At 30.6% G+C, this 72,089-nt stretch overlaps 3 protein-coding genes across 4 annotated transcripts; all 3 read left to right on the forward strand.

Moving 5' to 3' along the window:
• Positions 1-6,953: 6,953 nt before the first annotated feature.
• Positions 6,954-9,418, forward strand: Mlc2 (myosin light chain 2). Its single transcript, XM_065515232.1, has 3 exons — positions 6,954-7,106; positions 8,429-8,668; positions 8,817-9,418. Exons 1-3 carry the CDS (start codon positions 7,104-7,106, stop codon positions 9,240-9,242), a joined length of 669 nt encoding a protein of 222 aa, XP_065371304.1. The 5' UTR covers positions 6,954-7,103; the 3' UTR covers positions 9,243-9,418.
• A 9,118-nt stretch (positions 9,419-18,536) lies between these two features.
• Positions 18,537-31,224, forward strand: Rsod (Related to Sod). The gene is made up of 11 exons (XM_065515233.1): positions 18,537-19,117; positions 19,240-19,539; positions 24,239-24,833; positions 24,904-25,947; positions 26,006-26,180; positions 26,238-26,708; positions 26,773-26,907; positions 29,039-29,123; positions 29,184-29,373; positions 29,432-29,712; positions 31,006-31,224. Exons 1-11 carry the CDS (start codon positions 19,042-19,044, stop codon positions 31,107-31,109), a joined length of 3,456 nt encoding a protein of 1,151 aa, XP_065371305.1. The 5' UTR covers positions 18,537-19,041; the 3' UTR covers positions 31,110-31,224.
• Positions 31,225-31,419: 195 nt separating this feature from the next.
• Positions 31,420-38,277, forward strand: VhaAC45RP (VhaAC45-related protein). 2 transcript variants are annotated; one of them, XM_065516331.1, is made up of 5 exons: positions 31,420-31,785; positions 31,884-32,124; positions 33,952-34,325; positions 37,562-37,752; positions 37,861-38,277. In XM_065516331.1, exons 1-5 carry the CDS (start codon positions 31,468-31,470, stop codon positions 37,994-37,996), a joined length of 1,260 nt encoding a protein of 419 aa, XP_065372403.1. In that variant the 5' UTR covers positions 31,420-31,467; the 3' UTR covers positions 37,997-38,277. The 2 variants fall into 2 exon arrangements, with proteins under 2 accessions (XP_065372403.1, XP_065372392.1); XM_065516320.1 differs by lacking the exon at positions 37,861-38,277 and having other exon boundaries at positions 37,562-37,819.
• The last annotated feature ends 33,812 nt before the right edge of the window (positions 38,278-72,089 follow it).

Consider the following 72,089-nt stretch of genomic DNA (forward strand, 5'->3'; position numbering starts at 1 on the left):
TCTACATTTTTCATTTCCGACCCTATAAAGATCCTTATAGATAGTGGAGTCGATTAAGCCATGTCCGTCTGTCTGTCTGTTGAAATCAATTTTCTGAATACCCCAGATATCTTCAGGATCCAAATCTTCAATAATTCTGTCAGACATGCTTTCGAGAAGTTTGCTATTTAAAATCAGCAAAATCGGTCCATAAATAACGGAGATATGAGCAAAAAACCGGGACAACATCGATTTTTGACCTATTTTTGATCTATATCTGGATTACTATGTCATTAATATAGCAATTTCAAAGTCCATTGCAACGATGTAGATAAGGCTATAGTAATTTGGACCTACAATGGCTCAAAATCGGGAAAAATATTTTTAAAAAAATTTAAAAACTAAAAAAAAAAATTTAAAAAATTTTTTTTAAAAAACAATTTAAAAAAAAAAATTTTTGAAAAACAATAAAAAAAAAAAATTTATTTTGTTTACCTAAAAATTTTTAAAAAAAATTATTTTAAAGTATAATTTGGTGAAGGGTATATTAGATTCGGCACAGAGAGCACAGAATATAGCTCTCTTACTTGTTTTAATTCAAATTGATTTAAAATATTTATTCTTCATTCCATTTGTTTTTTTTTTTTCTAAAGAAAACCAGACAAATAATAATATGTACTTCTAAACAATTTAATTGAGCTGCTGCAAAATATGTAATTTTTCAAAGATCATCTAAAATGGAGATTTTTTAGATTTACATGTTTCGTAAAGACCATTAATGATATATTTTATTATAATTTTTCTATATTTAGGATTAACAGTTATTGAAAAAATGGTTCAAATAATTTTTTTGAACAATGAATCAAAAAATTATTGAAATTATTACATACATTTGTTCAATTCACAATGTCTCTTATCAGTTATATTGGCATAATGTCCTAATATATCACGACTCGGCGGATCGGCTTAACCGACTCTTAGGCGTTCTGCGCCTAAAAACAAAAATTGTTTGAATATTTTTTTAATAAAAACTTTTTATATAATAAATTGTTTGAAATTTTTCGAATTTTGCAAATATTACTTTTTATTAAAAGTATAATTTTTTAATAAAAAAAATATTTTTGTGCAATAAACCAATTTACAAATTGTAGTGTTTGATTTTACAATTTCTGTAACAGGATTTCAATAAAATGAAAATTGTTATTGAATACGAAATTTTATTTTTGTTATAAATTCAGATTTTTCATATATTATTCGGAATTTTTAAGATTTTTTATCAAATCAGCCCTGATGGAGAGTCAAATAAAATGAGGGGCTTAGAGCACAAGGGGTTCAAGTGCCTTTTTTCTAAAATTGAGTTAACATATGGAGTTAGTAGATGAAGTTCAGAGAAGTTCATAGCACAAGAGTTGAATTTCGGATTCTCATCCGTTAGCGACATATGGCGACCAAAGCTAGCACTTCTGATTAAAATACCTGTTTCGCTTGGAGCACAAGGGGTACATGTGCACTTAAACCCCTTGTGCTCTAAGCAAATATTAAAATTCATTTTTCACATGGCCTGAATGAGTGAATTCAGATAAGTGATCAGCTAAAATCTAGCGAGTAATTCCATCATACCGTATTATCAAAGCACCTGTTCAAATACCTTAGTGCACTTTGTGGATTATTTGCCAAAAAAAGTAACATAAAATAATGGAATCGAGTATATTAATAATTGTTGATTGTCTATTATTTTTGGTACGTAAAACCATTAAAAATTAGTTAATCTGAAAATTCTGAATCTGATCATCTCATACAAAGATAATCTTATGAATGTGCAAGAAAACTTCACCCAATAAACATGAAAGCTCGAAATGTTGGCCGAGCCGTGCAGTTACTATCCCAACTTCCTCCAAAAAACAGCGTCAAACCCATAAAGTTCCAGAAATTCAAGAACCTACAGGATATTCTTTGATATATGCCACCAATTTACCATGAATGGTTTAAAACACTTCCTCACGTTAGAATGGAAGATATTCCGGAAAGAATCGAAAGTCAAAGTGAGGATGAAGATGAGCCTGATGATGTCATGGAACCTGATTATAACGACTAAAAAATTTAACAGAGAACCATAAAAGCGTTTCTTAATAAAATGTTATTTAATAATATTTAATCTATTTGGTTTTCTTATAAGGTAATTTAGAAATTTTAAAAAAAAAATTAAAGCACAAGGGGTATAAGTGCGACTTTCCTTACTTCAAAGGTAATTTTTGGGTATTTCTATACATAAAAGATGCTATTTTTTTATCATGTTAGATTGAAATATATCTCAGGATCTCTATTAATTAAAAAGTAATATTCCAGATAGCATCTAACATTTTTTATTGTAAATTAACTTTAACCTCTTTTTTCTCATTATTAAACACTAGTCACTTGAATCCCTTGTGCTCTAAGCCCCTCAAATACAATTTCATAAAAACCAAGATTGACTACCGTCAAAATGGTTAAAAGCAGTGTCGCCATTTTCGAAATGAAGAAAAGCGTCAAGTGTATAGTAAAAACGGGTAAAAAGGGTAAACAAATTACGAAAAAAAGGGTAAAACCAGCCAAGAGAAAAAAGGAAAATTTTAACAAAAAATTTGAAAACGTATTCTTTCGCTTTGCAAACTACACATTCACAATGGGTAAAAAGCAAGATGTATTAACAAGGTGGCAGCGTAACTACAACAATTACAACAATATAAGAACAAAAAAAATTCACAAAAACGCACTTTTATAAATGAAATAGTTTTTTTAACACTTTTAAACACACAACACACTAGTAGAGCAAAAAATAGTCAGCTGGCGTTACGCTGCCACCTGGTTAAATATGCCTTGGTAAAAAGGGTAAAATTGACACTCAAAACAAGGATAAAAAAGCAAAAAAAAAAATAAATATAGAAAGCAGGTTAAAGTTTTAAATTAAATTATTTATTTTGTTATTTACTTAGGAGTAAACAAAAACTTAAAATAAAGAAATAAAAAAAGCAAAATAACGATAACTTTTTATAGAAAAACAATTTAATCTTCAAATACATCTGTTTCATAATCATCATCACCTGGCCACAAAACGAGTTTAATAAAATTCTCAGTGAAAATTTTCGCACTCGTAATCAAAATAAATTTCGAACTCTTATTAGTAGTAAAAACCAAGGTTGCCAATTTAGCCATTTTCCGGCTAGATCTAGCGATTTTATTTTCATTTAGCCATAAAAAAAATGGCTAGATTTAATCTATCCGGAAGATCTAGCCATTTTATTTTATCCTAGCCTTTTTTATTTTAAACTTTTCTTGAAATTGTTTGGAATTTTTTTAAAAAAAAGTAAAAGAATAACTTTTATCAAATGGCAAAGAAACATTTTTTTTAAAAAATCCCATGTATTATTTACCTGTAGATGATTTGATGAAAATATTATTAGTTTTATGAAAACAGGTTGCGAAATTGTTTCCAAAGCAAACACAACAGACATATTAAAAAATCAATTTTGCATTTATTTAATGGATCAGATTTTGTTATAATAAGCTATATTCGGCTGTGCCGAATCTTATATACCCTTCACCAAATTATACTTAAAAATATTTTTATTTAAACAAAATTAATTTTTTTTTTAAAAAAATGCTTTTAAAATTTTTTTGCAGTTTTTTTTAATATTTAAAAAAAAAAATTTTTGGAAAATTTATTTTTTTTTTTTTGATAAAAAAAATCGGGTTAAAAAATATTTGTCCAGATTTTGACTCATTGTAGGTCCAATTTACTATAGCGTAATATGCATCGTTGCAATGGACTTTGAAATATCTATCATTAGATATCCATATTGTCTACAGTAATGACTTAGTAATCCAGATATAGATAAAAAATAGGCAAAAAATCTAGGTTGTCCTGGTTTTTTCCTTATATCTCAGCTATTTGTGGGCCGATGTAAGTTATTTGCCGAAAGTATGTTAGTTATTTGCCACTCATGGCGAAGGGTATAAAAAGACAATATTTATTTTTTTTTAGTTATTTTGGGTTTTAGCCATTTCTAGCCATTTTTACTTCTAAATCTAGCCATTTTCTGAGCTGAACAGTTGGCAACCTTGGTAAAAACTCGTTCGTCATTATAATTTTCTATACATTTTATTCGATATCGAATAAGAGAATCCCAAAAATAAAAAAAATCGCACTTTCGAATAAGCTCTCGAACGTGTTCGACTTCGGTAATTTGCCCCCAGATCTTTTATAAGTTTGATTTGTTACAAAATCACATGTTTGTACCCTTTTTTAAAATATGGTATTTAGTAAAAATAAAAGGGTAACGAGACCAAAACAGCGTCATAAAATACCCGAAAAGCGTCAAAATGGCAACACTGGTTAAAAAGTAACGCAAATTTTGCTTATTTCGGTAACGGTAATTGAAGCTATGTCGATAACGGTATTATAAGTAACGGTAGTCTATCTGAATGGGTATTTTATGGCTAAATGTAGCCAACCTTGATAAATCCATTAATTTTAATCTCAAATATTCAATAAAAAAGCATATCATAATAGACCGTCCAATAACCGATTGCTTGTAAACAAACCTTTAATTGTTACCTCTCCAGTAGATCACTTCTGGTGAGTAAAATAACTACTTTCTATAGTGCAGTACTAGATAAACGTTTAAAGTCACTACACTCTAGGTTACTTAAAGACAATAAAATAAAATGATAATAGAAAATAAACTGTATGAGAATTATATAGGCTTTGTAATATTTTTGAATTTATAAGATGCTTAACATATTAAAACTTCGAATTATTTTTATATTTAGAGAAAGTACTGACAATAATATTGGTTTAAAGTTGTTTCATATACATATATTCTGTGTCCACTCTTACTTGTTAAAATTAAGATCTATAGTTGGTGCTAACTTTAGGTAAGGTTTTTATTGTTAATGGGTGTTAAATATGCTTATTAATGTTTACTGGTTTTTATACATTTTATTCAATTAGTTAAAGTTGTTATTGTTGCACATTAAAGTATCGAAGGATATTTGAAGCCATCAGCGCAAAAATGGTGTAACTGACAATTTTTTTGGTTGCTGTCATATCAATATCAATAATAAAGTGGGGTAAGCTACCTTTTAGTATTCAGAATATAATATAACAAAGTAATATAGCTAAATAAATAGTTTGGGGTACACCACTTTTACACTGATAGCCTCATTTATATTTAGATAAAGTAATGACAATAATACAGGTTTAAATTTATTTTATATAGATTTAAATTTGATATAGTTCTTTTTTCCAAATTTAATGTATTTGTCCCTTTTAAAACATTTAGTAATATTTTTGGCTTAATTTTGTATTGAAAGATACTCAGGTTTTGTCAGAAATAAATCGATTTTGTTTTATTATTTCCCGGGAATAGAAAATAAGGAGCCTAGTTCAAACCCAAAAACTAGTTCATTCAATAAATTATTACTACAATAAAGTTGTAAATGGTTTCTTACTTTTTTTATTACATTCGGGGGATTCAAACGGTCTGCTATTAGGTCGTATTGTCATAATGTCGTAAAATATTTTTTTAGTTTAAACAAATTCTTGTTGTGCTGCAAACAAAAAAAGTGTTATTTTATGACAAACCAATAAAGTTAAATTAGTTTATAAAGTCTTATTAGTTTATAACTTTTTTTGTTTGAAACCCAACAAAAATTTATTTAAACTAAAAAAATATTTTATGACATTATGACAATACGACCTAAAGGAGGCCGTTTGAATCCCCCAATTAATTAGGAAAATGTATTCAAAAATACACTGCCATGAATCATGTAAAGCATAAAACTTTTATGTAAACATTATTCCCATTTTTTTTTAATGGGATAAAATTCTGTATATTTAATGTTTGTTTGGAAATTTTTCCAAAAACTTTCCTATGGATTCCCCCAGCAAAATTAAATTCAATGTTACATAAGGCATTTCAATATGCCACATACTATGTACATTTTATCCTCCAACAAATTCATTATTCTATAATAATACAGATTAACATTTTAAGATAAAAATAAATAATAACAAAATAAATAAATATGAAAATGAAAATCTATAGTTTCATGCGTTATAGAACAAAAACAAATGAATTTCCATATTGCACAATACGAAATATTTATATTTATTCTATTCGGCAATAAAGAAAATTAACGAAGAAAATTAACGAAGAAAATTAACGAAAGAACGAATGAACGAACGAAACATTTCTGCCCCACACAAACATTAATTTAGAGGAGAACTAACAAAAAAAAGAAAAAAAATTAAAATAAATTTAAAAATTACACAAGGTGAGGAATAAAAAAAACAAAAACAACAATACAATAATTTAAAATATTATTAACAAAAGACTAAGAAACGCATACACAGCGCAATATAAATAGATTTTTAACAAAACATACAAATTAATTGAGAATGAAAATTGTTGATATTAAACAAAAAGTAGGAGAAAGAAACGAAGAGCGGCAAGGGCAGACTATAAACTGGACTAAACGAAAAAGAAATGTAGGTGATGAGGTAGTGCGTTCGTTCATAAGATATCTTAAGATATAGATACATAGATACACACACTTTTACACAGCAATAGCTAGGTAGGTAGGTAGCTGCCCAGCCAGAGAGTGAGCAATGTTTTGATATCACTTATACTCACGCAAGAGCAAGCATTTTCATATTAATGTTATTATTAGATTTGTTTCTTGGATGGCTAGATAGATCGTTGTACGCGACATGGGATACGAGGCAAAACGAAGAGCTTTTCCCATTACCCCACCCCATAGAATAGATATACACATACACGCCATACACCACACCCTGTACATAGGCTAAAAAAGGCATCTCACGATCTATGCTGTGATCGTTAGTACGATCTGTGTATGTTTGTGTGAGCCATACATTTTCTTGGCTAATTTCTCTATACGTATACGTTTTATGTATACATCTGTGGCTAGCCTATGCGCTAATGAAGTTGGTTTGTTGGTATGGGTGCAAAAATTAGAAATTTTTCATAAAATATCATCGACGTTTCGATAAAATCAGCCAGAACACTCACTGTGCTCAGACCTGTTCGACCGGCTAAGACAACAAGACACATACAAGCACCATGGTAAGGAATTCATGAATAAATATGAGCCTTTATACAAAATGGACTTGTACGAATCAAATAAATACAATATACCACCAGCTAAAGGATTATTTTGAAGGATTTTCAATATGAAAAACAAAAAATATACAAGTGTTTTACCAACCAAAAGAAAAAATAAAAAAAACCGTGAAATTTTGAGAAAAAAATCAAAAAAAAATCTTGAAAAAATATGAAAAAATTATATAAAACTGAAGATTTTAAAAGTTTTAACAATAAAGTTAAATAAAACATTAACTAATTAAAGAAAATGTCTAAAACCCAGTGAACTTTAATAGTTATCCTTAAAAGGATCTATAAAAATCGTAAATTTGTAAAAAAATATATAATTTTATATATAAATCTTTGTAACTTGATACCATTTGTGAGTGAAAGAGACAAATATTTACATATTATTCTCGAAATATTGAGTGAATTGAATGTGTGCTATGTAAACTAGCTAAAACTTGCGTAATCAAAATAAAATTGAAAAATATTGAAACAAAAGTGTTAAATAAATCCAGGATATTGTTAAACATTTTAAAGTTTCTTATAGAATTGAAACAAGTTTTAACAATTCCCAATAATTATGGCATTAAAAATACAACTCTTAATAACTCATATGCAAAAACAATTAAATTCTTATAAAAAAAATATTCAAATGAAATTCTAACCTAGAATTTTCATAACAAAACTCTTTAAGAAATTTTAAAATATTCAACAATTCCTGCTGAAAAATTCAAACAAATATTAAAATTTGGGCCACTCCATACTAAATATTAAATATGAGGAGCCACAAAACAAAAAGTACTTTTTCGATTTTTTTTTACAAATTGATTTTTTGGTTTTTTTATCTTAAAATTTTTAAATTTTCAATTTCTTAAAATTTTTAAATTTTCAAAAAAGTACCTTTTGTTCTGCGGCTCCTCATATAACCTCAAATTTCAATTCCATGAAAATAAATTTCAAAACTCTACATGAAATTTCAACATTTTCAATAATTCTTGATGAATAAAATTTATTTCCCTTGCAAAATAATTTGTTTTACCAAGAATTAAATACAAAATTTCAATTTTATTTTAACCAAATACACACAATTCATTTAAATATTTCTAAAATATAACCTTAAAAGTTTCTTGAACCAACAAATATCTGAGTAAATTACACAAAATTCTGTAAGAAATACAGCATAAATCCATTTGCTTCATTTATAGAAACATTTTATATGAAAATCCATAAAGATCCTTTGCAATTCGAATCTCAAAGCACAAATTCTTTACGAAATTCTTCTTTTTAATCCCATTTAGGCTGATGAGAAGAAGAAGATCAAGAAGAAGAAGACCAAGGAAGAAGGTGGCGCTTCGGAAACCGCATCCGAAACTGTATCTGAGGCAGCAACCCCTGCCCCAGCTGCTACCCCAGCACCCGCCTCCACCACTGGCTCCAAGAGAGCTTCCGGTGGTAGCCGTGGCTCCAGAAAATCCAAGCGTGCTGGTTCCTCTGTCTTCTCTGTTTTCTCCCAAAAACAAATTGCTGAATTCAAAGAAGTAAGTAATCCATTAAAAAACACATAGAAAACATAACTCATAACTATAACAACATAAATAATATGCATTATTAAGCATAACTCTTAATGTTATACAAAACTGAAACTAATTTGTAAACTTAAACAAAAAAAAAAATAAAAAAATTCAGGCCTTCCAACTAATGGATGCTGACAAGGATGGTATCATTGGCAAGAACGATTTGCGTGCCGCTTTCGATTCCGTAGGCAAAATTGCTGCCGATAAGGAATTGGACTCCATGTTGGGCGAAGCCTCTGGCCCCATTAACTTCACCCAATTGTTGACCTTGTTCGCCAACCGCATGGCTACCTCTGGTGCTAACGATGAAGATGAAGTTGTCATTGCTGCTTTCAAAACATTCGACAATGATGGTCTCATTGATGGTGACAAATTCCGTGAAATGCTCATGAACTTCGGTGACAAATTCACCATGAAGGAAGTCGATGATGCCTACGATCAAATGGTCATTGATGATAAGAACCAAATCGATACCGCTGCCTTGATCGCTATGCTCACCGGCAAGGAGGAAGAAGAAGAGGGTGAAGAAGCCGCCTAAGATGTTTTTTAAATGTATAGAATATTCAATTTTTGTACACCCACCATCACCTTTTTTTCACATCTATTAAGCACTTCGTACTTTTAACTTTTAACTCCTTAAGAAAACATAATGAAAAAAAAACTTAATTTAAAAACACCAAAAAAAAAATATTAAAAAAAATTAATAAAAAATAATGATTTGTTTTAATAATTTGAAAACCTAAAAAAAAAAACAAACACAAAATTTTTTCAAAACTTATTACAAAAAAAAAATAGAACAAACAGGAGGAAGGAAGGGTCTAAAAATCCCCTGCCTCCAAACCACCAACAACAGAGAGAGAGAAATTTTATTCTCTATGAAAGTTACACATAAAAAGAAAAGCATATATCTCAAAAGTTTTTTATTTTATTTTTTTGATCTTTTCAACATATTTTGGCAAAGCTTTGAGCGGTTAAAGCTTAATAATAATAAAATAATATACATACATATATTTAAAAAGAAAGTTCGTTGATTTTAGTTGAGTTAATTTTGTTCATTGAAATATTTAAACTTATTTAATCACTTAGTTCGTTAAATTTATTATGTTCAAGCTATATATTTCTGAAGATTATTTATAGATATAAACAAAAATTACCGATTTAAAGGCACAAAAAATTTATTAGCTAGTATTTAACATACATTTTACTAATCACAACAAAACCAAATCAAATCAAACTAATCAATCATATTTATTTATATATCAAATATCGAATCTATTAATGTTTTTCTTAAACTCTATATAGTATATACATATGTAAATAGTCAAATATATGTATATCGTTAGCATTGTAGTAAACGAGGCTTTCGTTTAATGTTTAGGCAATCACCTCCCTGGAGTTTGAAACAGGGAAAAAGAGTTCTCTGTATTTTGAAACGCAAACAGAAAAAAATACCCCAAATTAAGAGAGACAAATGAGCTTTTTTTATTATATAAACTAAAAATTTATATATTTAAAGAGAGACAGACACTAACTAAACGCAAATGTTTAAAAACATGTCAATTATTATTTTACCTACACAATTTAATCAATTAATTATTTAATTAACACACACATATTTAATCAAAAATACAATTTTGTATGCTTATCGAAAAACTAACAACAAAAATTTATTTACTTTTTCTGTCTTAAACTCAAAAATATAAAATGTACTTTATTAACTTTAAGACAAACTAAACTACACAATTTTCAAAATGAAATTGTATGAAAAGTTACAAATTTTAAAATTCTGTTTTTTTTCTAAATAACAAAATTTTTTAAAAAAAAACTCTGTTTTAAAGGTAACATAATACTATACTATACATTTAAAATAATCATTTAAATTAAAAAAACTAATGTGACTAATATATAAGAACATAAATGAATTCATTTCAAACATACCTAATAAGTATGCAATTTAGTAATAATTTCGATACTAAATATCATTAATTTATAATAATAATAATCAAAACACAATTTTCTAAAAAAAAAAACAAAATATTAAAATATTATGCAAACATTTTCTATATAATAATTTTGCTTTTAGTCTATAAGTTTAATATCATTTTTATTCTGTTAATTTCTTAAACAAAATGCTATTTGTTTAATTATTTAATGGAACTCTCGATTCACATAACATCTTGATAATGGCTTTGTGCCAAAATCCTAAATATCTTTGTTCTATTATTGTTATAAAGAAATTAAACACTTATCTGAAACAAATTTTATATATTTATTTATATTTAAACTTATTTACATGCATATCTAACTATTTATACAATTGTTTAAAAACAAGTATACAAATAGCAAAAAACCAAAAAAAAAACCGTATGATGACTAGAAATTGTAGAAAATTCTAAAAGTAAAAGAAGGCTTTCAATAAAATCAGAAACTATTAGTCGTCTGCGAAAAAAAAACCAAGCAACAACAACAGCAATTTAACAATTTGTTTTATTTATTTTGCCAGATTTGAAATATTTGAAATATCTTACAAACACTTTCTTCCTGTGCCTTCTAAATATATTTGCATTTATACTTAATGGGTTTACTCCTACATTGCACTGTGGTTGAGATGTACAAGTTTGTGTCTAAAATTATGAAAATTAAGGAAATGTTTTAGTATTTAAACTAAAACATAATCTAAGAGCAACATATTATGATACGATTTATGATTGTAGTCCAAACATATTATGATAAATATTAGTATCATAATATGTATCATATCATTATGATCAAATATACATAGTCGTAATATCATTGTCATACATAATCATATTATGATCCAAAGTAATCATATTATTATTGGAATTTATTTTTTGTGATACAATATTTAATTTTAACGTACTAAATCTCCAATTAAAATATTATTGACAAACTCACTGTCATTTATTGTTATTCACTTTAGGAATGCTAGAGATATTACACAAATAAAACTATAGAGCAATTGAGAATTACAGACACTCAAATTTTACTTGTAAAAATCAGTGTTGCCAGAAAAATTATACCTCATGTCCCCAATCTGATAATAGATGCCACCAAAAAATGCCCATTTCATAATTGAAGTCCCCAATTTTATCCCCAAAATTTTATTAACATAGAAAATAAAAATTTGTCTAACTTTTTGTATTTGCAATGCCTTTGTAAAAATATATTTGCTTTTTTAGTAAAAACTAGCGGATACTCAGCGTGTGCTACTACGCTAAAAATTTTTTATTAATGGAAGGGTTTTATAATACACATTTGTTTACCATATTAATATACATAAAAATATATATTTATAAAATAAAGTACCAAAAAAAATGGATACATTTCTGATTTCAAATTCCAAAAAAGTGCCAAAATCCATTTGAATTTTTTTTTAAGGACTAAAATTCCATTTAAATTATATTTCTTGGATATGGAATACAAAAAAGTACTAAAACTTGGGTTTCTCCCGTTTTATCCCCTTAAAATTACAAAAATCAAAAAGTACCACACACCTGTCCACTTATTTTTTGCATAAATTTAGATTAAGTTCAACTTTTAGTGCTAGCTTTATTAGTTCCGGAGATATACTGATGCCGATTTTACCCGGTATTACATATTTTTATCCCCTTCAAATCATTTGAGGAACTTACATACAAAGTTTCAAGACATACAAATTTTCAAAAGTTCAAATTTGGGAAAAATTTATTATGGAAAAATAAGAAAATCGGCTGTACAAAACCATCTTCTAAAAATGTCCTTTCCTATGAAACCGGTTTGGAGCTAATCGGTTTAATGGTTTCAAGGTCTATAACGGACATTAGATAAAGAAAAACTGAAATAATAATGCATGTAATGAAAAACCGATTAACCGTTTTTTGCACTAAAACCGTATTCGAAACCGGTTTATTGTACAAAATTCAGTTTTTGATAATATAATCCTGAGACTATATTTTTTAAAATTTTTAAGTTTAATTTTTTAATGCTGGAAAAATGGATTTAATGAAAACATTTCTGCATTATGTATTCAATAGGGTGGCCTTTAATAAACGAAAGTTGGATTTTGGCCATTCTCACCCACCAGTTTGGTGAACATTAGTAAAAAAATCATCCTGAAAAAATTTTAGGTAAATCGGTTGGGGTTAAGAGGTGCCACAAGCCCTCTGAAGTTTTGGGATGCATTTAAAAGGGAAAAAAATTAAATTTTTTCAGTAAAAATGTTGCCATTAAAAAATTACTTTTGCAATTTAATTTAAAAGTATAGAAACGTGTACGTAATTGTCGTTTTAATGAGATATAAAAAACAGAAATTGGTCAAAAAATGTTAAAGTTATTAACGTGTCTCAGGCAACTAGAACAAGAAATGTAGGAACAAAATTAACATATTTTGATAAATATTAAAATAAAAACTCATTTTTAATTAAAATATATCTATATTTCTTGTATATGAGTTTTTGTCTTCGTAGGATACCGTTAACCTATTCGCAGCTATGACCAAAAAAATATTTTTTGAACGGCAATTTCAAAACTCCCTTTTTAAATTTTTAAAAATTTTGTTAAATAAATTTCAGAATTTATTGATCATCTCATTGGGATTTATTGAGAATATAATAGGGAATAAAAATGTGAAAAAATTATGAAAATATTTCTTATAGTTTTTCCGTTCCTGCGATTTAAATTTTGAAGTTTTCGAGAAAAACCAATTATTTGACCTTTTTTGCGAATGAGCTCTATTTGCTTACTGTTATGATTTTTAAGTAAAAGCTATTCAGAATATTATAGCCGAGATAATTATAAATATACTCTTAAAGTTTTACCAAAATTGGAAAACGTTAAACCTTAAATCGTGAAGGTTAAATTTTTCAATATTTGGAATTTCTAATTTAAAGATATAGAAATGTAATTTTTTTTTTGGGCCGATTTTGATGAAACTTAAGAAAAATACAACATAAACTCTAGGGTTTATAATAACAGCACACGGATGGAAATTAACTCTTAATGGCACTTGGGGTTAAAATGACCCCAAACTTGTAAAAGCATAATTTGTTTATGGTTTTAGAAGTTTGGGGTCATTTGAACCCCAAGTGCTATATAGAGTTAATTTTAATTAGTCTGCTGTTTTTGTTAATACTAGGCTTTATGTTATATTTTTGTTAAGTTTCATCAAAATCGGCCCAAAAATATACAACATTTCGATATCTTTAAAAGAGAAATTCAAAATATTGAAAAATTTAACCTTTGACCTTCACGATTTAAGGTTTAACGTTTTCCAATTTTACTAAAACTTTCAGACTATATTTAAAATTACCTGGACTATAACATTCTGAATAGCTTTTACTTAAAAATCATAACAGTAAGGAAATAGAGCTCATTCGCCAAAAAATGGTCAAATAATTGGTTTTTCTCGAAAACTTCAAAATTTAAATCGCAGGTACGGAAAAACTATAAGAGATATTTTCATAATTTTTTCACATTTTTATTCCCTATTGTATTCTCAATAAATCCCAATGAGTAGATCAAAAAATTCTGAAATTTGTTTAACACAATTTTTAAAAATTTGAAATTGGATTTTTGAAGTTGCTGTTAAAAAAATTTTATTTTTTTGTTCATACCTAAGAATAGGTTAACGGTATCCTACGAAGACAGAAACTCATATACAAGTGAATATAGATATATTTTAAGTAAAAATGAGCTTTTGTTTTAATATTTATCAAAATATCTTAATTTTGTTCCTACATTTCTTGTTATAGTTGCCTGAGACACGTTAATGGCCCCAACCGATTTACCTAAAATATTTTCAGGATGATTTTTTTACTAATGTTCACCAAACTGGGGGGTGAGAATGGCCAAAATCCAACTTTCGTTTATTAAGGGCCACCCTAGTATTCAATGCAGAAAACCAATTTAATATTGGGTGTATGACTTAAAAATGCGGTATTTTTTAAATTTTTATCTTTTATTTTGAAACATTTGTACAATATAAATTTATTCAAATTATTGGCCATTGTTAGCTATGACCTTTTCCCATCTTTCTGACAACATATGGATTCCGTGCAAAAAGAAATGCTCTTCTTTAAAGGCCAAAAACGATTCAAGCCAATACTCTGTTCCAAAGTGATGCGTATCCCAGAAAGAGCATTCTGCACGAATATTACGGTTTCATGTCTGGCCGCAAATCTGGTCAGATTTCAGTAGCTCTTATTAGAAAGACCCTTTTACTCCCACCAAATATAGAGAATAAGCGCCATGGATATTTGGATTTGATGTCGATTCGGCTGGTTAGCAGGTCTTCACATACGATCTCTTACGCTTCGGGTTGTGGTAACCAATCCATTTTTCATTGCAAGTAATCATTCGGTGGAAAAATAATTTTCTTTTATAGCGTTGAAGCAACATAAAAAAATAGTTTTTCAAGGTCCCTCAATTCGTATGATACCCAATTTGCCTGATTTGGGATGAATCCTGCTGCTCGCAAAAGTTTTGAAATTGCTGCTTGAGTAGCTCCCAATGATTTTGCAAGCTCTTGTTGAATGGAACTAGCTTCAAAAACGACTAATAATACATTCTTAAATCGATAAATACATGCTCCCTACTTCAGGTAATGGTTGAAGATTTTTTTAATTCTAAATTTATCATTAATTAAAAAAAATTCACATCTAGTTTTTTCAACTTCTAAGAAACATATTTTTGGAATTATCTGGCTTTAAATTGTTACCCGGCCAATCAAAAACGTCGACAGGGGAGCAAATTTTCTAAAAATATTAAAATTTTCAATAGCATTTTATTCAATTGTATAAAAACTTAAACAAAATTATTTTCTCTATTATTCATAAAAAACCTAACAATTTGTTTAAATTTAAAAAATTTTGACAATACCTTTAACGGACGTTATTGCGGATTTATAAGCAAATGCATGTTTTTTCTCGAACGTCCAAATACAATTTTTTTCGTCGACAATATTTTATGCTATTTCTATAACTAAATAACTTTAAATGTTGTCGACTAACTTCTTTAGACATCTAGAAACAGTCAATTGAAAAAACATTTCCGAAAGATTTTGTAACATACAAGATGAAAACTACTTTGCAGCACGATCAATAGGCAAAACGCATTATGGAGGCTCTAAAGATTATGGTGTTAGACAAGGATTAATCCCAAATATTAGGATTAATAAATCCATCGTTTTCTCAGAAGATCAATTATAATTTTAAAATTGTAACTATGTAGTTCTTAGTATAATTTAAAGAGTGCTAACTGCTGGAAACTATATTGTGTATGTTTTGGGCATTGAGCGATCCATAGTTGATTATTTTATATTTCTGCACAAAACTATAAGTGCATATTTTTATAAATTTTAGGTCATATTTTGTGTTTTTTTGAAGCACGAAAATCCGCCCCCTATTGATGAGCTTTCAAATCCAAAAATTAAATATGTAAAAAATAGAAATTTGTCAAAAATGTATTATTTTAACTGCGCTCAAATGTATGCTAACAAAATTATTGCAAATGTACCGAAGGTATACATTAGGGCGGCTCTAATTCTCCGTCATCTAATCAAATGCTGAAAATTTGAGCTAAATTGGATAACGTCTAGACGTTGCACATTTTATTAGAAAACAATGTAAAAAATTAAATGTTGACAAAAATCCAATTACCAATAGTTTTCTTTTCTATTTCATTTATTCATAGATGTTTAAGTATAAAATATAAAAAATTTCTTACACTGGCAACACATTATAAATTGATAGCAAAAAAAATCATAAAATTTCAAGCAAAAATTTACATTTTAAAATTTTTTTAGCGACAAAAAAATTAAATAAAATAAATCGAGACAACCTCAATTTTTGGCCTATTTTTTACATATGTATGTATATTTGGATTACTTAGTCATTAATATAGACAATATGGATATCTAATGATAAATATTTCAATAGATATTGCAACGATGTACATATATAATCGAGAAAATATTTTTTAACCCGATTTTTTTTTCATCAAAAAAATTTATTGTCATTTATTGTCCTTTTCAAAAAAATTAAAACTTAAAAAAGTTTGGAAAAAACTTTTTCAAAAAAAATAAAGAAACAATTTCGAAAAAAAAGTTTTAAATTTTGTTTACATAAAGATATTAAAAAAAAATAATTATTTTTAAAGTATAATTTGGTGAAGGGTATATAAGATTCGGCACAGCTCTTACTTGTTTAATTTCTGGTTGTTTTTAGGTTGCAATATACGATTTTGTAGTTTTTAATTTCTAGGACATTTATGTCTTGGGACACTTTTTTCAAAATTGTCCAAATAAGTATAACAATATACATATTTACGCACAACTTTAAGCCATATTAACCAGAAGTCAAAAATACTGTTCAAAGCAATCTAATTAGAAAATGCATATGTAGTTCGTACAAAAACTACCATAACTTTTGAACCCATAAAATCAAATTCGGTTGCTCCGATTAGATTGCTCATTAATTGTCTTATTGTAAGTCGAGTGCCATTACAAATACGCTAACAATCATACAAACAAACATACATTGACTTTTATATTTATGTATATATAAGGGTTTCAAATGTATACAAATTTTAACATTTACTTAATATTGTTGGTAGTCCGCGCACTTCTGTACTAAAAATTAATATTGATAGCTGCTATAGCTTTCCCTATATATAATTTGTCATTATATCTATGGGATGTGCCACGCCCACTATTGATAGTCCGCCCATTCTTGACCTAACTATTAATATTGATGATAGAATAACCGTGCAAAATTTATGGACTCTATTTCTTATTGTATCCCATATAATATATTTTTTAATTATCATCATATGGGAGGTGCCACGCCCTCTGTGGCTTCTACTCCCATTTTGGCCTCAAATATTTATACAAACGGTGGTATTGCTCATGCAAAATTTGAGGACTATAGCTATTATAGTTTCCTATATATTTGATTTTTATACCCTTCACCTTCGTGAGAAGGGTATATTTAAGTTTGTCATTCCGTTTGTAATTTCTACAACTACGTATATAAGACCATAGTAAGTTCGACTTACAATGGGTCAAAATCGGAAAAAAAATTTTAACCCGAATTTTTTTTTTCACAAAAAAAAATTGAAAAAACAAAAAAAAAAATTTTAAATTTAAAAAAAAAATTAAAATAATCGAAAAAAAAATTTTCCAAAAAATGAAAAAAACAACTGGAAAAAAATTAAATTTTGTTTACATAAAAATAATTAAAATTTTGAAGTATAATTTGGTGAAGGGTATAAGATTCGGCACAGCCGAATATAGCACTCTTACTTGTGGGAGGAACCACAAGTAAGAGACATACATAAATATACTGTAAAAATTTCAAGCAAATCGGTTCAGCCGTTTAGCCGTCTATAGATCCCAAACTAATAATAATAAACATACATACAGACACACATTCACTTTTATATATATAGATTTATAAAGATAAAAGTAAATACATTCAAAGAACACCACGTTTGTTAAAATGGAATGACACGTTTCAAAGTTATTCAATCTTGAACATTGCTAATTTTTCACAAAAATGTCCTACATGCCCAACTTTAGAGGGCTGTAAAATATGAACCACGTAGAATCAATTATAATCAGGGTATCGAATATACTGAAAATCAGCTCATTGTAGACCTGTGATATTAACTTTAGTATTCGTTTTTGAATATATTTTAACCACGAATCACCCTGTATTTACAGGGTTAATAAGAGTTAATTCTGACTGCTTTTGGTTATCAAAACAAAAAAAAACTGGTTTTAAGCGTACACAACGATCAAAACAAAAACCAAAATAAACATTATTGGTAAGAATATGTGAGAAAATTACGCATGCGCAACGAGTCAATAAACACAAGAAAATAATTCAAAACACACCACTTACAATTTCCGTTTTCAACTTTGGTATAAACAATGGTTAAAAGAAGCAAATAACAACAACTAACTGGCTGGTAGACCTTCAAGAGAACGACTGACTGACTAACTCTGCTCATACAAGTAGAAACAAAAACAACCGATAATGTACGAGTTGAATATTTGTGTAGCTCTTTTCTTTCTTAACCAGGCTTTCAGTTGAGTTTAAGACCTCAAACAGTGATTTTGTTTTTAAAGCCAGGCCAATACAGCAAAACCGTTGCTGACGTTAAAGAAACAAAAAACTTTGTAACAAAAACAACAACGTTAAAAAACAATTGAAAAATGTGAAAGTAAAATGGAATTTTAACAGTAAAAAAAACCAAGAAAATTGTTTTTAATTTAAAGAAAATTGTACATAGAAATAAATAAAATATTTAGTTTAGCTTACAGAAATAATAAAAATAAAATGTTAAATAAACAAAATTATTTAAATTTAATTGTCTTGTTGTTGGTATTATTTAATATTGCATCACAAGCTTCAGGTAAGTCTCAAACTCAAAATCTAAAACCACAATAAAGTGTGTGAATCACTATTATTTATGCGACGAAGACAAAGCTAATTTGTTTTGTATTTTCCTTTATTTGTAATTCTTGTAAATTTTAGGCCAACAATTAATTGCTTATATATCGCAACATGGTCTACATGGCGAAATAACATTTCGTCAAGTCAACTCTAGTCATGTAGAAATTATCTCAGATCTTGAAACCACTCTGCAGTATCCGGAGCAGGCTTGGAGTTGGTCGGTGCGCAAGTTTCCCGTTGACTACACCAATACCGATACAAATGAACGCTGTGAACTCGAACGTTTGGGTGATGTGGTTGTGACATTTGACGAAGATCTAGAGTATTTGGTATTACCCGGAAATGAGACGTCCACATGGTGGAGAGAAATGCTTTTGATTGGTAAGTATTGTGGGAGGAATTTATGAGTATTTAAGAGAGTATAATGGTTAGGGAGTTTTTAGGCAAACGCCAGACCTTCGACTTTCTTCATCAAAAAGTCGATTGCTTGAACAGCCAGCACTATGATCAATATATTAAGTCTAATAGGTTAATTGTGATACCTCGAGTTCTTATTTAAATACTGTAAAATCATTCAGATTCCAAAAGTTTTATCATAGATAGAGGTCAGCACTACCACCAATATATTGTTACGTTTTTACCTTTTAAAAAGTTTGGTTTATATTCTTTAAATAAACCGGATTACTTTTAAATGCAAATAAAAGCGATCAGTAGTTTAAACAACATTTTAACAACTCTTTATCAGGGACATAACTGTTATAACCAATATTGGAAAAAGTCCTGAAATAATTGTTTATCAAGAATTTTTGAAAAATGGTCTATGAATAACAGTTAAAAATAACCAATATTATTTTGGTCTTTGATAAACATTATAAACGATTTTTATTTTATTTGGTCTTCAATAACCATTATGAAAGATTTTTATTTTTTTAGGTCTTTAATAACCATTAAAAAAGATTTTTATTTTTTTAGGTCTTTGATAACTATTATTAAACTATAATGTTTACGGTCTTCCGTAAACATTACGAGTACCAACAAAGTTTTTTGGTCGCATGGACCTGGTTTTCTTGTATTTTAAAATAGACAGAGAAAGATAAATCGGTTCAGAATTACATCAGAATCAAGAATATTTATGATTATAAACAGTTTTCTTTTAAAATGTGCAATATGTGGGAGCTATTACTAATTATGGACCAATCGGCATAAAATTAAGTGACATGTCTTCTGTATATATAAAACTTATTTGTGCTAAATTTTATTTGAATACCAACTTTTTTAAGAAATCTATACTCGTTAAAATGGTATTCGGAAGTGGGCCTTGTATGGGAGCTATGACTAATTATGGACCAATCGTCACAAAATTTAGTAGTGAGAGTTCGACTTATATAAAACTTATTTGTGCTGAATTTGGTTTGGATATCTATTTAACTAAGATATTTATGAGGTATTATCTATTTTCAGATCGGACAATCGTATGGGGGCTAGGAGAAATAATAGACCGATTCTAACCAAATTCAATATACTTCGTTCTTGGGGCACTATACGCTATATCACTATGGTGGTGTAGGGTATAAATATTTGTAATGGCTGTAGTCTATCGAAGACCAAAAAAATACAATTTTTTTATAATGGTTATCAAAGACCAAAAAAATAAAAATCATTCATAATGGTTATTGAAGACCAAAAAAAATAAAAATCTTTCATAATGGTTATCAGAGACCGAAATAAATAAAAATCTTTCATAATGGTTATCAAAGACCTACAAAAATTAAAATTTTTCATAATGGTTATCATAGACTAAATTTGTTTTAAGTTATTTATAATTGTTATTAAGGGACCTATTTTTTTGCAGTTATTTTTTCAATAACCAATTGCTTATTTAAAAAAAAATAACAATTATTTCGGGTCCCTGCTCTTTATTTATTTAAATTAATACAACAATTTCAATAGACACTTTCTTTTAATACACCCACCTTATAACGCACAAGAATATACTGGTAATGCCGTCGATGTTAATACTAACAGCGTCTACGGTTACTATTTATATACACGTGCCATATTCTAGTAGTTTCATGAATTATCTAACGGACAAAACTAGTATGTTTTATTTCTAGAGGTTTTAGCAACTTTAATGTTACCAGATTTAATACTGGGCCCACAAATTGCTTAGACGTAAGCAAAAAACCACGATTACATAGATTTTTTCACATATATTTCTACAAATATTTTTTTTACTAATAAATGCTTTTTCACCAACATTTGATGTTATACCCTGCACCATGAGTAGCAAGTAGAGATGCGTAACGGGGAATCCCGTTCCCGAAAATCCTGGGGTTTTCGGGATTTCTTAAATCCCGAAGCCCGGGATTTTCCAAATCCCGTTTTTCATAAATAAATAGGGGAAATTGTCATTTTGACATATGCATTTTGACATTCTACATGCCCGAATATCGCAAAGTGATGTTCAGCAAAGTTGTTAAGCTCAACTCCTGCTACAACCTAGTTAATAAAGCGGTATTTTTGGTTTTCCTAGAGTGGGCTCTGGAAAATCAATTTTTCACATTTGTTTGTAAGTTATCTAACAAAACTCAATTGAAATCCTCTTCAAACGAAATTGATTTTATCTCAGATGAGTAGCTCGAACAAAATGAAAATATTTCGATTGCTCAAAGGCAGCAGCATATGTCGGAAACAAAATTCGTTCCAGAAAGGCAGACGAAACCATAGATGCAATAGAACGCTTTTTAGTGTCTAATAAAAATTTATTGCTAAATAAAAAATTTACTTTCAATTGTAAAGACAAAATGTACGTTTCTTTTTTATAATTTTCGGGATTATAGATTTCCCGAAAAAGTTTACCAAATCCCGATCCCCGGGATTTTAAAAAATCAGTCCCGATTAGCATTTCTGGTGGCAAGGGTAAATATAAGTTTGTCATTCCGTTTGTAATTTCTACATTTTTCATTTGCGACCCCACAAAGTATATATATTCTGGATCGTTATATATATCGAAGTCGATATAGCCATGTCCGTCTGTATGTTGAAATAAACTTTCAGTAGCCCCTAAATAACTTACATACATGCCGGAGAATTCTTCCGGCTCGGTTACTATTTAAAATCGACAAAATCGGCCCATAATTGGATATATATAAGGAAAAAACCGGGACAACCTCAATTTTTGGCCAATTTTTTATCTATATCTGGATTACTATCATTAATATAGACAATATGGATATCTAATGATAGATATTTCAAAGTAGTGGTGTATTGAATATTTGGATACTCAGTACTCGATACTTTCCGAGATGTATTTTTGAGTTCAATAAGGAAAAAATAACAATATTTGTCGGTGAAAAATGCAACTCTGTTTTTGAAGTAAGAATTTTTAAACCCAACTCCGCCATAATGGGGAGTCCATCACCAACCTTAAGGTATACCGATCGACAGAATCACTTTCTGAGACAACTAAATGATGTTCGTCCTTACGTCTGGCAGTCCATACAAAACTTGTGCTCAAATTACAAATAGCAATTTTGAAGGTATTTCAGTCAAATTTGGCCCATACTTTTTTATCGGCCCAAGGGCGAAACCTACTGAAATCGGTGCATTATTTAAACTAGCCCCCATACAAATTTTCTCACGAAATAAGACGTTATAAATGTCTTGAAAGTATTTATAGAGCAAAAATCTCTTAAAAATGTTGGTATATACATAAAATTCAACAGAAATAAGTTTCATATAACATAAGTCACTCGACTTAATTTCAGGACGATCGGTCCAATAGAATAATGATTTAGATAGTAAGTTGGACCTACAATGGGTCAAAATCGGAAAAAATATTTTTTAACCCGAATTTTTTTTTTCACCAAAAGTTAAACATTACAAAAAAAAAAATTCAAAAACAAAAAAATTAATTTTTTTTCCAAAAAATGAAAAAAAAAACAACTTTGGAAAAATAACTTTTGTTGACCAAAAAATATTTAAAACTTTTATTTTGAAGTATAATTTGGTGAAGATTCGGCACATCCGAATATACACACAGCCGCAAAAGTGAGTAAACACCCGCGAATTTTTTGATTTTTTTAGGATCTTGAAAATCATTATAGTCCGACTTAAATATTTTTTTTCACAACCGAATCTATTATTCAACTCAATCTCCAACAAACCGAAACATTAAAATTTTAATCGATGAATAAATTTTAGGATTTTCATTATCTTAAAAAAAATTAAATATTTTTCGGTGTATACTCACTTTTGAGGCTCACTGTAGCTCTCTTACTTGCTAATATTTAACTTGAAGTATTATTTGGTGAAGGATATATATGATTCGGTACAGCCGAATACAGCAGTCTTACATGTATTTTTATACCCTACACCACCAGTTTGGTACACATTATTTTTTCGGCCCAAGGACCAAGCCTATTGAAACTGGCTGAAATCGGTCTATTATTTCACCTAGCTCCCATACAAATGTCCTTCCGAAATTGGACTTTATTGGTCATAAATGTTGAATTTATAAATGTATCTCCACAAATTGCGCTCCAAATATGTTTTATATATACAAAATTCATGTCACCAAATTTTGTTACGATCGGTCCATAATTAGTCATAGCTCCCATATAGACCCGCTTCCGCAAATCACTTTAACGTGCATAAATCGCTTAAAAATGTTGGTATACTCAATTCAACATAGTAAACTTTCATATAGACATTAATCACACGACCTAATTTCATGGTGATCGGTCTATAATTGGTCATAGCCCCACTCATAATTGGTCATAACCCCACTTCCGAAAATCACTCAAAAATATAAATTATTGAAATTTTAAAAGAAAAATGTTTTTGCTCTTTTACTTAGTATAGGGTATTATATGGTCGGGCTTGACCGACCATACTTTCTTACTTGTTTTTAATTGAAATTTCACAAGAAAACTGATTTGACCGGCGATACTTTCTTAATTGTTTTTTTTTAATACCAGGAGAGCGAGTCAGATTATTATAATAATTTCTCAACAGTCCAACTCTGAATATTTGAGACAAATCGAAAAATTTTAATTTATTTATTTTGTCATACTTTCAGGCGACAAAGGTATCTGGGGTAAATCCTTAGTACTAACCGAGGTCACACGAAATGTGCGCGTATGTGCCACCATCACCACCATACGAATGAATGTAGAACACATGGCTGAGGCACGTTTTAACACACCCATAGCTGGATCTGTCTATTTTCGTTGGTTGGCGCCCACCGACGGTACTTCAGGGGATACACTAATTTACTCGGATCTCTATCACATCCAATCGCAACCAGCTAATGAATACAACACAAAACCAATGACTACACATCATTGGAAAATATTTGTTACCGATATCTTCAAATATGATCATCATCGTACGGAAGATAATTGTAATTTTCTGCAATTGGTATTCGATCCGGCCGGTGAGGGTGATGGACGTGGTATTGGTGATCTGGATAGTCGTTTGGGTAAGATACGTGTGGCTAAGAATGCTTTGCGTGTGCCGCAAAGAGCGGTGTTTCGCGATGAAAAGTTGGCTTTGTTGCCATCCGATTTGACAATACCGCATCGTACTTTGTATTTGGTTTTGTTCGATGATCAACATCCGGAAAATTATTTGGCTTGCACCAAGATAAGAGATGTTAAGCAATTGAATTATAAGTAAGTTAAACATAATTTTTGGAAATTTATAAAAAAACACATAATTTAAACTTGTTTCCTTGTTTTGCAGATCTTTTGTTAATCATGAAGGCATTAAAGGAGAAGTTACTCTTACTCAGCGTTCAAAATTTGATCCTACATTCCTTAATTTCTCCATAAATACAGCCGGCGAACAAGCTGAACATGTTGCTCGTAAATTTGCCGAAGATGTAGCTGCTTTTCGTATACACACTTTACCACCTGTACCCCTTAAAATGGGTAAATCGGATTACTGTGATTCGACCGGATCTCTCTATAATCCCAGAGATATTGAAAAGTCTATCATACCGCCAGCCGGTTTTGGCACTCAAGATCAATATCCTATAGGTGAGGTAAGCGGAAAATTGCAGAGTCGCAATAAAAAGTACTATCATCACTCATTTTTGCCGGGCACCAGCTCCGAGCTAAATGGTTTATATTGGGATGTTTTCTTGCCCTTGCAAGGCTTAGACAGCATAGCCTATCGCAGTTTAGTGATCTATCACTACAATCGCTCGAATTTGGAAAACATCACAGAGAAAGTATGGAGTTGTGGCACCATAAATCAATATCTAAAGACTGGTTATCAAAAGCAGATGTTTACCGCCCAAGTACTATTCAGATACCCCATAGTTGGCAGAGTTCTATTTCGCCAACCAGCTGAGGAACCTTGGCAGGACACAACAGTGATATTTGAGTACATGATACATGCTGATGGTTCCACACAAAATAATACTTTCTCTCATCGTTGGGCCATTCACAGTAGTGCTCCGGGCAAAGATTTCTATGATTGGCAAAATCGCTGCATATCTGCTGGCAATGTTTTTAATCCGTATAAAGTTGATTGGGGTAATCATTCGGTGGATGATTATTGCAGTCCCCGATTACCTGCCATGTGTCGTATAGGAGCTTTAGATACACGTATTGGAGTTTTAAATATAGCAGGCAGTAAACGCAATGCCCAGGAAATAAGTCGTTTGATGTTTACCGACTCTAATCTGCCCTTATCGGGAAGACATAATATATTGGGTAAATCATTGGTTATCTATGATGATTTCGGTCCCAAGGCAAGAGGAGAAAGATTGGCTTGTTCAAGGTAATAAAGATAAAAGTAAATATATCCAGAGTTCATAATGTTAAATACGTATTTTCAGTATAATTGGTCACTTTCGCCGAAAAGTTGTGGCTAAAGATTGGTATGCTAATGGCGATGAATTGACTGTATCGGGCAAAGTGGAGATAACTCAACAATCTGAATATGATGTTAGCAATATAGAAGTACAATTTAAGGGTTTGGAGCAGCAAACAAGTGGTTATCATATACATATGGTAAGCTGAAGGAATTTAAATTGAAACTATTTATTAATTCTAAGCGTTTCTTTGCAGACTCCCGTTGAAGCCAATTTAGCCTTTCCCTGTGAAGCTTCCACTTTATATGGTCACTTCAATCCCTATGGCATTAATCCCAAACAATCTCCTCCACCGCGTCAGGGCAGCACAGAGCAATACGAAATGGGTGATTTGAGCGGGAAATTTGGCACCCTAGATTCTCTGACCCAGTACGAGGGAGCGTTTAACGACACCAATTTACCTTTGTTCGGCATTAATAGTATCATAGGTCGTTCTGTGGTGATTCACAAGAAAAAACGTAATGCTCGTTGGGCCTGCAGTACCCTAGAGCGTGGCTACGCTCCCAGCGAGGCTCGAGAGTTACGAGCTATTGCTTCGTTCCATCATCCCACGGGTTATGCGTATGGTTATGTTAAAATGACTCAATTGGTTCATAGTGATGGCAGTCAGTCGGACACAGTGATTGAGGTTAAACTGAGACATCCGGGTAAAAATGATAGAAATATGGTGGGCATATTTGAGTTTTTAATCTGGAGGTGTTGCTAAATGTACGATTATTTTGTTATTGCAGACTCGCAATCACAATTGGCAGATATTTGTGAATTCTGTTGGTGTGGATGCTGTAGTTAAGCCTACAAATACACGTTGTGTTGCCGGTGGTTATGTTTGGAATCCATATTTCACTCAACTCGCGGATCCTTTAAATGTGAGTAGAATTTTTTAATGTTCGAAGGTTCACAAAGTGTATAAGATATTGTAAATTTATATAAATTTTAAGTTAAATTGTTTTAACACAGTGCTTCTCAATTTTTGTCATGATTCAATTTTTTTTTTTTCAAATTATTTTTTAATTTTTTTAAAAAAGTGTTTTCAAACATTTTTTCTGATGAAAAAAAAATCGGGTTAAAAAATATTTTTCCCGATTTTGACCAATTGCAGGTCCAACTTTCTATAGCCTTATATACATCGTTGCAATTGACTTTGAAATATCTATCATAAGATATCCATATTGTCTATATTAATGACTTAGTAATCCAGATGTAGATCAACAAGTATACCCTTCACCAAATTATACTTCAAAATAAAAATTTTTAATATTTTTAGGTGAACAAAAATAATTTTTTTTGCAGTTTTTTCATTTTTTGGAAAAAAAAAATTTTAAATTAAAATTTTTTTTTAATTTTAAAAAAATTTTTGCGTTTTCAATTTTTTTTTGGTGAAAAAAATTCGGGTTAAAAAATATTTTTCCGATTTTGACCCATTGTAAGTCCAACTTACTATGGTCTTATATACGTCGTTGCAAAGGTCTTTGAAATATCTATCATTAGATATCCATATCTTCTCTTTATATATATAATTCTTCTGTACGTGTGTTAGTAACAGAACTCCTCCTTAACGGCTGGGCCGATTTCGATGAAATTTTTTGTGTGTGTTTGATTGGGTACCTGGATGGTTTAGATTCACAATTGACCTATAAGGTTCAATGGGCGTGGCACCTCCCATACGAAATAAAAATTTATTATTGCATATCAGCAGTACTATTATAGAGGGAGTCTTCAAACTTTGTGTAAGCTATGGGAGAACAGCTAGTTGTCTATATTAATTACTTAATCCAGATATAGGTCAAAAATAAGTCAGAAATCGAGGTTGTCTTAGATTTTTCCTTATATCTCAGCCATTTGTGGATCGGTTTTCTGCAGAACTATTATTGTGTCAGTCTTCAAACTTTATACAAATCAATTTCTTGTCAGTGTATGAAGTTTAGCCAAAAATGGGACGGATCGGAACAGGGAGTATGGATGTTCCCATACAAAGTAAATAGTTATTTTCGAATATCTGGAGAAGTGTAGCTTTTAAAGTCTTAAAATTTCGCCCGAATATCATCCTTATTATTCTAAATAGTTTTGCTGAAAATGGGCGGTACTGTATTAGTGGGCGTGGCACCTCCCTTACAGTGTAAATCCTTAATTTCGAATATCTGAAGAACTACAATCGTAAAAGAGTTTAAACTTTGTACAAATTAATTTCTCATCACTGTAAGGAGTTTGGCTAAAAAATGGGTGGTATTGTGTTAGTGGGCGTGGCAGCTATTATACAAAGTAAATAGTTATTTTCCAATATCTTAGAAACTACAATTGTGAATCAATTTCGTATCACTGCATGAAGTTTAACAAAAAAAAAAAGTGGGACGGATTGGTACAGGAGGTGAGTCACCTCCCATACAAAGTAAGCACCTATTACTTAATATCTGGAGAACTACAACTACGAAATTATGAAAATTTGTCCGAATAGCTCTCTCATTTTCCATATATTTTTTTAGCTCTAAAGTTTTCATTTCATTATGATACGGGTAGCGAAGCATACCGGGTTTTAGCTAATATTTTATATTTACATATATAGGTAAATGAAATACATACAAAAACTTTTATAAGTTTTTGCTTCTAGTTAAAAATATTAAGGCCCTAATTTTGTAAATCACGTCACCAAAGTGATATTTATGTGCAAAGCAAAAACAACATTTAACACATTTCAAAAATTTGTTTTTGTTTTATGTACAAATTCTGAACCAAACAAACGCACAAAAATTCAAGCGTTGATTTGCCTTTCATAATTTGAAAATTGTGTACACAAAACAAAAACAAATTTTTAAAATGTGTGAAATGTTGTTTTTGCTTTGCACATAAATATCACTTTGGTGACGTGATTTATAAAATTAGGGCCTAAATTAGGAGCATTTTACTTACTACATAATTTGAGAATTTAACGAACTTTAAAGCTATTAGTAAATAATTGCTAAATCGTAAAGGAACTATTAATTTATTCATTTCAAATTTCAGCGTGATTTATACGAACGTGAATGCGGACCCGATAATCCATTACGTTGTTATGTTGGCGATGTGGGAGCACGTTTGGGAACAATTGGTAAGCCATCAATAATTTGTATGCTAATAATAACATTAACAATTAAATTTATTACTACAGATCTAGGTGGCGAACGCAGAGTTTTTACCGACTCAAATTTCCCTCTCGAAAGGCCAGTAGGAGCCATAGGACGTTCTATAGTTATATTTGCACCAGATTTTTCGGGCGAAAGATATGCCTGCGCCAATATTGAACCAGATCATAATGTTATTAAATACATAAACTTGCAAAAACCTCCCAGATTTGTGGTGTAAGTAAAAGTGTTTTAAAAAAACTAGAGATTTTATTGTAAAATTATTTTATTAAAGGGCCCAATTTTTGGAAGAGTTAAGATCGGTTATGGGCATACCGGAATGGATGTTAGATGTTGATGCTCGCAAGACGAAGGAATTACATGGCGGCAGTTGTATACAAATGATTATACATTTTAAGGGTCCCTTGGCACATCGTTTGGAAATGGATATGTCACGTTTGATAGCTGCTGGACGTTTAGAGGCACCCAGTCTTTATATACCGGGCTATGTCAATACTAAACGCAAATCAACCATTTCGTATCGAACATGTGGTGTAAGAGATATTAAAGAAAATCGTAAGTCTAGAGTATAAAATTAACAGGGTTTCCTATGCCCATCACCAAAAAGTGGGGGTTATATTGAGTTTGTCATTCCGTTGGTAACATATTGGTCGTGGAACCAATAAGTATATATATTCTGGGTCCTTATTAAAAACTAAGACGATTTAGCTATGTCCATCCATCTGTCTGTTGTTGGCACGTAGGGGGACGAAATTTTTCCAAAATATTCTTCAGTCAGTCTAGAAGAACCAATTATTTGAAATGTTTTGTTTTTTTCATCAGATAATAATATAATGAACTTTATAGTTCATTTAATAAATAGACAAGCTCTGTTGAAAATGACAAAATGAAAACAAATATAGAGGGGGAAAAATAGTTAAAAAAATTTCAAAAAATAGTAAAAGACCTGAATCTGCACTCTGTTTCAAAAGCCATTAACCATTATAAGGAAGACTTGAAGATTGAAAGAAAAAATGGTCTAACAGATAGTGGTAAGGCAAAAGAAGTCGAACAGCTCTCTTTCAAAGAGCACCGAACACTTCTATCAGAAAAGAAAGTTTAATATTCCAGGGACCATAACGGTTATAAGTGATATCGAAAAATAAAAATCCATCTAAAACAGTTATTATTCAACGTGAATATAAAAGTTCACATGAAACTCTTAAAAAAAGAGTTTTAAATAGCCGTCATAAAAAAACTCATTTGAGGAGTTTTATTTTTCTCGTCAGAAAAAAAATTTATTTGAGGAGTTTTATTTTTTACGCCATAAAATAAAAGTCATTTGAGGAGTTTTATTTTTCCCGTCAGAAAATAAAACTCATTTTATGTAAATTTACACTTAAGCCCCTTGCATTGCAAATGAATAAATTGTCATTAATATAAAATCAAGTGGGATTTAAATTCCTATTATCAAATTGTTGTTTTTTTTCATAAACAAATAAATTACTACAAACATTATATCAGATAGACTCAATAAAGAAAGATACTGAAAAAAGTAGAAAATAAACGAAGAGTTTTATTTTCTGACGGGAAAAATAAAACTCCTCAAATGAGTTTTTTTTCTGAAAAAAGACCACATCCGCAGAATACACAAACGAAGAGTTTTATTTTCTGACGGGAAAAATAAAACTCCTCAAATGAGTTTTTATTGGTGGTGGGTATATAAGATTCGGCACAGACGAATATAACGCTCTTACTTGTTTAATTTATCAAGGCTTCTATAAAGATTTTTTTTTTTTATTGAAATTGATAAATTTGTTTATGAATATAAAATTTTAAATAAATATAATTTTTTTTACAAAATTTTAGGTAACAAATCATTTAAAAGTGGATTTTCTACCAGCGGCAATCGTCAGCAGCAACCAACATTGTTAATACTCCTCGTTTTTAGTTGTCTAGGTGTATTTTTTTAGAAAACTGTTATAATTTTTATTAGTCATAAATACAATGTTTTTAAGCAATAAAAAAAAGTATAAATAAATTTTAAATATACTAAACACATAAATACGTATAAATACGTCAAACACAGAGTATATGTCATTTCGATTTAGGGAGGGTTTTTTATTTCCACAGCTGTATGGCTTTTCCCACTCAGCTGTCTCTTTAGCGGCTGCGTTCTACAACCAACCACCTTGGCAGTATTGATTTTCTTGGACACACTGTTATACATTTTACATTTATCCTGCCAATAACATCATATAAGTGTCGTCGTTTTTTGAAATTCTCATCCAATAGATAATTTTCAGTTAAATTAAAGAAATTAAACAAATTATGAAATTAATTTATATCATTCCAATACTATGTTTAGTATCTGTGGCAGCGGCTAATATTAGTGGGCCATATTTATTTTGGGGTCATGAAAAAGTCATAACTCTACAGCCCCGTGCATTGGTAGAAGCGACAGAAAATGATTTTTCCAATTTATTTCGTGACGTTAAAGCCATAGTGATATTTGTACGTAACAATACCAAACGTTTAGATGGTCTACAATATCCGAAATTTCAAAAGTTGGTAAAAGATAACGCCTGGACCTATTTGCCTCAGCATTCATTAACCGCCGATCCCTTTAACTATAATGCCAATATAGAGGTAAGTAGTAGTACTTGGTGTTTTTATTATTTTTTCTTAGAGGAAGAACAAAAAAAAATTGTGTATAACAAAATTTGAAAATTGTTTAAATTTTTCAGGTTATTAATTTAAGTGGTTTAGCTGAAGAAAGTGATTCTGAAATTGTTGCTGGTTATGCGGATGCCTTGTCGATTTATGGCGAAGGTGAAGTTTTGGGCATTCTAGCCAGTCGTGAGGAAGAAGCTCATTTTATATCGAAACGTGAAGCTAAAGAGGGTGAAATTGAGGAAGGTAGAAGTACTACTTCCTCACCCCCCATCAATGAAGAAACTGAGGAGAGTTTTATTTATGTAGCTGGTGGTAAGTTTGTTGTCATATAATTAATTTTTAGAATTATGCATTTGTTTGTCCTGTTCTGCAAACCGAATTCGAGTAACGTTTTCGTTTTTAAATTCACATATTTAGATGTTTCGTAAATCGAATCTCACTGAACAAATGTGCTAAGTCGTCTTTTTATAAAAATTGAGAATTTAATATAAAACGTTAGAATAATTAACAAAAGAGCTCCCAATAAGCACTAAAGCCCCAAAAATTCAAGCACTTGAAAATTTTTTTTGAATTGACTTGAATGCAAATATAATTATATTTTAAACTTGAAAAATATTTGAAAAATTAAGTATTTTTCAAACAAAAAACATATGGCTTGAATTTATGTTTCCTTTTTACTGGAGAATGCTATTGAAATAAAGTGCAATACAACTGTAATTCAATTGCTTGACTATAATTCAAGACATCAATTACACTTGCTTTCAACTTGAATTCCAGTAAAAATGCTTATTGGGCTATATTCGGCTGTGTTTTTTAATAAACAAAATTATTTTTTTTTAAATTGTTTTAAAATTTTTGTTTTTTTAATTTTTTTTCAAATAGTTTTTTTTAAATGTTTTTTCCAAATTTTTTTTTGTTAATTTTTTTTTAATTTTTGTTAAATTTTTTTTTAATTTTTTAAATTTTTTTTTTTCAAAAACAATTTATGACAAAAATTTTTTTTTTGATGAAAAAAAAATTCTGATTAAAAAATATTTTTCCCGATTTTTACCCATTGTAGGTCCAACTTACTATATTTTAATTTTTGTTTTATTTTTTTTTTTAATTTTTAAAATTTTTTTTTTTCCAAAAACAATTTATGACAAAAAAAATTTTTTTTTATAGAAAAAAATTCAGGTTAAAAAATATTTTTCCCGATTTTGACCCATTGTAAGTCCAACTTACTATAGCTTTATATACATTTTTGCAATGAACTTTGAAATATCTATCACTAGATATCCATATTGTCTATATTAATGACTTAGCAATCCAGATATAGATAAAAAAATAGGCCAAAAATCTAGGTTGTCCCGGTTTTTTCCTTATATCTCAGCTATTTGTCGATTTTAAATAGCAACCGAGCCGGAAGAATTCCCGATGTATTGATGTATGAATCATGTATGTAAATTATTTGGGGGCTACGGAAAGTTGATTTCAACATACTTCGCTATATATAACGATCCAGAATATATATACTTTTTGAGGTTGCAAATGAAAAATATAGAAATTACAAACTTATGTTTACCCTTGCCACTCATGGCGAAGGGTATAAAAATAGAAAATGCTTCCAATTATTTCATCTTTTCTCCTTGTTATACTATGGTATGCGAAAGTGCCAAGTCCATTTCATAGTATAGTATTTTATAGTAAACGTGAAAAGTCCAAATTTTAATAATGTTGAAATTAATTATCATGTGGACTACTGATATCAAAAACATTGCTCTATTACATCTTGAGAGCAACTTTGGTGACAATAGAGACTTTAAATCAAATATCAGAGTTAAAACGATTAAAATAAAAAAATAATTTTAAACAATAAAATGCAGTTCACTAAGAAATAGTGAAAAAATTACTTATAAGTCGCTAAACAGATTTAAAAAATATTGAAAACATAGGATTTTTGAACGTTTTTTATGTCTCCTGTAAAATTTGTGAAAATGGGACTTATCATGTTTGCACACTAAGGAAACGATTCTTTAAGTTACTTGAGCTACAGAATCTGTAGTCCCTGATCTGTACTACAGAGCGATATTTATCAAATTCTTATCATTTATGAAATAACTAAAGAAATATTTTTTTAATTCCTTCCTTCCTTTTCAGGCAAAAAAGCTATACTATATGTAAACTATGCTCCCGAATTGAATCTAACATCTATGAACATCAGTTTTGTTTTGAAAGAACACAATAAGGAAATCACCTTTGACGATCAAAGTCCCAAGGGCTATGGACGCTTGAATATTATTTTTAAAGTGGGTGAAGATAAACTATTTATGCGCTTTAATTTCACTTTGAGTCGCGGTACTTGGTCCATGAAGGCTGTTGAAATTGAGTACAGCAGTTATAAGAATATCTTAGCCGTTGTGGGCAATATGTATGATGTTCCCTCTGCACCTGTAGGCTTTTCGTATCGTTGTTCATCGCGTGACTTGTGGTTTATAAATGGCACAGATATTTTGAAGATCAGTGATTATCAGGTGAGTTGTAAATGAAAATTTTGTTTTGCTTTAATTACAATTTTTAATTGAGAATGAATGGTTTGAAAAACAAAAGCAAAACATATTTGGGGTATTCACATGGTCTACTATTTGGTCATATTGTCATAATGTTATTATAGTTTAATCAAATTTTTATTGTGTTTCAAACAAAAAAGTCCTAAACTAATAAGGCTATATGAACTATTTTATTGTTTTGTCATAAAATAATACTTTTTTTGTTTAACACACAACAGCAACTATTATAAGATATTAGGACATTATGACAATATGACTAATAGCAGAACGTGTGAAAACCCCAATTATTTTTTATGAAAAAAAATTAGCTAAATCTATTAATCAAAATTAATTAATAAAAATATTCGTTTTATTGCTTAAAAAATGTGTGAAGTGAATTAAGAGCTTTATACAAAATATCAGTAATAACATTAACCATGAGTGAAATATATACATATATATAAAATGTTTTTCATTAAGCGCTTAATATCTTTATACTTTTCTGACGGGAAAAATAAAACTCCTCAAATGAAAAATAAAACTCCTCAAATGAGTTTTACTTTAGACGGCTAATTAAAGCTCTCTTTTTAATAATTTCATCCGAACTTTTATTTTTACGTTAAAAAATAACTCCATTGACTCTAACATGGAGAGTTTTTGTGTTTAAATTTTCTGTATAACCGTTATTTACGGTTAAAAAAAAAACACAATATTATATGATAAATATAATATGATAAAAACACAATATTAAAGTGTATGGACCACCGATGGACTGTCCACCACGTGTGGCAGTTAGTGCTTAAGCTTAGCTAGTTTTAAGGACTTTTGCAAGTTTGAGACTAAAGTTTACTTTCTGCCACTGGGGGTAAATCGTTTGTCTATAGAAAAATAAATTAAATATTTAATTTTCCGGGGCTCTGGCTAAATTTTCGAATTGAGAATTTATGACATACAATTTTTTTTATGAAAAACAAATTCGGGTTTAGAAATATTTTCCCCGATTTTAACCCATTGTAGGTCCAACTTACTATAGCCTAATACACATCGTTGCAATGGACTTCTATATATATCATTAGATATTCATATTGTCTATACTTAGTAATCCAGATATAGATAAAAAAATAGGGCAAAAATCGAGCTTGTCCTGGCTTTTTCCTTATATCTCAGCCATTTGTGGGCCGATTTTGTCGATTTTAAATAGCAACCGAGTCGGAGGAATTCCCAATATATTTATGTATGAATCATGTATGTAAGTTATTTGGGGGTTACGGAAAGTTGATTTCAACATACAGACGGACAGACAGACGGACATGGCTATATCGACTTCGCTATCTATAATGATCGAGAATATATATACTTTGTGGGGTCGCAAATGAAAAATGTAGAAATTACAAACGGAATGACAAATTTATATATACCCTTGCCACTCATAGTGAGAGGTCTTGATAGCGGCCGTCGAATTGGATGTCATTTATTCAGTTTATTTTGCCAAATCAGCATAGACGTATTTAGCATTCAATTACAAGTGCAAATTATAAAATTTTTGAGCCTTGGAGTAGTTGGAAACTGACCCGAATTGAATTTTTTTAAAATCACCGATTTCCGGCCTATTTCTGGCTAAATGGTTACGTTAACAAATAAAATTGTCGATTTGGGACGATACCAATCCACATGAGATCCAAGACCGTCCAATGCATTCCAAAAAAGTCACAGTTTGCTGTGAATTTTGGGATTGCGACGTCATCGCTCCAAATTTTTTGGAGAACGACGTTGGCCGGGCCATCACCGTCAATGGAGAATGCTTTAGATTGATGATTACCAAATTATTTTGAATTGAATTGGACATCAACGTCATGTGGTTTCAACAGGACGGCTCTACGTGCTATACAGCTCACGCCACATTTGTCATTCTGAATGAGCGATTTGAGGGCATGGTCACCTCATGTGCTGGTGATGTGAACTGGTTACAGAGATCGTGCGATTTGACCCCGTTGGACTTTTTCTTGTTAGATTTTCTTAGATCGCATAAGCTAACAAGCTAACATAAGCCTTCCCATCGGTCAAATTTAGACTGATTTATACGCCATGAAAAATTTAGCATTTCGGATGAGCGCGACTCAGTGAAACCTTTGTGTGTCCTCGTAACGTATTCATGAATAATTTTTAACACCGCGATCTTTGATATATTTTACATTGAAATATATATTCCGAAAATTGACCTTTAACCTTTTGGAAGTAAACAATTTTATTCACACCATTTTAACACTTTGACTGCCAAGGCACTTTCAGCAAATAAGATGCTGGGGGCCACAGCATTTTCTTTGCGTAATCTCTTCGAAAACGTCAATATTGGAATTTAAGCTACTGTCAGTAATATTTACTGCTTACCCCCAGTAACACGAAGTCTGGTTATGTTTTAACTAATAGTTATACTAACAGTTTTCATACAAAAATAATTTTAACCGACAGTATAACTATTAGTTAAGGCATAACTAGACTTCGTGTTACTGGGGGTTAGAAATAGATTTTTTTTATAAAAGGCTAAAAGGATTTTTTATGGAATACTGAGTTAGAAAAAATACTCAGTACAAGTTCAGAAAGTGATGAAGAATGTCAAGATTATAGTTTTTATGAGGAACTTCCAGACAACATCGAAAAAATTCTTAAAATCCAGCACTATTGTCTGACATGGCTAGAGAGAATAAAAGTCGTGTCGGACATATGTGTTCGACGTGGCGTAAACCGCATAGTGCATAGTCACACATATGTGTCCGACGTGGCAGTCAATGTGTTAAGGACAATATCTTTGCCTATAAAATGGAGTCAAAAATTATGATGGTCTTTGAGTAGATTCAAAGATAGTGGCAATTGTTTGTATATAATTTTAGACAATTTTAACAAATTTTTCAATTTTCAAATCGCTATATTTTTACATTGGAATAAGTTTCCATTGAAAAAAGTCACTGATATGATGAACGTATTGGAAATATTATTGTATGTGGTAAATTTCATTAAAATCGGAGATGGTAAATCCGACTGCTGTCCGCTTTCACATGGATCCTCCCTCTACTGAAAATGTTAAAATTTTTAGTTGACCCTCTTTAGAGTAACCAGTGCGATATATTGCTAGAAGAATTTATAAATTTCTATTTGCTTTACTCAATATTTATATAGTTATGTATGTACAATTTTTTTAATCGATGCCTCTTCTCTATTTTTAGGTACAACCTTGGCTAAATGGTGCTTCTAAATTCGGTGATGTTTACGATTGTGTCGGTTTCACCACCGCACCCATATGGGCTGGCGTTTTAGTCAGTCTTTTTCTCTGCGGCATCCTGTCCATTGGCATTTTAGCTCTGATGGATATAAAGACACCAAATCGTTTTGAAAGTTCACGCAACAAACAATTGACATTTACTGTGCAAGAATAAATACGTTAATGAAAATTAATAATATAAAAAATCTCAATAAAATAATAATTATAACTTAATAAAAGTGTCCCAAAAAAAAACCATTAAACTACCAAAATGTTTGTTCACATGGTGGTGAGCTTCATAAAACCTCTGTTACTGTTGGCTTTGGCCGTGCAAATATTTCTAATACAATCATTATTTATTTGCATTGTTTTATACATGTATTTATGTTTATTTTATTAATTAAGTTACATTAAATTTATTTACAATACATTGTTAATGTAGTCCCAAAGAAAAAAACTAAAGAAATCAAATAAAAACCAATCCAAAATGTTGCTAATTATAAATTGTAAAATCCAAAACTAAAACTTAAACTAAAACAGCTACATTTAGTTGTTAATATTAAATCTTAATCTTATAGATACAATAAAATTACATACTCAAAGTTTAAATCAACAACAACAAGAACCACAATACAATACTCGTACTTTAAACAGCTAATCGTATGAAAAACAAAACAAAAATTTTCAAATGTTGTTTTATTTCTATTAGTAAACAGTTGTTGTAATTTTGTTTTTTATTTTTGCACAATTTTACTTTCTAATTTGTTGACCAAATAAGTACAACAACTACAACAACAATTAAGATGAAACAATTTTGTACAAAATAAAAATCTACTTTTTTAACACGCCTTTAGCAGTTGGTGGGTCTACACACGAGTATATTAATTTAATGTATGGGTGTTTCCACAAGTGTTTACAATATTAAAAAATATATAATTTATTTATGACATTTTTAAACAGTTGAAATAGTAATTTAAATCAGAATATATTGTCCACATAATCTTGTTTATCAAATGGGAGTTATTGAAAATAGATTCGAATTAGGAGGCCCTATATACCACGTCCCGAATTGATCTTTTATGTGGCCCTAAAGTTCATGAATGTATACTAAAATCCTGCTCGGTGAGAGGTATAAATATCAAAATCCATAAAGTACCTGATCCGAAATTTCGTCCAGCAACCAGCCGAATCTACATAGTTTCGTCGCAGCATTACACTGAGACCACAATGTCCAGAATGTCGTCCTTATCTAGCGATTATAGCTTTTCGGATTTTCAGTTTGACAGCGAGACAAATTGGTTCATGAAACTGAACTAATTTTGACTCATCCAATTAACCGCAATACTCCAAAAGAAAGTCTGTGGTGCCACAAAGATACCTCGAGGCCTTCTGTACATGCAATTCATACTCTGTAGTTTCATCCAGCAACCAACAGAACCTTCATAGTTTCGTTTGCAGCATTACAAAAAGACCACATTATATAGTGATAATAGTTTCAGGAATTTTTCCTTTGACAGCGCGATAAAACGTTTCATCCAACTGAACAAACTCTAACTCATCTCAGCAACCGGACTTTTGCAAAAGAAAAGATCTGGTCTCACAAAGATTGGCAAAAAAAAGTTTATGGTCAGTTATTCAGCACAGTGTAATGCAGTCCTCGATACCCTGACCGAAGCCTGACTATCCGACATTACAGGCAATGTTACACACCTTCAAATTGTGCTTTTTTACAAAAAGAAAAAAAAACAAGTAAGAGAGCAATATTCGTCTGTGCTGAATATTATATACCCTTCACCAAATTATACTTCAAAATACAAATTTTAAATATTTTTAGGAAAACAAAAAAAATTTTTTTTTTATTGTTTGGGATTTTTTTTTCCAATTGTTATTTTAAATTTAATTTTTTTTTTTAAATTCTAAATTTTAAAAAAAATGTTTGCTTTTTAAATTTTTTTTGTGAATAAAAAATTCGGGTTAAAAAATATTTTTTCCGATTTTGACCCATTGTAGGTCCAACTTACTTGTATACGTCGTTTCAAAGGTCTTTGAAATATCTATCATTAGATATCCATATTGTCTATACTAATGACTTAGTAATCCAGATATAATTCAAAAATAGGTCAAAAATCGAGGTTGTCCTAGTTTTTTCCTCATATCTCAGCCATTTGTGGACCGATAGCATGTCTGACAGAATTATTGAAGATTTGGATCCCGAAGATATCTGGGGTCTTCAGAAAATTGATTTCAACAGACAGACATACGGACAGAATATATAGGGTCGGAAAATTATATTGTGGAAATTACAAACGGAATGACAAACTTATATATACCCTTCTCACGAAGGTGAAGGGTATAAAAACACAAACTGCGAGTGTATCTGCAGATATACACTTAGAGTCTCTGACTGGGATCGAAGCCGCAACCCTCAAATTAATAGTCCAGCACACTATCGACTGGTCTGTCGGGGCACCCTAAAATAAATGAAGATTGCGTAAATAAACTCCTGGACTAGTAACTTTTCTAGTTGTGGGTCTATTTATGGCCAAGGTATTTATCCTCTACACCATGATATTGATCCTCTGCTGAGAAAGCAATAATCAGGTAATTAAAGATCGTCTCAGTGGGGGAGAATAAAAATAGGTTTGAGATAAATCTACCATTACTTACTGGCTGATCCGATTGGCGCAGCAGAGTTTCGAAGAAAAACTGCTGTTAATCACTGCTGCCTAGAAAAAAGTTTCATATAAAACTTATAATTCTTTTGAAGTCCGTGATTTTTTGAATTTCCCTACTCTTAACTGAAAAGGCAAAACTGTTCTTGTCAACAAGCATCTATCAGTTGACTCCAGTCAAAATTTGAACAAGCTGCGTCATTTAGTTTGTGTATGAAGGCCATTGATAGCAGAGTAACATGTGACTTGAAGAGAAAATGGAAAAAAGTTGCGGAAAAAAACATCACTCAAACCAGGGTTAGATAAATACAAAAAGGGGGTTTTCTGAATTTCTTTGTGTACAAGCACTGAATACGCCAACCGTTATATATACCCAATTGTGATCTCTGCACCCGAAACATATGAAAAATTTAAAGAGCGAGAGATTGTGGAAGCCATAGGCAACTCACATGGCTCAGTGGTTTCAATTTTGATCACTTGGATATCAGAAAGCTATCCACAAAATGGCTGCATTGTTTTCTCACAATCGGGTGCAGTTTCCATGGCAAAAATTCATAAATTAGGCTACGAATTGATCTCTCTTCTACCATATTCTCCAGATTTTGCCACGAATGACTATTTCTTGTTTCCAAACCTGTAGAAATGGCTCGGTGGAAAAAGATTTGACTCCAACAATAAAATCATCTCAAAAAAATACCTATTTTGGTGACCTTGACAAATCTTATTTTTTGGAAGGGATACAAAAATTGGAGAAACATTAATGTAGACTGTGTTGAAAAATAAAATGATTTTTTATCCAAAAACCTGTGTCACGGACTTATTGACCCGCCCTCGTAGCTTTAGAATTGAAAACACCTAAAATATTCATGTAGGGGTTGTCCTAATCCCTTCTGAATTTAATCTAATTTAAATATGAGATATTTCAAATCATTCATATTATTCTTTCAGAATATTTTTCCTCGCAACATTTGAAAATTAACAAGTAAGAGATATATATTCGGCTGTGCCGAATCTTATATACCCTTCACCAAATTATACTTTAAAATACATTTTTTTAAATATTTTTAGGTAAACAAAATTTAATTTTTTTTGAATTGTTTTTCAAAATTTTTTTTTTCCAAATTGTTTTTTAATTTTTTTTTAAAAAAAAGTTTTTTCCAAATTTTTTTTAAAAAAAAATTAAAATTTTTTTTTTTTTAGTTTTAAAAATTTTTTTTTTTTTTTTAAATTTTTGACAAAAAAATTTGTTGATGAAAAAAAATTCTGGTTAAAAAATATTTTTCCCGATTTTGACCCATTGTAGGTCCAACTTACTATAGCCTTATCTACATCGTTGCAATGGAATTTGAAATATCTATCATTAGATATTCATATTGCCTATATTAATGACTTAGTAATCCATATATAGATCAAAAATAGGTCAAAAATCGAGGTTGTCCCGGTTTTTTGCTCATATCTCCGTTATTTATGGACCGATTTTGCTGATTTTAAATAGCAAACTTCTCGAAAGCATGTCTGACAGAATTATTGAAGATTTGGATCCCGAAGATATCTGGGATCTTCAGAAAATTGATTTCAACAGACAGACGGACATGGCTTAATCGACTCCGCTAGCTATAAGAATCCAGTATATATATACTTTATAGGGTCGGAAATGAAAAATGTAGAAATTACGAACAGAATGACAAACTTATATATACCCTTCTCACGATGGTGAAGGGTATAAAAACCAGGTTGGTGTGGAAATTGGAAGCGGAATATTTCATTCATTAATAGTTTTTCAATATCTGCGAACATATGATGTTCTATTGATCCCAGAGTCATTCGATAAATAACAGTCAGTTGTTTATACAAATTTGAAGCTGTCTATTCGATTCATCAATAGTTTTTCCAGTGTTTCAGTATCGGCTGATTGGTACGTAAGATTTTATTAGTAGTAGATATAGCTCCCGAACTTCCCAATATCGATCAAGGAATAAAATTTTTTACAAACGGTTAAGTATCATAACAGGTAACAGAGATCTCTTTATAGAGTTTGAAAGATTTTAGGACAAAACTCCTCAAACTTTTCAATATTACTTCAGGGTATACAAGTGTAATACAAGTCATATCAGTAAACGAATTCTATGTTGAACACTTTAACGAATTGTTAAGGATTAACAATCTTAATTGTTAAGATTAAGTGTGCACTACTCTCCAAGCAGATTGTTTTATGACTAATACTAATTTAAAATCCAAAAGTCCTGTGTTGCATGCACATGAATAGTAATTGGATATTTATTTATTTCTATCTATGGATGGAAACCACCATATATTTACATTTAACAAAAGTGAAATGGCTCCTTCACATACAAAAAGCAAACCACACACAAACCACTTGAAAATATTAAGAATAAATAAATAATAAAACTGAAAAAAACACTAACTAAACATTTACAAAAAACCATAAAATTGTGATAAAAATCATTTGTGAAAAAAAAAACTGTTAGAGAAAAACAGAAACACACAACCCAGCCTCTGGTTTATAGATCAACTTTTCATTTCTACAAATACTCGTACAAATAAATAAAATTTAAAAAGGTAATTTCATTTTTCTTCTTTCCCAAAAAACCCCCTAGAGCCCAGCTAGTAATGCTGGTTCTCCTTTCTCGTATGAATGGTGTCCTCATCATCAGCAGCAACATCGCATGCATGTTTGGACAAATACACACATGCCGGCTTTATTTTTTTTGCTTGATTCACAATATACGAGTAATACATTGGACAAACTGACCAAATTACTTTCGTTGTCGTTTCAATAAAAAACGAAATTTCTTGTGCTACTTTTCTGGGCGATTATACTTGCGTTACAATACTTCTGCCATCCATCCAAGCATTTCATCCACTCAACAAAGATCAAGCAACAAGCTCAATTAAAACATAATAATCAAGTGGCTGGACCAGTGAATGACTGTCTGGCGGTTAACGCTTAAAGCCGGCTTCATGCTTAGTTAGCAGGCTGGTTTTAAAGACTCTTGTCAGTCTGCGACAAATGTTTATTTGCTGGCAGTGATAGTGAATCGTTCGTTTGGCATTAGACAAGTATATGGAATGTGTGCTTTTAGAGGACTTGGGCAAAATGTTCAATTTGAAATATGGTTTTAAAATCTTTGCTGCTATTTAATGACTCTAGAGTCTACAATGTGAAGACGGCAACTAGGAGATTTTTTAGAATTCCGGTTGAATGTAGCATCTTTCAGCCGACAATCCTGGCGATCTTGAAGGCTTCTGACCTATGCCACCTGGGGTAATTAAGTCACTTGTATGACTTTATTACCCCAGTTATGTTAGGTTTCATGGTCAAAGCCAACATGTTTAAAAGAGATCCCTAAACGGGTTGGTGGAACAATAGGAGATAAGACCGTCTTGGGTACCAGGATACGGGAATATCGTAGGTAACGGTATTGTGAATGAGACAATGCTCGGAACTTTACTTGGAGATGCGGAAGGAATAGGTGAAACCACCACTCAGCCACTACCTTAAGTAAATATTCTACTAGCGAAAACTTGATGAGCAGGTTCTAAATTGGGCAGTTTCCACACTGATACTGCATGTAATATTAAGGTATGGTATTATAGCTGTGCACTAAGAAATATTCCATCGAAGGCACTGTTCACTAACCTTAACTGGGTGGTACCAGATATACTGGCGAAACAAATAGCTTCGAACATCGCAATGGGGCTAAATGGAAACATGAAAACTATGGTCATGCTAAAATTATAGGTACCATCAATATGAATCTTCCTGTTTATTGTAAGATACCTGAACCAGTTTAGATCCCGGTTTTATTCCAAATATACCGGAGATATTCACTTATGAAAATGGCCTCTACCTTCCGGAGATTGTCATCCAAATATTCCATGACGGATCAAGATCACAAGATAAGTTGGGATGTGACACATTTTCTGACCAGCTGAATCTGATACTGTCTTACAGAGTACCAGACAACGGCAGCATAAGTCAAGCCGAAACTGTAACAGGCGTCATACAATTGACCGTGGAGAAGCATGGATTTTCAAGGTTAATGCCTTTTCTTTATCAGAATTTTTACCGCAAGTAGGGTGCCATTACAAAGACGTGTTTGGTTTATGTTTCGTAATATTATGATTACCGATCCGACTTTCAGTTGGAAATTATGAGGCGGTAATCCGGGTAATTCCAGCGAGTTTAAAAACCCGGTTGGATAGTTGACGACATAATTTTGGGAAGTAACGGAGTCCACCGATTTGTACGTCACTTTGAATCAATGACATTATTTTTTTCACTTAAACGTTCGCTCAACCAATTGCAATTTTGTGCAATGTTTGGAAACACCTTTCGGATGAGTTCGGATTTTGATTTGGTGGACTGGCAGAAAGCGACAGGAAATTGAATTCGAAATGTCAACCGGGATTTTTCCGTTACCAATGTCCATCAATTGTTTGAAAAATATATCTCCATATTAATCGATCTGCAGCTACACCATTTTTCATTGAAATTGAGAACATTATACATGATATTGAGAAAATTCCAAATGAAATTGAGAATTTCCATTTTAAATTGAGAAAATTCCAAATGAAATTGAGAAATTCCATTTCAAATTGAGAAAATTCCAAATGAAATTGAGAAATTCCAGTTCAAATTGAGAAAATTCCAAATTAAATTGAGAATTTCCATTTCAAATTGAGAAAATTCCAATTGAAATTGAAAATTTCCATTTCAAATTGAGAAAATTCCAATTCCAATTGAAATTGAGAATTTCCATTTGAAATTGAGAAAATTCCAAATGAAATTGGTAAAATTCTAATTGAAATTAAGAACATTCCAAATGAAATTGAGAAAATTTTATTTTACTCTACATAAATAAATATTACTTATAATAAATAAATAAATATATAATATAAATTAAACAAAACACATATGTACACAGTCTTATTGACCAACAGGCATATCTTGCAATTCCAAAGCGCTTTGGTGGAATGATGTTGTATGTTGTATAGCTTTACTTCAATCTCCAGTACATAGTTATATAGGACTTGGAATCGTTAATTAATTCTTGAACATATAAAATACTCTGCTCTCCTACATTTGAAGGATTTACGGTTGGTATATTCATCTTTGACTTCACAATATTTTTGATTTTGGACCAAATTATTTCAATAGGGTTAAGCATTGGTGAATAGGGACTTAATGGTAAAAGTGTTGCTGGAGAGTTGTCGAAAATTTCACATAAACGATTGTGGCAAGGGGCATTGTCACATACCAAAACGAGTTCAGATAACTGATTACCCACCTCTTGTTATCAACACTTTTGACCCATTCGTTATATTTTGACCCATTTAAATAATGCCTGCGGTACCAGGGATCCAACACAACACCAATCATGTTTTCTACGACAAAATAAAGTGAAATTGGTCGCTCTACCCAGACCACCACATCTTTCCACATCTGATATAATCGTTAATTTTGTTCTTTTTAGTTTAAAATAATTTATATAATATTTCTCAATTTTATTTAGAATTTTCCCAATTTCATTTGGAATTTTCTCAATTTCATTTGGAATTTTCTCAATTTCAAATGAAAATTCTCAATTTCAATTGAAATTTTCTCAATTTAAAATGGAAATTCTCAATTTCATTTGGAATTTTCTCAATTTCAATGAAAAATGGTGTAGACACGCATGTTCACACTCAATTAGAGTTTCTTGCAACATATTGTCTAATGACTCCAAAGACTTTTTATGCGCCATTGCACACTCATCCCAAACGATCAGTTTGCTTTGTTGCAAAACTTTGGCCATCGTACTGTTCTTGGAAATGTTGCATTTTGGATTTTTATTGATTTGCATATTCAACTTGAAGTTTATCCAGTTCTCTCCATGTGTCGATTCAACAGTGGAACGTTTGTTCGAACTGATTCCCGCAAGCCTGATTGCGATCATATTGTTTTTCGCATCGCCACCTTGTTCGACATTATCAAGCACATGTTGTCAATTAATTTCAAAGCCTCTTTGTAAACTTCCTCTCACAGTAACAAATTTGGATTTGATGTTTTATTACGCATCTGATACAAAATATCAAATCAGTCGGTTTGGATAGGATGCATGTTGAGATAATTATCCAAAACAATGTTCGTATTTGATGAGCATTTTACGAAAGCTCAGCATATCCGAGGGTGTATTTCCAATGAGTGTCATTCTCCAACAATGACAAGCATTGACACGCGTCTCAGTACGTGTCACACAATTCACCATTTATAGTTCGCAAATCTTGGAATGATGTTGGGCCACGAACGTTGACTAATAGCAAACGCACTCATGGTTTATTGGATGGACTTTGTAAATGCGACCTAATGCTTCGTTGGAAAACAAATGGGGGAAACCTGAAACTGGATTTCCTTGTTTCCGCATTTGAAATTTCTTTGACAATTGATTAAAAGTAGAGCAGCGATCGGGTAAATTCATAATTCCGGGACATTACAAAAAATCTGGTCAATGTTGTAGATGGCGATCGATAAACTCATTGTAATACATTCTCCTCAGTAAAGTACATTTGTTGACCATTTTTCAGATGTACGGTTAGATGTCTTACATGATGAAAAAATGCTCCAAATTGCTTCGTTACTGCTAACATAGAGGTCAATTTGAAATTGAGTGACTTCATCATTGGAATTCTCCGCACTAACTCAGCCATGTCACTGCCTTTTGTTACATATTTGCAGATGTATTTGATAAGTGGGCGTGGACAATTTTTCATTCTTTTGTGGAATATTGAGAATATTTAAAAAAAAAAAATTGCTCAAATCGTTGTAGGCGTTCTGCGATTTTAGATACATGGAAAAAAAGTGGGAGTGGTCAATTTTTCTTTCAGTAAAAACTTAAATCGGTGCAGCCGTTTTCCGATTTTAGATAAATCGGAAAAAGTGGGCGTGGTCAATTCCGTAAAAACCTAAATTGGGCTATGACCAACATAAAAAAAAAATATTCAAATCGGTTCAGCCGTACCAACGAACGACATTTGATTTTTATTTGTATAGAAGAATATTACTTTTTTGGACACCTTTCATGGTTCAGGTAAACTTTGCTTTACAACATCAATTCCTCTTCTAAAGTGAAATTGAAAATTCATACGCTATACTCTACGCAATATGAATCTTCTTTTTTGCCATAGATGTCTTATAATGCGGCACTCAGTATTTTGGGTATTTTGTAGCTGGTTCTACAAGTAATTTTATAACAACTTTCACAAAAGAAGCCAGCAAACGGACAGACAAAAGCATAATAACGTATGTATGATACCAAAGTTATGACAGAAAAAAAAACACCCAACCAACACAAACGAAAACATTTAGCTAAAATTGTGAACTGCAGCAGCATGAAAAGTACTTACGCACCAAAACATCTTCTGCGACGATCATCATTCTTATTACAGAATCAGGTGTAGCAGTTTTCTTACAGATGCTTTATTATGGTTGGAATAAAACTAAAGATAAATACAAAAACAAGAATATGATGATGCCACAACCATCAAGTGGCAATTACTCTACTATATGGCAAGTTTTTTCTTATACTTAATACATAATGGAGGGAAATGTCAGTGAACTATAATGGAGTTATGGATCGGTGTGTGACTGTGTGTATATTGCATGTTTACTAATGGAAACCAGAAGAAAATAAAGCAGCGACAGAAGTAGAATTATCTCTTGAAGAAGATGAGAAAAGAAGGAGACCTACTTTTGGAATTGCGGTTTTTATGTAGTTTTTGATGTTTTTTTGTTATGGATATATTGCGATTTTAAAAATAGCCAGATTTTGTTGGAAGTTGGGAGGCTATGGTTTTGGAAATAAAGAAATTTTATAAATATGTAATACGAAAACAGAAGAATTTTAATGCAATATATGTTAATGAAACAAATCATTCAATATATTTAAGGATAAGAAAAAAATTTCAAATGTTTTGACCTGGTCAAATGTTAAAAACATTTCTTACTATTAATAACTAAACCCCAATTATGAACATTAATAATGAAATCTTAACATTTATTAATTTAAAGCGACAACACCAACACTTTTTTGTAAAAGTGTGCTTACTGTATTTCCTTCAATCAATTTAAAAACTTCCGTTATAAATATTTTAATAAACGCTATCGTTAATATAACGCATTTTCGTTAACATATCTTAGTTATGGCTGTAAACAAATTCGTTTGTTTCTTTCGTTCCAGGAAATACATTATTATTCATTAAATCATTGTTTTGATCATTTTCATCTCATCCATTTCGTTGCCACTCCAAATATGTATGTAAGTATGTATGATGTTTAGTTATTAATTTTACTTGTTTACCCAGACTGCGTCTTTCTTTAAAATTTCTTCCTAAAGCGTCAAAGCAAAAGTAGCAGAAAACGAGTAAACATTATTTCAATAGGTTAGAGTTACAACTTTATAGTCTTGGTTTATAGTCAAAGTGCACGCAATGATAACGAACTGCAGCAGTTGTGGCAGCAGTAAATTTGATCAGTAAAACAGTAGATTTAACAGGTCGAACAAAACAAAGTTTAAAGTAATAGATGTGTAGAAAAACACTTACAACAAACAGCAATAATAACAGCAAACGATTGTGACCAAAGACTACAGGTACATATTTACTAAATCAGTATTTTAAAAGATTGATTTTATTTTTACTCCTCATTTTACAAAATGTTTAACTACGTTGTCAAGTCCTTAGAATCACGATCATATTATAGAGGGTGCTCCCACCAAAACACACGATGTTAATTGTAAATAAAACAAAATTTTTTCAGAGAATGATCTTAATATTTTTTGTTATGATAGAAGGATCTATGACAATTATGTGTGAAACAAAATATCAGTCAAATGCTCGTCACGGCTTCGGCGGCATACCTCTATTCGATGGTCCATATTTTAAATTTTCAGAATTATCTCGTCATTTAGCTCTTGAATTGTTCTTAGTTTATTAACGTAAACTTTTTCTTTTAAATATCCCCAAAGAAAGAAGTCAAACTGTGGTAAATGACATGATGGCATCGTTTCGTTGGCTGTGTGGCAAGTGGAATCATCCTGTTGGAACCACATATCTTCCAGGTCTATATCCTCAATTTCTGGCCACAATAAGTCTGTAATCATTTCGCGACAGTGAACACCGAGGTTGACGGATCTTCTGCCACACTATCGCGAACAACAATAATGTTTTCCGCAGAACGAACTGGACGAGCATGCACATGTGTTTTCACATTTCCTACAAACCCGGTTTACTGAAATTTGCACACAATTCTCCCGATTGTGGACACATTTGGACGATTATGCTGAACACGAATCAGGAAGTGCACGAAATGCATTTTGATTTGAACATCTACTTTCAAAAAATGTTTGAAAAATCTTAAAGCTCTGCTCAATTGACATCTTAATATATGGAAATTCAGATTTCTAGAGTATTCCCAATAACCCAAACGATTGTGAAATATCAGAAAGCCTTAGGAATTTTTTAAAAATTGCATGTATGCATATGGATACAAATTAATGTTTTGGTGTAAAAAATAAACAAACATTGTCTAGAAAAATAAAGGATTCTGAAATTGAAAAATTTTTAACTAATTTCGTTGATTCCGATATTTCTGATGATGAAACGGATGAATCAGATATTATTAATTTGTTTGATGCTTTTGAAAGTAATAAAAGTTTTATGTTAGAGGAGCTTTCTCGGAGGGCCCATATGAAATAAATATACAAGATATTGATCAAGATAATGATAATAACCTTCCTACTATATCTAAAGATATAAGGAGTGAGATCGAAAAATTCTTAACATACATATATGTTTATAAAAAAGAAACCACTAAACTTACAGCTTTAATTTTTTTTTTATTTGATTGAAATTATTATTACAATTTACAAAAAAAATTATTTTTATAGTTTTAATCACTAGTGGTGAAATTTTGAACCTTTTTCGGAAACCCTTCCATTAACGTTTTTATAGTGCTTTCTGTCACTTTGCTCGAACATGTAGTCCATCTCCGTTTAAAATCTACCACACTTTTGGACACCTTTTTTGTACTCTTCAATTCTCTTTTAACAAGAGCCCAATATCTCTCCACTGGCCTTAGCTCCGGGCAGTTTGGAGGATTTGCCTCTCTTGGTACAAATACCACATTATTGTTCTTGTACCACTCAAGGGCTTGTTTGCCATAGTGACAGGATGCCAAGTCAGGCCAAAAATAAGTGGACACATTATGAAGTCTTATGAATGGAAGCAGCCTTTTTTGTAAACATTCCTTGATGTAAATTTCGGTATTTATAGAGCCCGTTGTAACAAATGAGTGGCTTCTTTTGCCGCAACTGCATATTGCTTGCCATACCAAGAACTTTCTGGGAAATTTTGTCTGCTTTTGGGTCCTAAACTTTTCTTCAACATTCCCTCGAGCATCAGCAACATAAAATTTTTGACCTGGAAGTTGCGAAAAATCTGCCAGAACATACGTTTCGTCATCCATTATGCAGCAAGAATATTTTTTTATAAAACTTGACTTCAATTTCCGTGCTCTGTTTTTGGCCTCTAAATTTTTAGTAGCGTTCCTGTCAGGAACTTTTTGAGCCTTGTATGTTTTTAAACCTGCATTAGCTTTAACTTTTCGTACCAAATAGTCCGAGCACTGAGCTAACCGGGCTGCTTTCCTACCGGATGTGTTGGGAGCTCTTTTGAAAATGCGTTCTATTTTTTTGGCTTTAGAAACATCATGTGGACCATTCCTTCTACCTGAACCAGGTTTTCTATCAACTGACAAGTTCTCCCGGTACTGTTTAATAACATTGGAAACAGTTTGACGGCAGACCTTTGTATGCTTGGCCAACTTTTTGTAAGACCAAGTTGGGTTTTGTTGAAAATATTTAATAATTTCAGTACGCACTTTTTTCTGGTCACTCATTTTAATCAGATTAACAAAAAAATTAATATAATTGACATTACACATAATAACTGACATGTTTTTCAAAGGTAACTTGATCAAAAAAAAATTCAAATAATACTTGGGTTAAAAAATGTAATGAAAAACGTGTGTTAAGAATTTTTCGATCTCACTCCTTAGTAGAGCAGGGATGCTCAACAGGAACAGGTTAGAACAATCTTTCAACTTCTAAATGTTTTGAACTGAAAAAAGTAGATCAATTTCGTTGGAAAAAGACAGATTGGGACTGTCCAGAAAATATTTTTTCAGAAACAGAAAAACAGAAAGCTAATAAATTACCTGTAGAATACTTTTTAGAGTATTTTAATGAAGATTTTCTTCGAAATATTGTTTCGTGGACAAATCAATTTTCTCTCATAAGAGATGGAAAATCTGTAAATATGAGTTACGAAGAACTTCTAAAATTCATAGCGTTACAGATATTTATTGGTACAATTGGATATCCTAGATTAGAAATGTATTGGACAATTGGCCTTCGTTTCCAGATAACATGACTAGAAATAGATTTCACTTATTGCGCAATAATTTAAAATTTTCTGCAAATGATATTCAAAATGATAAATTATATAAAATCCGTAGCATTACAAATATGTTTACTCAAAAATCGTATGTATTCTCTTCAAAAAGATGAGAATCTTAGTATTGACGAGATGATGGTTCCTTTCAAAGGAAGAACATCACTTAGGCAATATATGCCAAAGAAACCTATAAAATGGGGTATATAAATATTTTGTTTGTGTAGTTCAAATGGAATTGTTTATGATTTTGAAATATATCAGGGGGAAGGAACAATTATAAGTGAGCCGTCTTTAGGATTTTGTTCAGATATAGTTATTCATCTTTCAAAAACTATTTCTGAGCAAAAGAATCACAAACTCTATTTTGACAATTATTTTACGACATTAAATTTAGTTTTATATTTTCGCGAAAAAGGAATTTGGTCAACAGGAACGATAAGAGGAAATAGATTCGGAAAAATTGATCTACAATCTGAAAAAGAGTTAAAAAAAGGCCGTGGATGTTTTGACTATCGTATAGAACGGTCGAACAATATATTTTTTCTCAGATGGCTTGATGGAGGAATTATTCAACTTGTTTCCTCAATTCATGGTTCCGAACCCCTAAATTCAGTGCGCCGATTTTCCGTCGTAGAAAAGAAAAATATCGAAATAACACAGCCAAAAATAGTAGCCGAATATAACAAAAATATGGGTGGCGTAGACAAAATGGATTTCCTTCTGTCTTTGTACAGAATTTCCATTAGATCTACAAAGTGGACTCTAAAAATGTATGACCATTTCATTGATATGGCTATTTGTAACTCTTGGTTAGAGTACAAAATGAACAACGAACACTGTAATATCAAAAATAAATGTATGGACTTATTGACCTTTCGCAATGACGTTGCAAATGGCCTCATTGCTCGATCCAATCAGCAAGCATGCTCTCGTAAACGTGGGCGTCCAAAAACGAGCTGCAATGATATTTCAGTAAGTCCTTCAACATCCGGTAAAAGCCGAAAAGTAACTCCAGCAAATTCTGTGTGATATGACGGAAACCAACATTGGCCGGAACATGTGACTGATAAAGGCAGAATATAAGGACTGTAAGGGTCAAACAAGATATAATTGTTCCAAGTGTGATGTGCTTCTATGTGTACCGAATGGATCCAGAAATTGTTTTAAGGATTATCATTATTTATCGATCGAATAAATTGTAAGTAAGTTTTTCTATCTAACAAATTTTTATTTACATATGTTTTTTAACTGCATGAATTATTTATTTTTATTTTATACCAAAAATGTATCTCTATGTTTATAAATAAAAAAATAAATAAAAAAACTTTAATATCAAATTATTAAAATTTTTGCATTTTTCTTTCCCATATAGTAAATTTGTATCCAAATGGATACATTCTAAAAAACACATTTGCGGTAAAAATATTTAAATTTTTTTTATTGATTATTGTTTCTAGGATCAATAGTAGCATAAATCCAAAAAATTAGATTTTTTGAACCAGTCAATAAAAACTTGTAGCGAAAGGGTTAAGAGTTTCGCCTTCTTCAAAATTTCACCAAGAGTTGCCTCAGTTGACAATATTGATATCTTTGTTGTTCAAAACGTTGGATCGGGTTTCAATACTTTTCTGTAAAGAGAAGCCAATTAATTGACAACCCATACAGAAACGAATATTTACAATGCAATCCTAAATGTTCTTTAAAGCTACCACATTTCCAATGACGAGAGTGTCGTCTTCACTCGTTCTATAACACACAGTTAGAAGCTTTGGATTGGAAGTCAGGCATCCAATACATTATTGTAAAGAGAAAGAGTTTCTTGCAAATAAACTGGTCTATGCAACTCTGTATAAAAAATCGTTCACTTGTAATGGAAAATATGGTTTACTGTAACATCAACATCATCAGCATAGGAGACAACTTTGAAGCCATGACGCTCCAGGTCACTTTATGATTGCATATTTTAGTCCTTTACTCACATTAAGATTGCATATAAACGGTGAGAGTACTCCAATTTGTGGAGTTTTTGTATTGACGAAGTGGGCAATGCTAACTAGCAGAACCAAAGCAAAAGTGATCTAAATCAACAAAATAATGAGATTTCCATAAAATAAAAACCAGCTTTGGTACTGTAGAATCTGATGGTTCTGTAGATTCTGAACGAATCTAATGAAATGTTTAAATAGATAGTAGGGAGAATCCATATCAAAACGGACAGAAAACTGCTATTTTCAGATTTGACATCTTCGATTTTAATGAAATTTACCACACTTATTACGGGTCCAAAGGGTTCCTCAAATCAATCACTTTCCATTTAAAAAATATCGCGATTTGAAAGTTGAAAAATTTGTTAAAATTGTCTAAAATTATATACACATAATTGCCCATAACATTGAAACTACTCAATGTCATAATTTTTGATTCCATTTTAAAGCCAAAGATATTGTCCTTAAAATGGTGTTAGTAAACAATTTTATATTTTATTCGAAGACTACAGCTTTCTAATACACATGCCATTTCTGGTGAACTTTCTACAATGTTCTTTAACTGTCAAAATTCGTATAGTCGAAAGTTTTCGAATTCGAATATACGAGTCGCAGCAAACATTCAGCGTTGACATACCTATGATCAATGATCAACTCAAAGCTTTTATTCAATGTTAATAATACCCACAGATATGTTACAGTTTGAGAGGCACTGCTGTTTGAAAGCAGTATGCAACTTTAAATCAGCCGTTAAAATCTTTATATTTGAATTCAAGTACAATTTCGTAACAATATATTTATTCCCAAGACAACAATGTGAAAATCAAATTAACATTTAATACATAAAATGCCTACTTTTAAACTTCTGACTGACATCACACCAACTAATAACAGGAAAATTAATAATACTAAAGAATTTCAAAATGAAAATGCGTTTTGATTTAAACAAAACTTTCTTTAAAGCTAATGCTCACTAGTCGTAAGTGAATAGTTGTGGCAACTAGGGGAGCGATCATCATCAGCAGCAGCAGTAGCAAAAGTCAAAGATATGAAAGTATTTTTTTTTTTTTTGCAATGCGAATAAGTAAATGAATTGTTGCTTCTTTTGTTTTTTCTAACTTAAGCTGAGTATGCCAAAAATCTAACAAACGCATAAATATTTCAAAACTTATTAATGTTGTTAGTCAATTGTTGCTGTTGCTATTGCTATTTTCTTTTAACATTGTAGATGAAATCTTTAGGAGAGTGAAATACATATTTGAAATAAGCACAAAATTCACTTTTTCAAAAGATATTTATGGTTTGTTTTTATTTAAATAGTTGAAAAACAAAAGAATTCTGGTTTTAAATACTTTGTAAGCAATGTATCTACATGTGAGCGTATGGGTTGGGGTCATTTGAAAATAAGGTCAGACAGCTTAAAACCAAAACAAAAAAATTAAACAAATTACAACAATGAATTGTTTTGAATATGATGACCCACTGCCAATGGCTTTATATACAGACATTTTCAATAAATAAAGGCAAAGATTTTCAATAAGTAAGCGATAAAGCGTATAGAAATATTTTAGCATACGAGAGTTGGAAACACGCGACCTGATCATAAATGCCCACTAGCTGGGAAATTAAGTGTTCTGAAGATGAAATCAATTGTTAACAATTTTAATAGACTTGTATTTGAAAATAACTATTTTTGTTAAATTTCGTGTGTAGACAAATATTCAATATCCTATAGGAAACATATTTAAACTCTTCATAGAGGTAAATTCGTATAGACCTAAAAAAGATTGCAACTGATCCTGTAAAATATTAAAAGACCCATGTATGGAATATGCCATCATTAATGACACCTACTTCTACGCACGGAGGCCTAGATCCGAAGGGTTAGATTATCAATGACTCTTGTTATGTTGACTTTGAGGAAATTGATCGATTGCGGCTGTTTAGCATAAACTTGCGACTGCAGAAAACCCCTAAAAAATATTTAATATGTAATAAAATCTTTATTTACAAACAAAACTCAATAAAATTTTCAAAGTTTTTTAAACTTGTGATTCTAAATAACAAAGTGTAAAAAAACTTGTCAAAATGTCAAAGGGAATCCCGCAATTCCTAAAAATTGGAGCGAAAATCCCAAAAATAGTATTTTTAACAATGTTGCCCATAGGGTCCACATTTTCTTCGGGACTGGGAAAATACTTTGGGGACAAATAGGGAACACAACTAGGTTTCCAAAGCTGCTTTCCGTTTTCTGATCCCAGCTATGAGATTTTAGAACATGTGGCCCAAAGTTGAAATTTTGATAAAAAAAATAGGTCAAATTCCGAAGGGCGTAGGGGCGACATATTCGAAAAATAGGACATGTTTTTTATTCCAAAATGTTCTCCGTAAATATACCTTACAGAAAAACATAAAACTGTTATATGTTCTTAAGGAAATTTTTTTTTAATAAAAAGAGAGCTAAGTCACATTTTCGCCCAAAAAACAGCAAAAATCTACTATTTTTTAATTTTTAAATTGAAATTCGTTTATTTATGGACCCATAATTGATATTGCTCTGAAATCCTTTGTATATTATTGGTAATTTACTTGTCTAACTAATAAAAAAAATTGAGTCTATTCGGTCCAAAAGTATGCCGACCAAGGTATGGCAAAAAATTTGAAAAATTTCAATTTTGAAATGCCTATAACTCGGAAATTATAAGAGATAAATAGCTTGCCGAGCGCTTTCCAAAAAAGCTTTCATTGAAATCAGATGGGAAACAAAAAAAATGGCACGTGTTTAAAAATGTTGCATGTCGAAGGCACCTTAGCCATAGCGCCGCCCCTGAAGCATTTGCAAGATCAATTTTAATAACTTAAACTCGAATACCTTGTCTATGCCCACGTCAAATTGTATCCCGATCGGAGCAGCCATTTTGAAATGCCAGATTTATTTCCAAAAAATTTTCTGCCCCACAGTGCGATGGTTTTTTAAGATTTTACATTTTTTGTTTTATATTTCCAACCTTGTTTATAATAAAATCCCTAAAATCCCAATTGCTGCAAACGGTTGCAGCCCCCTATGATTTTAACTGGCAATGTCAACAGGGAACAAAGAATAATAATTTTTTCAGTGCTCAATTTTTGAATGCTTTTTTTCCCAGTCTGCAATGGGCTGTGGGCGACCTCCATGTGATATCCTGCAACCGCGGTATTGAGCTGCTGTATTCGAATTACCTTTGTTTTCCTTATATACACGTAGGTCCTTGCTGGTATACCTCGGCGGATGTATGTTGAAGATAGGACGACTCCTCCTATCCATTCCCCATTCCCCAGCTGAAGATTTCGGTGGTGATAGTAGTTACAGGTTACTTGGGTGGACTAATGAACCTTCCTGTGCTACAGCGAGGTCGACTTGGCCCGTATATGATGCCAACAGGACGAATCTACTTGTAGAATACCGTCGTGAGCAAATAAGGCTAATTGTCTCCTTTATTACAGGACACTGTTTAATCGGGACACATGCTAGAAGATTAGGCCTACGGTACAATGATTACTGTAGAAGCTGCCATAATGAAGAAGAGGAAGATACTGTGTATCATCGTTTCTGCCAATGTCCGGCTCTTACAAACCTGAGGGAACGCATCCTCGTATTTCCATTCATATCATGCTTGGACGAGCTATCAAGGTTGAGTCTTAAACGAATCTACTCCTTCATCCGGGAATCTGGCTGGTTTAATTTGGAGGCAACGAAAGTATTGTAAATACCCTGATGTCTACCCCCTGGGTATCACAATGGGATCAGATTTGAATGAACCCAAGTGAGCTGCTTGAGGAGCAGCAGCCCATGGAACCTAACCTAACCTACTTGAAGTGAAGAAATTGTATATTTCTCCGAGATAACCATTCACTCGACCATATGGTCATCAATGCTGCAGTCGCCCACATACGAAATCACTTTCACTTGCTGTGGTGGTGCGGGGAGTTTAGAGATGTTGAAGTTATACAGGAATGGCGAAATGACCTCGCCCTAAGGAACTCCTTGTTTAACTCTACGGGGTGGTGAGCGTTTGTCTTTAAACTCTACGAATGACTGGCGGCTACTCAAATAATTTACCACCTATATCTTCAAGTTGTAGGCTTTGAGAGAATAGTGTGGCTGGGGGTACCGAATGAATTCGACAGGACTAGCGCCACGAGGATCGTCCTTTCATAAGGTCACTGCGGAATTAATCCCTGACAGATCTGAGTGAAAATTGTGGTTAAGGTTTTGATAATGCTGTGCTGATGAAGAGCTGGTGGTGGAGAAGAGCCTATAGAGTCTTTGCGACATGTGACAAAAGTGAATTCATCCTGTAGGATTGTCGATCAGTCGAGTCCATACCTGGTTTGGGAATCGGAATGACTCTCTAGCAAAAGTGGTGGCCGAGTAGACTCGGGTCATTCCGGTGCATTGAACCGGCTGTCGCATAGTGGTATAGAAAAACAAGTAAGAGAGGTATATTCAGCTGTGCCGAATCTTATATACCCTTAAAATTATATTTCAAAATAAAAATTTTAAATATTTTTAGGTAAACAAAATTTTTTTAAATTTTTGGAAAAAAAAATATTCAATTTTTTTTTTAAATTTTAAATTTTTTTTTTTGTTTTTTAAATTTTTTTTAATATTTAGCGAAAAAAAATTTAGGTGAAACAAAAATTTGGGTTAAAATTTTTTTTCCGATTTTGACCCATTGTAGGTCCAATTTATTATGGTCTTATATACGTCGTTGCAAAGGTATTTGAAATATCTATCATTAGATATCCATATTGTCTATATTAATGACATAGTAATCCAGATATAGGTAACAAATCGAGGTTGTCCTGGTTTTTTCCTAATATCTCAGCCATTTGAGGACCGATTTTCTCGAGTCTAAAAAGCAACCGAGAATTCCGGAGATATTGATGTATGAATCGTGTATGTAAGTTATTTGGGGGCTTCGGAAAGTTGATTTCAACAGACGGACAGACAGACTGACATGGCTTGATCGACTCCGCTATCTATAAGGATCCAGAATATATATACTTTATAGGGTCGGAAAATTATATTGTGGAAATTACAAACGGAATGACAAACTTATATATACCCTAGGGTGGCCCTTAATAAACGAAAGTTGGATTTTGCTCATTCTCACCCCCCAGTTTGGTGAACATTAGTAAAAAAATCATTCTGAAAAAATTTTAGGTAAATCGGTTGGGGTTAAGACGTGCCGCAAGCCCTCTGAAGTTTTGAGATGCATTTACAAGGGGAAAAAATGCATTTTTTTCAGTTTTTGTAAAAATTTTGCCATTAAAAAATTACTTTTGCAATTTAATTTTAAAGAATGAAAATGTTTACGCAATTGTCATTCTAATGAGACATAAAAAACAGAAATTGGTCAAAAAATTTTAAAGTTATTAAAAATTCGCCAGACCATTAACGTGTCTCAGGCAACTAGAACAAGAAAAGTAGGAACAAAATTAACATATTTTGATAAATATTAAAATAAAAGTTCATTTTTACTTCGAAAACCATAAAAAAGATTATGATTTTAAAAGATTGGGGTCATTTTAACCCCAAGTGCTATATAGGGTTAATTTGAATTTTTCTGCTGTTTTTGTAAATAACAGGCTTTATGTTATATTTTTGTTAAGTTTCATCAAAATCGGCCCAAAAATATACAACATTTAGCTATCTTTCCAAGAGAAATTCCAAATATTGAAAAATTTGACTTTTCAACTTTTAAGGTTTAACGTTTTCAAATTTTAGTAATACTTTCAGAGTATATTTAGAATTATCTGGACTATAATATTCTGAATAGCTTTTACTTAAAATTCATAACAGTAAGGAAATACAGCTCATTCGCCATAAAATGGTCAAATAATTTATTTTTCTCGAAAATTTCAAAATTTAAATCGCAGGTACGGAAAAACTATAAGACATATTATCATAATTTTTTTACATTTTTATTCCCTATTATATTCTTAATAAATCCCAATGAGATGATTACAAAATTCTGAAATTTGTTTAACAAAATTTTTAAATATTTGAAAATGGAGTTTTGAAACTGCCGTTAAAAAATTTTTATTTTTTTGGTCATACCTGCGATTACGTTAAATGTATCCTACGAAGACAAAAACTCATATATATATGGATATATTTTAAGTAAAAATGAGCTTTTATTTTAATATTTATCAAAATATGTTAATTTTGCTCCTAGATTTCTTGTTCTAGTGTCCTGAGACACTTTAATGGCCTGGCGAATTTTTCATAACTTTAACATTTTTTGACCAATTTCTGTTTTTTATATCTCATTAGAACGACAATTGCGTACACATTTCAATTCTTTTAAATTAAATTGCTAAAGTAATTTTTTAATGGCAAAATTTTTACAAAAACTGAAAAAATGCATTTTTTCCCCTTGTAAATGCATTTCAAAACTTCAGAGGGCTTGCGGCACGTCCGATTTACCTAAAATTTTTTCAGGAGGATTTTTTTACTAATGTTCACCAAACTGGGGGGTGAGAATGGCCAAAATCCAACTTTCGTTTATTAAGGGCCACCCTAATATACACTTCTCACGAAGGTGAAGAGTATAAAAATAGGGACATAAATCTGTAACTTCTAAATCTTTAGTCCGATTTAAATGAAATTTGACATGCTAAAAGAAGAAGTGTTGTCGAGTTTAAATTTTGAATTTGGACCGCATGGGCACACCACGCCTGCGGCCAGGGAACTCCAAAATAAGACACCTCGGGTATGTTCAATTTTTAAAAAGATCCTATTTCTTCGTTTGTGTTCCAATTTCAAAAACATTACATATATCATAGAATCTCCTCGTCGAGCACTATAAAATTAATTATCTCTTATAAATTATTTGGAAATTATTTGGTCTTCAAATATTGGATGATCGCAGATCTTGTTGTTGTGTAATGTTTGTTTATAAAGTTTTGTCTGGTCAAATTTTTATGTACCGAAATTTGTGAACATTTTACATTATTTAATCCGCCGAGAGATATGAGGAGAAATCGCATTTTTGAGGACACTTTACATAGGGCAAATTATGCTTTAAATGAGCCAATTACAAGATGTCTAAAACTATGTAATAGTATTTCTCCTATATTAAATTTTAATGTCAGTCTGAATAGATTTAAATTAAACTTATTTATATTGTACAATTAATTAATTAAATGCAAGTAATCTGTAAGAATTATCTGTAGATGAAATGAATAAATAAAATAACTTAGGAGATATTAGCATTTGAAAATTAAATTTTCAAAATTTTTACCCATTTTTTTGATAACAGTGTGCCCAAATATTTCCCGATTTTCTCCATTTCTAACAAAAAAATTATATGTCAAACAAAAAAAGAATTGTTTAAAAATCGTAACTGAATCCAAAATTATATGCATTTCAATTTAAAAATTTTAGAAAAGGCTAATCGCTAATGGGAAAAAAGTATTTTTTATATATTATGTATAGACCCGATATGAGGTAGTTTATGTTGTGATCAACTATGATTCCTTCTATTCTCTTCCTTGTTCAAAACGTTTATGCTTCCCAATTCATAAAATTAAAAGATCTTTTATCAAATGAAGATTTTTAAATTCCATTTATCAGCATTAAAAACTATAAAACTAGACACTAAATGACCCATATAAAACTCAACTTTTCCTCATCGATCAAGAGAAACTAAACAATAATTTATACTACTAAACTAAAAGATTATCTTTTTTTCTAATATCACTCTTTATAAAAACTATTACAATTGTTAACAAAAAAAATTAATATTCAATTACTTTTCACTTCAACGCTTTTTAAACTGTTTCTAAGAAAAACAAAACAAAAAACTAATTGATATTTCCAATGAAATTTGTTTTAAATGACAACAGAAAAAAACAAAGATACAACTTTTAAACGCTCTTTTTTTTGAAATAAAACAAATATCAATCATTTAATTTTATTTCATCAAAACAAACTATCACTAAATAAACCATATACGGACTGCGGGCAATATAACTATTAATCTATCAAAAAAAAACTAAAATAAAAAGAAAACACCATCATAGAGAAGACATTTACCGCAGCCATTCATTCAACCATGCATCCAAGTATCCAAAAGCATTTATCGTTATAACTTGTTAAATCATTACTAAATCAAATAATTAACTGCATTGATTTAAAAAACGCATAAAAATGTCAAGTGACAAAAAACAACAACTGCAACTGCTAAAATATGCTGGTAAAAAAAGTGTTGTTGATTTTTTTGTAGCAAATGAAAATGAAAATTTTCTTTAAGTGGAAAGAAAAGTAAAAATATAGACAAGGAGTCACTGCAACAACTCCACACGTATAGTATGTATCTTTTGTTACACATTTGTTAGATTGAAATTACATTTATTTACACATGCCTACCTACCTACTCATGTTGCAACCTGAGGTATTGAAATTTACCAATAAATAAACAAACCTGTTGCAAAATATTTACTATTTACTATTTATTTATTTATCTTTAGTTTGCAAGACTATGTTTGAGATTTAGTTTGTAATAGTTTTTCTAGTTTGTTTATTAATATACCAGTATGTTTGTAATTAATTTAGTTTTTCTTCCCGAGATCTCTTTTTAAACATTATTTTCCTTGAAGTCTGTATTAAATTACCAATTTTATTGATCGTTTTAATATTGTTTTTTTTTTGAGCAAAATTAAAAGAGAAATTTTATTTAATTTGAAATTAGTTATTGTGTTTAGTACAAAAATAGTTACGAATTCATGTTAATTTTTAAATTGTGAAATTACGTTTGCCTTTTAAGCAAAAATCCAAATTATTATTACATTGATTGAGTTTAAATTGTGATCCTGGAGCAAAAACATAATAATGCACTAATAAATGTGTATTAAACATAAATAACTCTTAGGGATAAAGAAATATTTGGAAATAATACATTTGGACATTAGACTTGTCCTTAAAAAATAAATTAGCTTGGGCTGGGTTTTATTTTGTTTATTAGTAGCTAGAACTTAATATTGCAGAATTTAAGTAAGAAACTGAAAAGAAAACTTCCTTTGGAAGAGGATAGCAGAAAGCGAAACTACTATATTGAACGTTTAACCAGTACCAAGCCTACAAACTTCTCCCTTTGGAAGTCAGCTAAGAATATTAAGCCATCGGTAGAGCGTCAAAGATCGACAAAATTTAAAGGTATCTGGGCACGCAGTACAAAGGATAGGACAGTTTTCGCTGAACCAACCCCCAACAAATAATTTTGCATTAGGGGAGTTGAAACAGACTCCGAAATAATAAATTTTAGTCTAAAAGATGTTCAGAAAATCATAAAAGACAATCTTAAACTAAAAAATCTTCCGGTTATGATTTAATTACACCTTCCATGATTGGCAGCCTACCAGATGTGGCAATTGTTGGGCTCACAGTATTATTCAATGCGATCTTGTATCTAGGGGTTTTTAAAAATGATTGGAAAATCTCCCAAATTATAATGATACCCAAGCCAGGAAAGGATTTGACATTGGCATCATCCGATAGACCGATTAGCGTATTGCCTTGTTTGTCTAAACCATTGGTCTCCAGCAGTACGCTCGGGCACCGTCTATGTGTGAGTTTCTTATTTTATGTGAAACCGAAATTAAAAAACGAACATGAGTTATTTTACAAGTGTTGCCAGTGAAGGATATTTTCATAAGAAATTTGGTTCAGTGTACACACATCGTAACACTAGAACACGAAGCAAATCTATTGTTGTGAGATTTTGGTTAACAATGGTCTAAACTAATTGAAAAAAAATACTCCAAAGAAAAATTTTAACTTTGTTAAATAGTCAAAACATTATCGCAGATCATCAATTCGGATTCAGTGAGCATCACGAAACAATTCATCAAGTTAACCGCATAACTGGAGAGATACGAATAGGAAGTTGTCCACCAGTGCCTAGTGGGGCAGAATCAAAATTTTTTGGAAATAAATCTAAGGAGTATTTGAGTTTAAGTTATTAAAATGGTCATTACAATTACTCCAGATATAGCTCTATGGGAGCTAAAATTAGGGTAATTAGGGTGCAATTTTTTTGTTTCCCACCCGATTTCAAAGATTTTTATATTTTGGGAAAGAGCTCGGCTAGGTACAAAAACATGCTCTTATAATTTCTGAGTTATAGGTATTTCAAAATTGAAATTTTAAAATTTTACCATACCTTGATCCGCTTTTTTAAAAATATAGGTCGTACTTTTAGACCAAATGGACTCGAGTTATTTTGTTAGTTATACAACTAAATTACCAATAATATAAAGATATCAGAGCAATATCAATTATAGATCCAAAAATAAACGATTTTCAATTTAAATATTCAAAAAATAGTTGATTTTTGCTGTATTTTTGGGCGAAAAGGTGACTTAACTCTTTTTTATTAAAAATAAACTTTCTTTAAGAACATGTAACAATTTTATATGTTTCTGTAAGGTATGTTTACGAAAAACATTTTGGTATAATTTCCTATTTTTCGAATATGTCGGCCTTACGCACTTCGGAAATTGACCTAAAATCCCAAAGCTGTGATCAGAAATCGCAGTTTTGGAAACCTTGATGTTTTTCCTATTTATCTCCTAAGTATTTTCCCAGCCCGGAAGGAAATGTGGACCCTATGGGTAAAATTGTAAAAAATACCATTTTTGGGATTTTCGCTCCAATTTTTAGGAACTGCGGGATTCCCTTTGACCTTTTGACAAGTGTTTTTACACTTTGTTATTTATAATGAAAAGTAAAATTTTTATTAAAATTTTAATAGGATTGCAAATATTAGCAACAATTTGATTCACATTTATTCCGAAATAATTTCAAGTCAATATCTCAATTAGATTTAAAAATATGTCATTTTTAAAACTCAGTCCTTCAAAAATATTGCACTTGGCAACGTCCGATCGGACCAGTCGTTTAGAAATGCGAGATTTATTTCGAAAAAAAATTGATTCTGCCTCACTGTGCAGTGACACTAAACAGTGTGATCATCCCATAGTCTGATCACCTTACATACTTTGGTAATAAAAAATCGAAAAATAAAAAACAACTTGCTAACAGTTATCTCGTCCCTATAAGAAGTTACGCATCCAAAGTTAGAACATGTAAAAAGGGCTGTATTTTTTAAGTTTTTCCCCAAATTTTTTTCTTTTGTAAAAAAAAAATTCTTCGCGACTATATATAATTTTTATAGGATCCGGAAAGGGAACTACATGCAAAAGCAGAACTATCCAAACTTGGCCAATATTGAAACAAAATTTTAGATTTGTGTAAAAAAATCTAAAATCGAATAAGTTCCATATTTGTATAACCCTATATTTTATTTAAATACATACAAAGCTTTTTTACTATCATGGTAAATAATTTCATTGTGGGAACATTTCTAAAAATAAAACTCAGTTTTTGGAATACATTTTTCTTGTTTTAAGAATTTCCGTATTTGAAAACAATGAATGGCAACAATTGTAAGCCATTGACTTAAGGACATTTGAATCTATATTAGTTCTACATTTTATTATGATATCTTTAACCATTAAAATTGTACATTAATTCAAATTTTATATTTTTATTCATGGAAAATCACAATATTAGAATTTTTTTAGTTTTTAAGTTAAATGATGCCCGAAAAATGTATAAAATTATTTCATTTTGCTAAAATATTAATCTACATGTCCTAAGATTTTCATCAATACCAAATACTTATATAAATAGTTTATATTTACTCTTCAGAAGCTACACAAACCTTGCCTCCTTTGAAAAATCTTAACGTATCATATACTTATTACAAGAAATAAAGCTTCATTTTGATCTATTTATCTGGTCAGTTATAGGAAGGGAGATGTGAACGATGTTAGAACTTCTAGAATTTATATTATATTGTCAGATTATTTATATGAGAAATTGTGGTCAAATTAATATATGATTTCAAATGAAATTGTTGTGAGCAGTACAATACTTTTAATTTCAAACATTTCGTGATAATTGGATAAATTTTTTTATATTCATAAATTTATTAATAAAATAACTCACCAAAAAAGAAATTTAGTTTAAAAACTCACCTGAAATGAAGTAAAAAATTGATTAAAATCTTAATTTGAAAATATATGTGGATAAATTAATTACAGTTAATATTACATAATTATAGAATAAATATAAAAGTCGTCCCCGTTAAAACAAGTAAGAGAGCTATATTCGGATGTGCCGAATCTTATAAACCCTTTACCATATTCTACTTTAAAATAAAAATCTTAAATATTTTTAGGTAAATAAAATTTAAAAAAAAAAAAATTATTTATCAATGAAAAAAATTTTATGACAAAAATATTTTTTTTTAAAAAAATTATTAGTGAAAAAACATTTTGTGAGAAATTTTTTATTTTTTTTTAAAAAATTAGGATTAAAAAATATTTCTACCAATTGTTACTCATTGTTGATCCAACTTACTATGGCCTTATATACGCCGTTATGTAAGTTATTTGGGGGCTACGGAACGTTGATTTCAACATACAGACGGTCATGTGTATATCGACTCCGCTATCTATAACGATCCAGAATATACATAGTTTGTGGGGTCGCTAATGAAAAATGTAGAAATTATGAACCAGGTCAACCATTTGGGACGGGGTGTTAAAATCAAAATTTGTTTTACATTTTTCTTTTGTTCTTCTTTTTTATATGAAAACTTTTCGGTTTTGGGGTGGAAAACTCCTATTTCACCGCCTCTGGATCTGCGCATGCCTTTGCCACAGAATGAAGAATTATTCGAGTTATTAAAAGTCAACCAAATTAATAGAAAATAACAAAAAACCGGTGATATTTTTTTTTATTCATAAGACATATTAAGAAATAAAAAAAAATATTTCAGAATTCTGAATATTGAAGAAACAACATAAATAACAACAAAAACAAAAAAACTTAAATAATTCACACTTCATTAATATTCGTTATTTTAGCATATATAACATAATTGTTTAAATACAAATTTATAAAACTAATTTAATATCTGGCTGGATAGCCCTTATTTTTTATAACATATTTGGCATGTTATAAAAAAATTTTTCCAAGTAATTAACACTGATTTTATCCCATTCTTCCTGCAGTCTTTTTTTTGAGTTAGTTTTTAGAAGAAACGGGATTTCCGCGGACTCGGCGGTATAAATAGTCCCATAAATTTTCTATGGCATTCATGTCTGGAGACTGAGCAGGCGTATTAATCACTTTTGGACAATTATAAAGCAACCACTCACGAACAACGTGGGTTTTATGCTTAGGGTCGTTGTCCTGATACAATTCAAAAGTTCTTGCAATTCCCAATTTTTCTGCAGATTGTTTCAAATTATCTATAAAAATGCTCAAATAAACATCCTTGTTCATAATGCCTTCGACTAATACCAGTTTCTCAACCCATTTCACTGATATGCAGCCCCAAACCATTACACTTCTTCTTTGGAGTAATATTTTTTTCCTTTTAACTCCAAATTCAGTTTCCGCCAAACCATAGTTTTTCATCATTTCCAAATAAGTTAAATTTGCTTTCATCGAGAAAATTACTTCTTCCCACCAATTTACATCTTTTTATATGCTCCTTACTAAATTTTAACCGATTATTCAAAGGCCGTATTGCCCGAAAGAAGCCATTAAATTCGCGAAAGTCTTTCTTCGGGCACCCTTATTTTTTAATGACGTGACTGTCTTTCCAAATTCCGTCTTAACTTCAGTAACAATTTTGGAGGCATTTAAGCGTGGGTTAGATCTGAGCCCTTCATTCTCGGTAAGCTTTTTTGGCTTCCCAGTTTGTTTTTTAAAATCAATTCTATCCTGGTTTTTATAACTTCGGATAATGTCACCGACAGTATTTCGCTTCATATTCAATATTTCAGCAATATTTTTATATTTTTTTCCCCTTTTTTGTAATGAAAATCACAAATTTTCTTTGCTCTAGCGAAGTATTTTTCATTTACGAACCATCGCGGCTTTTATAAAAAAAAACTTGAGAGTGACAATGTTTATTCAGCTAATATTATTTGTTTGATGTTAATTAATGAGTTTATCCCAATTGTTACAAATAATTTATATAAATATGCAGATTTACAGCGGTGAATTTTATGGTAAAACTTAAAAACCGAATATTAATGAAGCATGCATTTCTGTAGTATTTTTAGTTATTATTATTTTAAAATAGATTCACTCAATATTAATTAAAACCAATTAGTGAAAAGTCAGCTCTAAATATATACCTTTAAGTAAAGAATAAATATTAACAAGATGTCATTATTGAGAAATTTCGGATTTCAGAAACTGATATATAAAAACCGAATATTAATGAGAGTCACTGTAAGTTCTTTTAAAAGGAACATCGAATAAAGATAATCATTTTTGGAACAAATGACTGACTGTTAGTTTGTCATTTCGTTTGTAATTCGCCACATATTTCATTTGCCACCTCAGTATATATATTCAGGATCGTTATAGATAGCGGAATCGATGAAGCCTTGTCCCTCCGTCTGTTGAAATCAACTTTCCAAAGCACCTAAAATTGGCCCACAATGTTTTTTTAACATATGTCTGCCCTAAATCTGGATTAAGTCTACATAAACAATAATGGTACTAAATGAAAGATATTTCAGTGACCTTTTCAACAACTTATATAAGCCATAGAAATTCGGACGGAATATGGGTTAAAATCAAGAAAAATAGTGTTAAAACGAAATTTGTATTATTCTTTAAAATTTCATATTATTATATTTATTTTTTTATTTCAAGTATTTTCTGGTTTTATAAAGACGTATGAAGAGAGTTCAAAGGTGTCAAGTGAAATGTAGTGTAGAAAAATAAAAGTAACAACTAACGAATGCTAACAACTTTTAATATATAATTCTATTAGGACCTTTCACTCATAATCTTTTAACCCCAGATATGTTTAAGCATGACAATTTTAGTAAGGTTGAATGGTCCCAGAAGATTTTCATTTTTCTAGCAAAACTTTTACTTTTGAAAGCAGTTTAAAAGTTAAAAGTTTTCGCTAAACATTATTAAAAATCTACAGAAAAATATGATAAATAACTAAACATATTTCAAATAAAGAAAAACGATTTCTTAAAACCCACAAGTTGACCTTAATATTATTCCTATTGCTTAAAATTTTCACACCTCCATAACATTTAATTGAAGTTTATAATCAACATAAATTATTATGTGAAACATATCAATTATAATTATTTAAACGTATCCAGATAAAAAAACAACTAAAGTTACTTAAATGCTAGTATTATAACAAATTATACTGCGTAAAAAAGAAAAATAAGATCGCAAAAAATAAAAACAAAATAAACAGCTAGAAAGAAAACAAAACCTTAATAATTGTGAGATGAAAAACTTGTTAAGTTGATACCCAGAGCGAAGCGTATCAAAGTGATGCAATTTAATGTTTCACATGAAAATTGGGTACAAATAAACAATTAATTATTTAAGTTAACAAAATGTAATAAATAACAATAGCACAATATCAAAGAGCTAAAGAAAATAAACAACAGCCATTACTTAATCTGTAAAGAAAATAAATTTGCCAAAAAAAAATAATGAATTACGAAAAACTATTTTTAAAGTCAAAATAATCAATTGATTCAGTTACACTCAAAGAAATAAGAGATTGATAAGAGTTGTTTTGAAATCTTGAATACTGTAAGAAATACCTTATGAAATTTGTCATAATAACTAAATTGATCATTTAATAGATACAATATCTATTGTCTAAATAAATGACAAAATACAGTTAAGGTAAAAATAGAGCATTTCAAAATTAAAACTTGTTACGTTTTTATCTTTTAAAAACGGTGGTTTATTAGTGATCAGTAGTTTAAAAATTGTAACATCTTTTTATTTATTTAAATTAACACAACAATTTAAATAGTCTTTCTTGTAATACAGTTTATATTAAGTCTAACAGGGCCTACAATACACTAACTCTATGTAACTCGCTGTTACTATTTATATACACAGTGCGATCTTCTAGTAGTTTCATGAATTATCTTAACGGACATGTTCCAACATGTTCCATTTCTGTTAGAAGCTTTAACAATTAATATTGTTATACTTATAAAAATGTTAATAACAGCGTGTTATCAACATTGTTGATATTCTCAAGAGTCATGGACAATTTTATATTTCGGATGCGCACAACCTTAGTATTAATAAATTTCAATACTAGTCAAAGTTAAAAAGTACGTGTATATTATTGTTTCAGTGCATTTAATCTCTTTTTCTCAACAGCTTAATCCGAATTAATTAATTGATAAAAATACCTTTAAATAAATATGAGAAGAAAACATTTTCATACATATATTTGAAGATCAAACAACATAATATTTTATAGTACAGTATTACATTTTAAACAAACAAAAAAATTATAAAATACGATCTTAATCATTTCATGAAAAACTTCATTCAACGTTAAGACAAACGACTGCACTCTGTAAAGGTTTAAAGTTTAACGTTTATTACATCACTTAAATACCAATGAAAGAAATGTTTAAACACCAGATTTTAAATGTAAAAAATTAAGTAAAACCAAGGTAATTATTTTTATTTAGCTAAAATAAAGTATAATTGTAGGTGTTAAGTATGTCTGGTTGCAACGAATTTCAGGAGCCCTTCTCGTTAAACTATGTCTATTGGCTAATCAACAACATATATTGCAGACTTCGTTACCATAAAAAACGGTTGTCGCAACGTGCCTTGAATCTGTGATAGGTACCAGGTAACAATAGCGAATGTATTAGCACGAATTGGAGCAAATATTGATATAAACACAGTCTGTGAGAATGTTTATCTTGGATACCCTTTTTAAGTTTCGCTTAAAAAAGTTGGGGCGATATTTTTGCCCCAAATATCATATATGAACCAGTACTCAGATGATGGAAAGGAGGAGACAAAATTTCCTTGTAGAGTGTTGAGCGATCCACTGACCAATCATTCGCAAATGGAAGAGTTATTGTAGAAGAACGTGTCTTATGGAAAAATGTGTTTCTATCGCGAATAAGTTTACTTTTATCATCTAAACATATTCTATTGTTATGATCCGAAAGAACAGTATCGATTTGAAAATGTCCGGAAAGACTTCAACAGGAAATTCATTTATACATTCGAGATACAATTTCCTTGCAGAGTGTTGAGCGATCCACTGATCAATCGTTCGCTAATGGATGAGTTATTGTAGAAGAACATGCAATACGGAGAAATGTGCTACTAGTGAGAATAAGTTCACTTTTATCAACTGAACATATCTATCGTTCCTTAAAATATAATTGGATTTATTATGATCCGAAAGAATTTGTATCTGACCAACATTTAAATCAAACTTCTTATACAATCAAAGAAATTCACGAAAATCTGGGCTTAAAAAAACACAAGTTAGGACTTTTCTATATTAAGGTAACGATATATTGAGCTCATAACTTAAAATTGGTTATTATAGGATTAAATTTCGATTTTAGTGACATTGGCACTAAATTAAACTAGTAGTTCCGTATTTTCTCAGACAAGCTTAATCAATTGAGTTGGTAAAAAATTACAAAGGATTTTGAAGCATTCATCACGTATGTAGATTAACATCTAAAAAAAATTCGGCTTCCAAAATTTAAATAGAATTATCAAAAAGCCTTACAATAATGGAATGATTCGTTCTATTTAAGACTGCGGCAATTAAAAAAATCTTTTTGTTGCAGTTTTATCAAATTTTTTACTATTTGTTAAATTTTGTGTGAAATTTTTAATGTAATTTAAATATTTGGAAATTAAGCTTCCTTAAATCAACGAAAATTCAATGAAGATAAGACGATTATGAGTACTCCCAGTAGCTTAGGCCTAGAGATGCCAAACGGGGAATCCCGTTTCCGAAAATCCCGGAGTTTTCGGGATTTATTAAACCCCGAAGCCCGGGATTTTTTAATTTTAAATCCCGGGATTTTCCAAATCCCGTTTTTCATAAATAAGTAGGGGAAATTGTAATTTTTGTGTGCATTTTTTATGTATTTTGACATTCTACATGCCCGAATATCGCAAAGTGATGTTCTCCAAAGTTGTTAAGCTCAACGCCTGCGAAAACATAGTTAATAAAGGAAAGCAGTATTTTTGGTTTTCCTTGAGTGGGGCTCTGGAAAATCAATTCCTCACCTTATTTGTAATTATCTAAAAAACTCAATTTAAATCCTCCTCAAACGAAATTGATTTTATCTCAGATGAAAATATTTCGATTGCTCAAAGGCTAAAAGATATTATTAATAAATGTAAAAAACC

Source organism: Calliphora vicina, chromosome 1, assembly GCF_958450345.1.
Source record: "Calliphora vicina chromosome 1, idCalVici1.1, whole genome shotgun sequence".
Lineage (NCBI taxonomy): Eukaryota > Metazoa > Arthropoda > Insecta > Diptera > Calliphoridae > Calliphora > Calliphora vicina.

What these genes read in the sequence shown, in the direction of transcription:
- Mlc2 (XM_065515232.1), top strand. An exon ending in AAATTGCTGAATTCAAAGAA is followed by an intron (nt 8,669 to 8,816) that starts GTAAGTAATCCA and finishes AAAAAAATTCAG; the next exon opens with GCCTTCCAACTAATGGATGC.
- VhaAC45RP (XM_065516331.1), top strand. Translation starts at nt 31,468, where the DNA reads ATGAAATTAATTTATATCATTCCAATACTATGTTTAGTATCTGTGGCA. An exon ending in TTTTATTTATGTAGCTGGTG is followed by an intron (nt 32,125 to 33,951) that starts GTAAGTTTGTTG and finishes CTTCCTTTTCAG; the next exon opens with GCAAAAAAGCTATACTATAT. An exon ending in TCACGCAACAAACAATTGAC is followed by an intron (nt 37,753 to 37,860) that starts ATTTACTGTGCA and finishes AAACCATTAAAC; the next exon opens with TACCAAAATGTTTGTTCACA.
- Rsod (XM_065515233.1), top strand. Translation starts at nt 19,042, where the DNA reads ATGTTAAATAAACAAAATTATTTAAATTTAATTGTCTTGTTGTTGGTA. An exon ending in GAGAGAAATGCTTTTGATTG is followed by an intron (nt 19,540 to 24,238) that starts GTAAGTATTGTG and finishes TCATACTTTCAG; the next exon opens with GCGACAAAGGTATCTGGGGT. An exon ending in AACTCGCGGATCCTTTAAAT is followed by an intron (nt 26,908 to 29,038) that starts GTGAGTAGAATT and finishes TTCAAATTTCAG; the next exon opens with CGTGATTTATACGAACGTGA.